The 72089-nt window shown below is 45.6% G+C and overlaps 1 protein-coding gene across 2 annotated transcripts; it reads right to left on the bottom strand.

Moving 5' to 3' along the window:
* Positions 1–15119: 15119 nt before the first annotated feature.
* Positions 15120–66467, bottom strand: LOC119400404 (cell division cycle 7-related protein kinase). Of its 2 annotated transcripts, none has more exons than XM_037667429.2 (11): positions 66256–66463; positions 65854–65998; positions 65405–65488; positions 65206–65338; positions 63022–63115; positions 62800–62942; positions 62553–62706; positions 62146–62375; positions 36419–36501; positions 32742–32891; positions 15120–15472 (listed from the first exon to the last, which is right to left on the bottom strand). In XM_037667429.2, the coding sequence occupies exons 2-11, from the start codon at positions 65981–65983 to the stop codon at positions 15213–15215; spliced, it is 1461 nt and encodes a 486-aa protein (XP_037523357.1). In that variant the 5' UTR covers positions 65984–65998; positions 66256–66463; the 3' UTR covers positions 15120–15212. The 2 variants fall into 2 exon arrangements, with proteins under 2 accessions (XP_037523357.1, XP_049273218.1); XM_049417261.1 differs by lacking the exon at positions 15120–15472 and adding an exon at positions 24602–24693 and having other exon boundaries at positions 66256–66467.
* Positions 66468–72089: the final 5622 nt, after the last annotated feature.

Here is a 72089-nt window from a genome sequence, read left to right as displayed (position 1 = left end):
CGCCTGAGTGCCCGCGTTCGAGCACAATTTATTTTATTCTATTTGTTTCCATTATGTCTAGCTTTCATTATTTTGTTGTGGTTATTAAGAGTTATATGCGCCTCGCCTCGCTTTGGCGTTGTAACTTCGCTAAATACTTTTACGTGTACAAACATTAAAAAACGCAGTTTGCACGACCACCTCCAATGATATTATTTGGTAAAATACAAGCCTAATGATTTATAAGAGATTTTAAATTCTCCAATCATCTTCAAGGCTGCAAGTTGCAGCCTTGAAGAGAAGTCCTTGTGCAGAGTTTCGTTTTATATGCTTTTTATCGCTGTGCAGGAATCCTTCATGCCACTAAAGAATGCTCCTTTTTCTTTAAAAATGTGGATGATATTTGTCAAATAGTACTTTCTCTTTCCCAAACAAGCTAATTGCACGTAGAAAAGCTGTTAATTCTCTCCAGTTCCATATGGGCCATGTTATGAGCTTCATTTTTGGATGGTACTATCGTGAACAAACACGCGAGCGCGTGGCGAACAGCCTTGAATCTTACGTCGGCTGATTCGCAGCGGCTAGAGTCACTGTATATGCTACCTTTAGGTAGCAGAGTTGCGCATAGGTCCGGCTAGCAACCAACGCTATGCGGTGAAGTCGCACTCCGTTTGTGCAGGCGACATGCCTACCGTGTCGGCGATTAACATGCTCGCGTGTCGAAGATCGGCGATAAACATTGGCTGTCGATGAATAGTGTTAATTCATTTCGCTGCAGCGGCGGCGTCGAGAAATACAAAAATTGGCCCGAGCGCCAGCTTCTCCGCAATGCGTGGTTGCTAGCGCCGTTTGGAAGACAGATGCGCAACTCTGCTACCTACAGGTAGCAGCAGCGGCGGCTGTCAGAAACAAAGCGGAAAGGGCGCCGCGCTTCCACTAGCTGTTGACCCTCCCGCTTCGATATTGTTGATGCGAAACGGCATCTTAGAGAGTGTCAGTGGCCGCTAGCGGCGATATGAATTCCCATCAACGCGAACAGCCACATCAGACTAGGTTGCTGCTGAGATATCGGCTGTGACGTAGCCTGCCACGATGCGCAGGCCATGCTTGCGCATCGGTATCTCGGTGGTGTCGGCTGAGGATTTTGCTGCGCCCCATTTATTTATTTTGTTATCATTGCTAGCGGTCATTGGCACGCAATCAGCCGACATCTCGCAGCAACGCTAGCGAGGCGGGAGTACCAACAGTCAGCGGAACAGCGCCCCCCCTCTCCCCTCCAGTTTCGGCAGCGCCATCCACGTATCACCCTATCTCAGTTTTAAGGCTATTTTCCACGTGCTCTCATGTTCGAGCTCATATTACTCACGATAGTACACGGTACAGAAACTGTTATTTACTGAAACAAATAATTGAAGTCTGCGTAGCGCTTTCCAGACAATGATCTTTTAATTTTTTATCATGCAGGGAGCGAGCATTCCAATAACACCTTGCATTGTGTACGATGGCCCTGATCTTCCCTATGCAAGCAAGCTTTTCCTCCATGTGGACAAAGAACTGCTCTTCAGTGGGTCCAATGCCGAAGAATGAGTAGCTGCACTCATGGCAGCACATTGGCTGTTAAATATCGACTGCCATCACAAGGCGTTCAACGTTCTCGTCGCTGTTGAATGGCTCCTTCTTGGCCAGTGGGTAATGACTCCGAGGACACAAGTAGTAAAGCTCCTGAACATTTTCAAGAAAGCCTAGAAAATAGGCCTTAGCTTCTGCTTAAAGTATGTCGCCACCTGTGATTAACTCGAGCTTAAGCCATAAAGTTATATTTTCATATGGTAACGAGTAGTTATTTGTTTTACATTATACAGAAACGAATACTATGGCGGTACTAGTATTTCATTTCAATTTCTTGCTCATTTTCTTGCGACATTTTAATACAAGCCATATCAGGCACGTAGCCAGGACTTTTTTTCGGGGGGGGGGGGGGGGGCCCAAGGCCTAATTATTCGAAAGAAAGTCTTTTCATGGCAAAAAGAAAAAAAAATTGCCCGGGAATATAAAACGCTGGACGAATTTCGGGGGGGGGGGGGCCGAGCCCCCTGGGCCCCCCCCTTGCCTACGTGCCTGAGCCATATTGTCTCTGCCGATTTCAACATGTTCTCACAGGTCATTCCACTTTGTGGGTTATTGGCTTAGTTTTTATATTCAGGGGAGTTTGTGACTTTTTTGCAGTAGTTTTAATAATTGAGATCTTTTGCTATTGAAACTTTTTGCTTAACAAAACTGCTACTACTTGTCAGTGAAATCATTGCATCGAATATTGTTTTAAAATTTATTTTTGAGCTATATGATAAGCTTTAAGTTTTGTCAATATTTTTAAAGGAAATAAATACTCGTTTTATTCAATTACCAATGATTCTGTTGTTTTTGCTTGGAAAGGGATAATCTTTAAATTTCTCTGAACATGCTCGTGTAAAATTTGATTGAACTGTTGTTATGTAGGTAATGCTTCTGCAGGGCTGTCGTGGTCATAACGTCTCTATTCCCATGCATTTCCTGCATATTACCGCGTTCAGTATGCGCTGCAACGTGCGCATGGCCCGATTGCTCACTTTTTTGTGTTGGAGCCACAATCCATTGCTTTTGAGAAAGTGGGAAAGATTTCATAATTCCAGCAATGTGCACAGTTTTCTACTTGACTCATGTACTTTCCCAGAAAAGAGATAATATGGAGGCCGTCTGTGGAAAACGACATTCTGAGTCCTTAAAATGTTGCGTGAGTTGTCACGGAGCATTGATACCCTGCTCGTGTATCAGCTACAGCTGTGTGATGAGAAAGAAAGTCGACAACAGGCACAATGGTGTGGGCACTGCTGGAATTTTGAAACTTTATCAATCCACTTTCTCATCAAGGAATTGCACATTTCTGAACTATCTCTTTAACAGGAGAACGACCAGACCGTACCTTGTGTGTTCCTGTTGATTTCAAACACATACACTGATGTTATGCAGCCCATTTAAGACGATGGCACCTTATTTTATCAACTGCATAAGTGCAGGTATAAGAAGTGGCACCAATATTTCCCTTCTTAGGAAGGGCAACTACAGCGGGAAAATTCATGCTGGGGTGCGCCCGAAGGGACCAGGTGTCTGTAGTGCCCCAAGGGGGCTGACAGGGAAGAAGGTTCATTTGTGCTTCTCCCTGTAACTGCTACCTTTTCGAGGGCGGTTTCATCTATTACACCCCACTCGCACGGGTGTAGCTTGTTCTAAGACCCATACTGCACTATACGGCTGTGTTACAATGAAGCATGTTAAATTGAATTCCTCATTATGAAGTGGAAATAACGCCCTTGCTTCATATTTTGACACAAACGCCTTGGTCATTTGTGCTCCATGTCATTTGTGCTCCTTGTTTGGCGGCATACGCGATGCCGCTCCGCACACTCGAGAAAGGTCATTGAATACCGTAGAATTTGTCTCGGATGTACGAGCTTTGTGTTTATAAAAGCTTGGCTTTATTTTGTACTATTGGATAACTGTGTGAACATCTTGCAATGTGTGTCAACACATTTTAGGTAATGACTTTGTATTCAGTCACGATTGCACTGTATATGTAAGGGCCATATATGCCGTGCTTCATATGCACCATAAAATCAGTGCTGCTGCCAGCATTTTCCTTCTGTGGCAGGAGCCACTATAATAGGTCATGCGCCCTTGAAAGGACTGGCTAAAGGGTAAGCTTTCTAGCGTTTCAATGGGAGCCAACTGGGAGGGGGGAACCACTCGAATTATGGAAATTTTTGCCTGGATGTTTGGGTGTAATTGTGCATAAACACCCTAACGCCCTTTTCTCGTTTGGGTGTAATGTGCTTTTACACCCTACACCCTTTTTTTCATTTGGGTGTAATATGCTTTTACACCCAACCACACCCATTGGGTGAAAGTTTGAAATTACACCCATTGTATAGGTGTAATCCTGCTTGGTACACCTATTTTTTGGGGTGTAGGGGTGTGAGTTATAGACACCAAGTTACACCCATACGGGTGTAAAGTGGTTTACAGTGTAGTGCCCCTTTAAGCACGTTTTTAGATATTTGATTCTATAGTTACGTGAAACGACCTGTAAACGTATTCACTGTGATTGATACGGAACCGCCTTGCTATTTGACGAAGATATATTGGTTTTCTTTTTTGAGGTCACCGTAAAGTTTTCCGCTGTTGCTAATCACGAGCAACTAAAATACGCCTGAGACAATTCTCGACGGCAGTAGTTCTCTCGGAGAAGAAACTTCAAAAGACTGTACGCTAGTGAATATGTTGGAATGCTTTACGCCAGCAGATAAGTAAAATATGAAAATCATTACAGTTTTAAGCCCTCAGTGCATGATGCGTCACGAAAAAATATTGCTACCAGCGTTGTTGCTGCATTTCAGGTGATCCGGTATTGCGAAAACGGTAATACGCTCACGGACAGGGTAGACCTGCACAACGGTATTTGCGCCATCGAGCGAAGGCTTCTTCTTAATTTTCTTGTATTCAGATGGCAACCCGCTAGCTGGTCGGCAAGTAGAGAAGCGGTACCCATTAATTACAGAAGTGTCAAACAAGAACCATTGAAAGCGCAGCGTATAAAGGGCTCTCATGTTAAGCTGAGCTGTTTCGGAATCAAACTAATATATCTTGAGCAAGCAAGACATAAATCTGGGGACACAAAGAGATATTTTCTCAAAGTTAAACAAAGTTGGTCGCAGTTAAGAAAATTCCGAATAAAGATTTTTTCATAAGCATTTCCTGCTTCATTATATCGATATATAAGAGCAAATTTACAAATGTATCGAAGTATCTTAAGATACAATTGGGATGTATCGTATCGGATACAATTATTCTGCAAGTATCTTGTATCTGTATCTCAAATACTTCTTGCCTGAGTATCTTGTATCGTATCGCGATACAATTTCAAAGTATCTTTGCCCAGCCCTGGGTCACACACACACAAAAAAAGTCGCTACCATGGTCGCTACCAGCGTTGTTGCTGCTGTACACCTGTCCGGCGATCCGGTAAACGGCAATACTATAGTAATACGTTCACGGACAAGGTAGAACAAAACTGCACAGCGGTATCAGCGCCATCGTGCGGAGCTAGGCTTCTTATTGACGTCCTTGTAATTAGATGGCAACCCGCTAGCTGGTCGGTAAGTAAAACAGCGACACCCATCAATTACAGACGTGACAAGCACAAACCCCTGACAGCGCAGCCTATAAAGAGCTGTCATGTTAACGCAGCCGAAGCAACCCCATAAGTTGTTCCAGAATGAAACTAATAATATGAGCAAGAGGCGAAAATGCTCGAGGCCCGTGTACTTAGATTTAGGTGCACGTTAAAGGACCCCGCAGCTGGTCCAAATTTCCAGAGCCCTCCACCAAGGCGTCTCTCATAATCATGTCGTGGTTTTGGGACGTTAAACCCCATCAATTATTATATATACTTTGAGCAAGAAAGAGAAAACTTTTGAGATACTAACAGACATTTCATTGAAACAAAACAAAGTTGGTCGTAGTTAAGAAATTTTGAATGAATGAATGAATGAATGAATTTTATTAAATGTCCGGCACTTTCCTCTGGACGAGGCGGGCGGAAGAGAATGAAATTTTGAAGCAAACATTTTTTTTTTCATATAGGCGCTTGCTGCTACATTATACAGACCTGTAAAAAGAAATTTTGCGAATGTATCGAAATTGGAAAGTATCGTATCGGATACAATAATTGTGGTAGTATCGTATCGCGATACAATTTCAAAGTGTATTTGCCCAGCCCCGAACCAAGATAACCGCCTCCTGCCAGTAAGTGCAGATTGCGGGGCAATAAATTGCTTTTCGAGCATATTATGCGTGGTGAGTGGCATAACATTGCTTTTGTTTGCGTTTTCGTCTGACTTCACAATATTTCGTATAACGAACTAGGTGCTGGAATTCGTTAGAAGCGGGTTCAGCTATATCGATCGAAATACTTTATATATCGAACGAACTCCGGAAAATCACGCTGTTCGTTACAACCATGGGTTTGACTGCGCAGAGCACGTGGTATCGTAATAAATTTGGACAACGCCAAAAAGCTCGATTGCGCGGATATTTTTACGTGTGCGTGTTTGGCTTTGCTGACGACCACTACTCGGAGCCAGAAAAAGAGAAAGCGTTTCGCGGTCGGTCTGAATGAGACTTGAGACGCTGCGTTTCGAAGCGGATGTGTCAGCAGGCAATGGTGGTGTCGGATAAACTCGTATTGAATGAAAAAAGGATTCATGTATTTCCCTCCTGCAGTCAACAGCCGGCGTACAGGGTCGAGCGCAGACGCGCCTTGATACGCGTGCCTCATTTCCCACTGAGTCGCGTGAGTCAAGTCTTCACATGTGATCGCTATCAAAACAACATCAAGGCCGCACGGCCTCTGGTAACACGTGTCTCCGTGAGACGCCATGCATCGTGCATGGGACACCTTTCGATGAACCTAGCAGTTCAAATGACAAACTGCAGGTAGGATATAAGGTAGCTGGTGTAAAAAATCGCCTACTTTGAAAAGGAGCCAAAACTCAAGCTAGAGGTAGACAAAAGTAGCCATGCCATTTAATTTTGGGGCCAAATTTGTAGCCAAATAGAACAAGAGACAGAGTTCTTATTGCTGAACAAAAATAATATGATTTTGAAGAAGCAAGAACGTAGAAATAAGAGCACAAGATTTTTATCTCTTGCTTGATTTTCAAGCCACAGGTAAGTAGCAGTTAAATTAATATAAATTATAAATTCAGTGCGCCTGCACGCAGTTTGTCTAGAACAGATAGAGTTCTTTAATTTTGAGCCCACAACTCAGTAGAATAATTAAATGCTGAAGCTGTGTTTCTTTTTTTGTTTGAAGCCAGATATATAAATTGATTAGTATATAGTTACGTAACCCTACTAATCAATTTAGGTCTACGGCTTATGGTACCATAAGCCGTAGACCTAAATTGATTAGTAGACTAGCATTGTAATGCCAATCTAGCTTGAAGTAGTGAAATCTGGTCGATGAACAGACATTTTGTTGCAGATATTTCTCTTTTTGTCAACTTCGCATCGAGAACACGCATTGTGCTTCCATATTAGAAAATGGTACACAGGCTCAGTATCGATGGCGGGCAGCGTCGGCAGCGTGCTAGCCACACTTTTGCCTTCGTTACTCCGTCTTTGCAGTCGCGCCACACGCGTTGGGTGCCTCGATGCGCACCAGCCCGCTAGTAGGAGGAGGACATTCACAAAGCTTGGAAACAATGTTTATTCCTTTGCAGTTGTGGTCCAGCCAGTTTAGGACTTGGACCAATTTTTGGAGCAAGAGAAAAGCTATTTTGGAGCAGACCCAAATAAACGGAGTTTGGGATCGCTTGGAGCAGTACAAACAGGTCTAACTTTCTAGTGTATATTCTTAGTGCGAAAACTAAATGCTGCTCTAATGAATACGAGGAGACAAGACCAACAGTCAGAGAGCAGCAGTGTTGTAGGCGTTACTGAAAAAAAAGTAACTAAATACGTTACTCGTTACACCATAAAAAAAGGAACGCGTTACGCGTTACCTACAAAAAAAAAATGTAACGCGTTACCGTTACCGAAAAAAAGTAACGGACGTTACCTCTGCCGTTACTCCGCAATCATAAATTTTAATCAACGTGTGATTGCTGCAGGAACCCACAATAAGAATTTTTTAAACCTCAAATTTATGTTTCACATAAATCTTCTAACCCAAACAACGATTAAACCCAAAATGCTGATTTAAGGAGAGAGAGAGAGAATAAACATCTTTCATTCGGTAATATTTAAGCGTCGTCTTCGGGGTGGCCTCCCCCTTCCAGGAAACCATAGGCTTTCGCTGCGTCGACAGCCCTCGCTATCAGCTAGCGCAGGTCTTCGAGGGTGGGGCTGGCTAAGGCTCGCTCCCAAAGCTCAGGCGTCTAGTCTGTGTTGGATTATGTGCACAAATGTACCAGGCCTTAGCAATGTTATATATAGTGGCTTAAAGTTGCTTGTAGAGTTACGTGTGATGGCTTCTGATTCTGGCACATATGGTGAAGCCATTTTTCTCAATTAGAGATTTTACACAATATGAGATTCAATCATCAACGCTATCCGCAAAGAAATCATAACTGAACTCTCAAGAAATTTCCAGTAATTCTAACGGCGTGTTTCTAGTAGCAAAGTAGATGCGAAAATTTTGTAGTAGTAAAGAAATGCTTCAATGGCTTAGTCACGGGAAAAAATATCTGTGCATAAACATTTTTTGTTCAAGAAGTACACGTTGCTGGGCTAGTCGGTTCATGTCTAAGTACAAGCCACAAAGTATGGCTGTTTCTTGCGCGAGGAAATAACGAGCGAAGGGGTCCAGGGGAGCGCAAACTTTCGACTGTTTATTCAAGAGAAAGTGCAACCAAATATATAGGCACAGACATGCGCAGCAAACTAGGCACACAGCGAGCGCATACCACCCTAATCACAACCTCTGATCTATGAACTTGCGCTCTGCCTGCGAAAGGGACAATGAAGTGTCACTGATACACATGGAACCTCGTGCTTTGATATGATATGCCTCCAACAACTCTCGAGCCGTGGTGTCCCCCGCTTCTACCCAGAATCTGAATCTTATTCAAACACGGCTCACACTTATGTGAACTGCAGTGGGTCGGCAAATGTGCCCCATCTTTACCTTTTAGTGAAAGCTCGTGTTCCCGCGCACGCTCATTCACGCACCTTCCCGTCTGGCGGCATACGTCTTGCCACAGGTTAGCGGAAAAACTGTGAAAAGGGCTATAGCTAAACATTGCCTAGAGTCTGCACTTGCAAGGTCGTGCTCGCACGTGATGCAGAAGGGTTTTCAAAACCAATTGGATCGTCTGTCCTTGGCTGGTTTCCCTCGCACGCTCCTCATCGCCGTCGCCGAGTCGCTCCTCCAGAAGTTCAAGAGTGAACACCATGGTTCTGGGGTAGAGCAAGAGCGGAGAACGGTGAGACCTGAGGTCGTGCCGTATATGCACCGGGTGGCACACAGCCTAAAGAAGGTTGCTAACAGACACGGCGTGCCAATTGTTTTTTCTGCGCCGCGGAAGCTGGCTCAGCTATGCCCACGTATCCTATCTGATGGGAGCAAGAAAGGTGGCTGCGGCAAGAAGCACGCAAAGTCGTACACAAAATGTGCCACCGGTGTTGTGTATGAATTTCCGCTAACCTGTGGCAAGACGTATGTCGGCCAGACGGGAAGGTGCGTGAATGAGCGTGCGCGGGAACACGAGCTTTCACTAAAAGGTAAAGATGGGGCACATTTGCCGACCCACTGCAGTTCACATAAGTGTGAGCCGTGTTTGAATAAGATTCAGATTCTGGGTAGAAGCGGGGACACCACGGCTCGAGAGTTGTTGGAGGCATATCATATCAAAGCACGAGGTTCCATGTGTATCAGTGACACTTCATTGTCCCTTTCGCATGCAGAGCGCAAGTTCATAGATCAGAGGTTGTGATTAGGGTGGCATGCGCTCGCTGTGTGCCTAGTTTGCTGCGCATGTCTGTGCCTATATATTTGGTTGCACTCATTTGATGATCACTTGGAAAAGTGTTGTAGGGGCCCTTTAACGCATGCCACCACACACCATATCCACACCATCCAGAATCTCGATTTTGGAGGGGTGTTACGAAAAGGCAGGGGGGGGGGGGGGGGATAACTGCCTGTCTGTAAGTGGGGAGTGAACGGGTGTCAAGATTCTCCTGGGCCACGGAAGAAGAAACATTTAGGAGACGCAACGCCGCTACTTGAGGCGACCAGATAACGTCACATTGCCGGAGAGCCACTAAGGCCACTTCATGCTGGCGGCGTCTAGCGGCACGCAAGGGAAATGCCGCCGTTTCGGATCCGGCCAGGCGCGTAGCTCCCGCTCCGTCGCAGTCACGGAGCATGGACGCGGTGCGCGTTCGGTCGCGTTCGTTTCTTGCTCAACCATTTCCCTGCAAGACTTACGCCCGCTTTTGCAGGTTTCAACAAAATAACTGCGTCCCATCTCAGGCTGCTAGCATGGGCGTCCGGAGGGGGGTGCAAGGGGGGGCAGCTGCCCCCCCTTGGAATTTTGGATAATAATTTTCTATGCAGTAGCAGTAAGCTACATAGCTTTATTAGCACACTCCAGTCCCGCATATCCGCGTGAAATATCATTCAGGATTACCAGCCAACTTTGCACGTTACATGCTGCTATGGACGAATCTTGCCGGTCATGTCACGGCAGTGAAACAAAAGCTACCTATGCTGTATGCCCCCCCTTCCCCTCCCCCACCCTCTGCTGATGCACCCCCCTGGCAAAAGTTCTGCGGACGCCCTTGGCTGCTAGCCTGAGATGAGACGCCTGAGATGGGCAAATGCCGAAGAGCAGCAACGTTATTACAGCCATAGTCGCTACATAAAAAGAAAGGTTACTGAGGAGGCAATCCACAAAGAAAATTTGCGTGCCCGCTGAAGCAAACACCGCTGTCGTCTGCTCACGAACGCTGCTAAGGAGAACGCGCGCGGGCGTGCTCGCCCGGCCAGTAGCGCTTCTTTTTCTTTTTCGGCGGTTGCAGATGGATGGATGGATAGATGGATGCTATGGGCGTCCCCTTTATAATGGCTCTGACGGGGCAGTGACAAGTGTGCCACCAGGCTCGACAAAAAAAAAAAAATCCTTTACTCTTTTCTCTTAGTGTTGGCCTAGTGTCTATACTTCAATTGAAACTATCTTACTCCGAAAAAAAAAAAAAAAAGTTATCAGCTCCGTTCTCTGCCCTTTACGGCAGAATGTCCTTATTTTTTTTTAATATTTACTTTTGTACTTTCTCTCTAGTTTTCTGCCACCAATACTCTAACCGTCTCTTACCTATTTCAATCGCGGGTGTGGCGCCTTGCGTCTTCGAGCCGCACGCGGCAGCGGCGGTCCAGACTGGGCGGACGCAAGGTGGTCGCGCTTACACGCTCGCGAGCGTAGTTTGCACGTTTTGTAGGCTAAGCCAGCTAAGCCACTTGTCTGGCCTTCTTGGGCGTTGTTCAGGCGGCGGCGTTGTATAACGGATACGGGTGCTGTCGCGCGTCTGCGCGACAGCACCCGTATCCGTTAACAGCCAAACAGCCATGTCTGCATGGCTGTTTCGTTGCACGCTGCCTGCCATCGCAGGGGCGTAGCCAAGGGGGGGGGGGGGGGGGGGTTAAACCCCCCCCCCCCGATATTTTTCAGTTTTACTTGCGTATATATACACGCACACATACAAACGCACGCACGAACATAGATAAAGTATGGTTGAACCCCCCCCCCCCCCCCCCCCCCGAAAAAAATTTCTGGCTACGCCCCTGTGCCATCGCAATATGTCGCTTTCGCAATCACGACGACAGACGAGCGCTTTGATGGCTTCGATTCGCGCCAGCAGAAGCGGCATCACATGGAGCCGGACGTGTGGCACACGATCATTTAGGGTTTGCGTTACGATCGATATACCGAAGAACCTTCCGCAGCGCGATTGACATATATGGATCGAACACTGCGAAATATCAAACTTTTGCAAGTCCGAATATTCATTTGCGTGAAGACGCAGTGCCTAAGTAGCCGCATGACCGGCGTGCGCTTACGTACATTACGATTAATAATAATATCTGGGGTTTAACGTCCCAAAACCACGATATGATTATGAGAGACGCCGTAGTGGAGGGCTCCGGAAATTTCGACCACCTGGGGTTCTTTAACGTGCACCTAAATCTAAGTACACGGGCCTCAAACATTTTCGCCTCATTACGATTACGCATAGCGGCTCGGAAAAGAAAAATCACTTGTCTACGTACTATCGCCACTTCCTTATCAAGAGCGATGGGCTTCGAAGACTAAATACATAATGCCGAACCGTCAATGACGGAGGCCATGCGGACATCCTTCGACGAGGCCGATTATAACGAGAAAAACAAAACAAAAAAACGCATCGGCGGACAGAGGCATCGGGAGGTGTTGTGGTTAACGACAAGGCCCATTCACCAGAAAACAACTGGTATGTCACAACTAGATATACGAATGTATTGTGAACGTTTGTGACTGGATTTTTTTAAGCCTAGCATTCAGTTTAACAGTATACGACAAAACAAACAGGACAGGAATATGCAGACCAGCTCGGAGGGTAACGATAAATGAGATCACAAATGCTATATTTATAGCTTTATGTGTTCGTGTGCTCCATTTAAAAGAGCAAGTTAGAAAGTTTTCTCCATGCAATGGCTTCATTTTCGAGTTCGAGGCAGTCATACGAGTGTACATCGAACACTATTATTATTTTATTTATTCTAACTCAAGGCTTTACAGCACTGCAGAAGGGAGGGGCGATAAAGTAGTTACAGATTTTATGAAGTGCACATTACAGAAGAAGTGCAAGGAAAAAAGTACATGGAATGCCAAAGGTGGCAACATTACTGGCCAGTGAGGTATGTGCTGTTGGGTAACGGGTGTCTTCAACCTGCGACTGCTTCTGCGCAGAGCTGATGGACGAAGCGATCAAGGCGACGGTGAGTTAAGGCAAATTTATATACATATAAACAGAGGCGTTACATATTCGGCGCTGGGGCCGACAGCTTATGGGGCTCGCACAGCGGTGCGACGACGACCCGGGATTTCTTCGCTGTCTCTCTCTCCGCGCAGCTTGGTTCTTTTATAGCCCTGGGCAATCGCTTGCATTAGCCAGGAATTCGAAGCCTCCAATCAGGAACCGCCGTTGGTCGCTGGCTCGAACCGGATCCGCGGATGAGAGGGCTTGCCGCACGTTGCGGGAGAGATTTCCTTCGGTTGCGTCAGACGCAGCGCCGGAGTTGCCGGGATTGCCGGGAGTTGCCGGGATATATATATATATATATATATATATATATATATATATATATATATATATATAATTATTGGTCAGCTGCCAGCTCGTAAAAAGATCACGTGCTACGTGACGCCAACAGGCAAAAAAAGTGTTCCACACTCGCCGCCATGGCTGCGATTGGCGCTGACTAACACTCCTTGGTTTAAATCAACATATATACCCCAGAAAGTGGACGGGAGGATGACCGCCGCCGTAGCTCAGTGGTAGAGCATCGGACGCGTTATTCGAAGGTCGCAGGTTCGGTCCCTGCCGGCGGCAAGTCATCTTTTCGTCCACTTTACTTTCTTCACTTTTATATTGTAAATACTACAGATAACACCCCCTATACTTTCCTTGGCGTTATTGTCTGTTAGTTCTCATTAATATTGTGTCTAACAAAGATAAACGAGCCCTTAGAAATCATCTGCTTTCCTTCATATATATATATATATATATATATATATATAATTTGTGACTGTACACCCGCTGCCGCTCTCTGCAGGAGCAAGTGCAACAATGTGGCCAAAGAAGAGCCCGAAATTTCGCTATATCCACCACCGCCGGGGGATTTTGCCCTTTCGGGGAAAAGGTCCCCGTCTCCCCCGAGGAGGCGCGGGGGGGGGGGGGGGGGGTCACGCCCACTCGCTAATCTGTGACGTCGCGGTCACGTGATCCGCAATCCCCTCGTCTCCTACGAGCATTTCTCCCCCGTCTGAATACCCCTTTAACGTACGCGTTGAAAGATGTCTGTACGTGTCACCTCTCTCTCGCTTCAACCTCTCCACCGCTCGCAACGCTCGAGCGCGCACATTGAGTGGTAACACTCTTTCGGCTCGTTTATCTGCGATGGAGAGGACGCCGCCGAAACATCCGCCGTAGCGATTAGGCCTAACCCGGCCGTCGCCGGCGTTGCGAGGGTTAGCGAAGCCGATCGCGTTCGCGAATGGCGACGTGGCGATCGTGATTGGCTTGTGATCGGTGCACTTCACCGATCACAAGGCCGTGGTAGTCAAGGAGAAACGCGCGCCAGCTCCGGTCCAGCGCCCGTGTCCACTCTGAAGAAACGACAAGACCTACGCCAGCCATCGCTTCAAACGAATCTTCCAGCGCTCACCGCAGCACCCGCGTTAGCGCCGTTCAACCCGTGACGCCACCCGTGCGCAACGCTGCTGCTTCGCATCCCATCAGGGTTCCCTTTGGGAAGATGTTTAAAATTTTCTTTCTCATGCAGACTTATGACACGAAATCCATATTACACACTCAGCTACACAGCGGTTTCCCTTAATGCAAAGTTTCTACATAATGGTCACGCGTTTACGGCCGCGGCGGCTGCTCGCACTATCCTCATGGCTTCACATCAAATTAAATATTCGCAGTAAATAGAACCTTTCCGACAATATGAAGCGTCAACGCAGTTACTTTTGTTCATGTTCGCAATCCTAGGCCACGATAACAGCAACCGCCTCGCGCGCGCAGCGCGCCAGAAAACTCCGTTGCCGCCGGCGTCACAATCGAAATATGGCCGCACAACTCACTTGTAGCTAGCTCCTGTACAGGCTCGCTAGCTTTTTTGTGCCTTCGACAACGTCACGAGAGCGCGCCAAGTGATGTGATGATATAAGCTCGCATAGGCGCGCCATGACACGGATGACAGCGGCACATAAAGGCACCAAACGTAGCCTCGGTGATCGGTTCGGAAGCGCACTGGAGCCCATCGCGGAGGCCGTGCACCAAAGACCGCTTGGGAGCAGTTTCGGCGCAATAATGCGTTTTGGAGCAGGATAGCGCAGCAGAAGCGGATTGGCGCAGCGTGGCGCAAATGGCGCAGCACTTCCACCCCTGCGTAAGACTCCCGCCTCGTTGCATCAGCGGGTGTTGACGCTGGTTGCGTCAGACGCTCTACCAGCTTGAATGCACATTGACTTAGCTGGCATTAAGAGTGCTGAGGACAGCAACAATGACAACAGACCGCCATTCCACGAAAAAAAAAAATAGAATGTTTCCCACAATATTGCGGTCCATGTGTCTACCAGAAGTTGATTTTGACCCTCACTGGTTCTGAATTGCGCTGCCCTGCTTTATAGCATAGAGCTGACTAATCTTAGGCAGCCACATAAATCTGCAGCAAAGCACAATCACTGGAAGCCACTTTGTTGACTCCACTGTATCTGCTAGCTTTGTATGAGCAGTGCTCAGAAAGCTAACCAAATTATATTAGAGAAAATGGACAACAATTAACCCTGACATTCTTTTTTATTTTCCCATCAATTATGCAGATAAACTGCAAACAGAGTTATGAGATCATTCTTGCCACTGCACATTTTGCACTAGCACAGTAGTTCCTTTATAAAGTCATGCTTTAGGGCATCCTCAGCTGTGATTCGAGTTGTAGGGTCGGGGTCAAGCAGCTTGTACAGCAGGTCGTAGGCAGAGTCTGGCACATGAAGCCATGATTCATGGTACCTGAAGTGTGCCTTTTCAACACCATCTGCTGTCTGCCCAATCTTGACACGGGTGCCTCGTAACCTTTCACATAAGGATTTTAGATCTAGCACTGGCTTTTCATGGCTGACGGTAAGCAGTTTTCCTGGAAGTAATAGAAAACAGGTGATCAACAATGGAATGTAGGTAGAAAGTACTTTTGACCAAACATACTTTGACACTTGACAAATACCACATTGCTTATCTAATACCTTCATGTGCTATTGAATATTTAACACCATTCGAAATTTGTAGAGCTTGAGCTATGCACACCTCCTTCAAAATAAAAACAATATTTTTCAAAGGAGTCTGGATGACACGGGCAGAAACTACTCCCAAGATAAAAGCACAGTTGCTTAGTTGTGACTGTTGCGTCTTGAATGTCAGGAAACGAGAAAGGCCGTGGACGCCGCCACAAGCTTCAAAACCACTCTTGTCTTTATTTTCCCTTTTCGTCCTTGGCTTGGCTAGCCAGTGGATTTTGGGCCGTCTTAGCTCGGCTACACAGTACTCTCGGAGAGGAATTTGTCAGGTTGCAACAGCACATGCAGGTGGTGCAAAAGTGTTGATGCCAAGTGAGAAGGACATGCAGTTTTTGTTGCAGCCCAAAAGATGATATGCCCGGTGTGTTCCAATGTCTCATCTGTGAACGTGACACATAAAAATTGCAAAATCATCCCATATACTGTAAAATTTCACAGTTTAGGAAATTTCATTTATTTCATTTCATTCATTATACCCTCAAAGCCAGTCAAGACATGACAGAAGGATGTGGGTTGTATGTCATATCAGAAGTACAACAGAATAAGTACAATTTGGGATTTTTTTTTAAAGGCCAACTCCGGCGATTTTTAGAGGTCATTGGATCTCAATAAAATTCGCTGGGTACGTTCCTTTTCACATTCCCGTTATTTATGAAAAATTACAAGCTGGAGATATTGCCCCGACTCTCCCCACCTCGCTTCCCAGAATTATTGGTAACGTGTGTGTGACGCCATTTTTGTTAAAGCGGAAGTGACGGAACCGAGGGGCTACTAGAGCATCTGCTATCCGCAAGGCAACAATCGCGTGTGTTTGGCGAGCGCTTCGTTGGCTGGATGTTTGAATTTCAGTTCCTTGTGGTAATGCATGCGATGGGTGGCAAGTGTTGTTGCGTTGTGGGCTGCACACGATTCCCCGATGGCAGTCACGAAACACTCGCACCTAACGATTACCCTGCGTATTTATATTAGAGCTAACAATGCCGGTTTACCGCACGGAAAGTGTGGTAATACAGTAGCGGCTAAAGAATACACATGCGTGAACATTACCGTACGGAAACACTTTCCATAACATATACAGGGTGCATCGGGCCTATCGGTATACGGTGAGCTGCACGTCGTGCAAAACAACGTAGCCTAATGTAGTAATGTTGATGCGAAAAGGTGGCTCATACTTGGCTTATATTAAATTCCTTCGGCCCTACCAACGCGACGTTGAACGCCGCTATTGCCAAGCTTATGCACTCTTCCCATAGCAATATTAACCCTTTGTATCCCAGCGTCCACATATGTGGACAAAACATATCAGTGAAGTGGGATCAGGCTAGCCAACGCATTGCCTTAAAATCGATTTGAAATGTTGGCATTACTTCAGAATTTCATAAAAACATCTATATGTGCCCACTTCTGTGCACAAACAGCGGTATGTGCGCACAGAACAATGGCGTTCTGCACAAGTCGTCTGTTGAGGTGTATGCCTACATATTTTTTATAGGTTCACTCTAAATTCGTAGGAGTTTTTATATTACTGAGATTTATTCGAGAAAAGGAAGGGTTTATCTTGTCTTTGTGTCATATTTGTTGCACTGTGAGCGACCAAAGTTTTGCAAGTTGAGTTGTCGCTGCGGCGTCCACGTTTGTGGACACCAGGCATACCGAGATCGTGTAAAAAACTGATAGAACGCCGCATAGTAGTAAGACCCGCTTCGTTGCCGTGCGGCTCTACCCAAAACATTATCAGTGATATAGCTAAACACGTCTTGTAAAAGTTATTTAGAATTTATTTGCTTTATTCTGGACGTGGATTAAGTGATGAAGACATACATGCCATAATTTTCGAGCTGACTATAGCAGAAGCGAATGATCCGATTTGGAGGGCACCGGTAATTAGCACGTTGAAGTAGAGCCATCAGTAAGCAAATGCCTTATGAAAAATGCTACTGCTGATGATGAAAGCATTCAGTTTGAACGTAACCATGAACGCACTGGTAATGATGAACAACCACGATAAAGATGATGACGAACACGTTGAAGTAGAGCGGTGGGCAAGCAGATGGGCCTTGAATGGTGATAATGATGGTGATGAGGAAGGCGTTGAATCAGAGCCGTTAGCCATCGGCCACGTGACCCTTTATGATGATGATGGTGATGATTATCATAACAACAATAATAATAATAATAATGATGATGAACGCGTTGAACTCATGATGGCGTTGATTATGGTAAGTAGTGATGATGATAGTAATTATTGTATTGGAAGAGAGCCGTCGGCAAGCAAAGTTCCATGTACGATGAAGAAGGATGATGGACCCACTGTAACTGGTGTTCCCAGGGTCCACATATGTGGACACTTGTTTTCTTGTAGAACTAAAGGTAAAACTTCTCGTGTTTTGGTTTATTCACACTTTCGTATGTATTGTAATTGCATATACGCAAAAAAACATTTACTTGCGCAGCTGCATTGGCCATGGGATACAAAGGGTTAAGAAGCTTTAGTTAGTCCGCAAACTTCTCAGCGATAGCATTTTACCCGATCGCGGCCCCACAATCTTGGGCCACCTGGACAGGTGGCACCATCTGGCGGTGAAATGCGCAACCAGGCAAGCAAAGATCTAAACAAGTGTGTCTACTTCATCGAAGAGGAATGGAATGTGTGGGAATCGAGCGCGCCCTTCCCTTTGGCGCCTCGTTCCCCAACTAGCGCGCGTGTTGGCAGCGCGCGGCTCGAGCGCCGAGAACCGCCGTTAATCGGCAGACCACGGCGGCAGCGCCAGGCCTTTGTCTGGTGTGGTCTGGTGCGAGCCATGCGTCAGCTTCCCGGCGCGCGGGCACGCGTCCGGGCATGCCTCGACATGCTCACATGCTCACGCCACCAAGCTAGCTTACGTCACTGAGCAACGCCTGTCCTCATTGGCTGCCAGTGACAACCCCCTTCCCCCTTGAGCTCACTTCTGTCAGGCGCGGGCTTGCCCGCGGGAGATGCTCTCAGGCGGCTTCTCGTTCGTGTGCTCGACTGCTGCCCTTTGTGTGATAGTCGTAGCGCCGCTGGCAAGCGTACTCGATCGGTCTTGCGGAGTTCCCTTTACGGCCTGCAAGCCCGTGACTGTCGTACTGTGCTGCATCTTGGGTTAATAAACCCGTGTTTTTTGTTGACCTCCTGCCTCGAGTGCCTTTTCTGCGCCGTGCCGGAGAATCGACGAACCCGGCCGTAGCGTCTTTGTTCGCTGCGGCAGCACTGCCGCTGCGTGCGACGACGCTGCGGCCGGGTTCGTCGTTTTCTCCGACACGGCGCAGAAACCACGTACGAGGCAGGGTAACAACAACAACGGGTTTATTAACCCAAGATGCAGCACAGTGCGACACTCACGGGCTTGCAGGCCGTATAGGGAACTCCGCAAGACCGAGCAAGTACGCTTGCCTACGGCGCGACGACTCACGCACGAGGGCCGAAGTCGAACGTACGAACGAGAAGCCGCCTGCTAGAGCAGCGCGTCAACCTCAAGGCCTGAGAGCATCTCCCGCGGGCAAGCCCGCGCCAGACAGAAGCGAGCTCAAGGGGGAAGGGGGTTTTCACTGGCAGCCAATGAGGACAGGCGTTGCTCAGTGACGTAAGCTAGCTTGGTGGCGTGAGCAAGCGAGTGACATGTCCATAGAGCCAATGGGGACGAATTCGGACGCGATGGTAGCGCCGCTCCCCCGTAACATGCACCCCGACCGAAACCGCGAGCGACGGAAAGCCAGAGCAGAAACTCTCCATAAAGCGTACGGCGGGGAACGGGATGCTATCTGAGTGGATGCTGCATGCGATCAGCACGGAGCCACAGCGGTGGCCTACACACCGAACACCCCTCCATTAATAAAAGAATTACCTCATGGAACAAAACCAGAAGAAGCAGAAGAGATCGCTATTGCGCTAGCGCTCGGCAGTTCCAATGCGACCTACATCCTCAGTGATTCAAAAACTGCATTGTTAAATTATGCTAGGGGCAGAGTTCACCCTACCACATTCCACATGCTGACCCAGAACCTCCCTTCCTCCCGCAGCGCTGAGCTCATCTGGGTGCCCGCGCATTCGGGAAACCCTGGCAATGAGGCCGCCGATTCTTTAGCCCGAGGGTCGAGAAACCGGGCACAGGTGGATCTCATGGAGGGTTTCTCGAAGGAGCGTGCGTGTACCTTTGCTGAGCTCACTGCAAATGCTCGTGCTGAAAGGCAAATATACCCACCCACCCCCCCACACTTCCCTTACTACCAGGGAACAGCACCTATGGCGCCGTCTGCAAACGCGGACTTTACCTACCCCCTCCCTCCTCTCCCACTACCGACCCACCCCACCTTCCTGCCCTCTGTGCAATGCACCGAGGGCAAACCTAACCCACATTCTCCTGGCCTGTCCATCTTCTCCCGGCGGGTCGGTGCCACTCAAGACCTGGGAGACCTCGCTACGCTCCACGGACCCGGCAAGGCAGAAGATCGCCGCCCGCCGGGCTGCCAACGTCATGGACTTATTAGACATGAACGTTTGAGTGTGGTGGGGTCGCGCGGGGACACAGGGGGCCTGGGAGGTCCTGAATTCCCTTGCAATAAAGTTTTTTCGACTCGACTCGTCTAGATTCTAACGGTAGTTGCAAAAACAATGAAAAATGTTATCTTGCTCTCAACAGAAAAAGCTTTTATTATTTTTCACATGCAATTTAGTTTTAAGAACTACGAATATTGTTTGTAGATTTTATAGCTGTGTATAAAATGAAATATGTTTGAAACGCACAAGGGCACTTTGATATGGCGGCTGGCGTTCCGCATAGCAGACGATGCCGTCGTCGTCTGCTTCTGCGTCGCCGCTGCCCCACGCTCGCTCCGGCAGCCCCCTTTCCACCCTACCTGAATTTTTCTCGTTTCCGTAATGTACACTGTAGTCAATTACTCATAAGGTATTCACAAGTATCTTGCATACTTACTTTAGTAGGGCAGTGCTGCCGCATACAGGCCGAGCGAAATGACAACGCTGATCACACAAACTTGCAGCAATAAATTATTTTATTGCGACTGTATCGATGGTTACACAAAATGAAGGACACGTAAGTAGCGTTTTAGCATGTATACCAGCGAATAACATGCATGCATAAGCGTTTATATGCAAAGAAGGTACGTACTACACATAGCCCCACCACAGATGTCCGGAGCACAGAAGCTGTCCAGCGTTGGATGATAAATAGATCCAACTGCACGAAGCCTTCGCTGGCATAAGAAAGGTATACCGCTAAAGTCCCTGCACTTCTGCTGCTCAAGATGTCGCACCACTTCATCACAGTATTCAGCAAACTGTCTGTAACTGATACACACCGTGAACTGATATGAACATATCCGCGTCGCTTTCACGGCCACCAGTGCGGCGTGTCTTCTGTTTTCTGGTTTGCGCTGCCACAAAAGTGCGTCACTTTCAAATCTTTTAGCCTTCGCGCTATACACGCTTCTGACAGCATAAAATTAAATGAGAAACTGTTTTTTGTGCATATTGACCTGAAGTCTTACAAATAAAATCGGCGAAAAAAAGGCTTAGATGGCGTTTCGATTACCGCTGCCGGCGGTGCGCTGTCGTCGTTTCGATGGGGGCGACACCTGAAGGCCCGGACGCGAAGCTTGCATCATGCCACCGGCTTGGCGTGAGCATGTCCAGGCATGCCCGGACGTGTGCCCGCGCGCCGGGAAGCTGACGCATGGCTCGCACCAGACAAAGAGGCCTGGCGCTGCCACCGTGGTCTGCCGATTAACGGCGGTTCTCGGCGCTCGAGCCGCGCGGTGCCAACACGCGCGCTAGTTGGGGAACGAGGCGCCAAAGGGAAGGGCGCGCTCGATTCCCACAAATGACGATTTTAGTTCGCCTACAAATGCGTCCGAATCGCAGCTTTCATTTTCCGACAGCTCTGAGGAGCTTGTGCACGTAGCACGGTCAGTCACACACAAGATATATTTCCAGCGGAGTCACCTTTCCCCTGAGTGTCTGCTCTTCGCCGCTTTCGCAGCTTTCATAAAACGCGCTGGCAGGACCGGCATGCCTTGCATGATTTCCGGCTTTTCCCTACTTATACGTCACGCGAAGACAGTATGCTTGGTTGGGTTTCGGTTTCGGTGTTGTCTTTTTTGCTTATTTAAAATTATTCTCCAATTTGCCGAGTATTTCTGCTATCGGGCCCGTGACAGGAACGTCTCAGGAACATAACAGCACCATTACATTGACATGGCCAAAAAATCGCCGGAGTTGGCCTTTAAGTGCTCGTTTTTTCTTTTTTGTTGGATAAAACGATAGACACATTCCCAGGTTTAAATGCAGATATACCCAATAATGTGGATGGTGGGACAATCGCCGCCGTAGCTCAATTGGTAGAGCATCGGACGCGTTTCAAAGGTTGCAGGTTCAGTCCCTGCCGGTGGCAAGTTTTCTTTTTGTCCACTTTAATTTGTCATATTTATATCATAATTACTGTAAATAACATCCCCTATACATTCCTTGGCTTGATTGTCCATTAGTTCTAATTAATGTTGTGTCTAACATAAGTACAATTTGACATAAGTAATTCGGTATGAATACAATGAGTAGCAAAGAAAAAGAAGCATAACAAGATATTAAAGAGATGGGTCATTCCACGCCAACTGTCCCAGCCTTGGTGCTCGACCATCTGCGATTTCAATGAAAAAAATCGAGGGCTATCTATCCAAAGCCAGAAGCCTTCCGCCAAAATATTTTTGGCGAAAAAAATTTTTCAGTGTGCCAAACCGTATGTGAAATTTTTCGGAAAGCTCGAAACTATGGCTCGGAAAATGCGTTTTCAAAAAATCTCTTCTTCATAAATTAGGCTAGGACAAATTTTTACCTACATAACGATCGTAGGCTTCTCACTTAAAATAAGTTTCACGAACGTTTACGCTTTCGTGGGTTTTTTATGCGACCTTAAATGTGGACAATATGACCCATATTGGGGATTTTTTCATAGGAAGGCGACATTCAGTGAAATGTAATATTTCGTTTTAACTGATTGCCAGGAAGTTGTACTGTAGCCAAAAAATAGTTTGAGACGCATATGGCGTGAAATAGTGTGTACAGCTGGCGACAAAGTTGCAAAAAAGTTCATCTTCGCACACGTTTAGTCGTAAATTTAACATTGAGGTGGTCCTAGTAAAATTATGCTAAATAGTGCATTTACTAGCAACATTACTTGTCTACTGACTGAAAAAGTTTTATAGAATTACTTTTTGTTTTAAGGAAGAAAAAAATTTTTGAATTTGTGTTCTGCCGGTGTCTCTTCTTGCTCGTGTTTTGTGTTCGCAAGAACGCGTCTTGGCGGTAAGTACCACCTATGGGGGCGCGAGATTCTCCACGGAACAGGTGGACAACCTAATCATCTTTGCCCGTGCTTATTTGAATACTTTAACAGCGAGTATTGGCCTGAGTCAACGAGAAATGCGAACCCCGCTATAGGGAATTTAACCACATGCATGCTGTCCATTGAAGGCCAGCATAGTGTGCTTATGCAACAGCGGGAAGCGACACCGATGCGTGCAACACCCCGTTGCCTGCGCACAGATATAAAAATGGGAAGAACACTACGATTAAGGAAGAATTCTGCTGCTGTAATATGAAACGCATGTTGTACTTTTGCACCAATTCACGGTCACTGGTCAAACGTCATCACTTACATACGATTCACTTATAAATATACTCATCACTCAGGCACGTAGGCAAGCCCCCCCCCCCCCCCCGAAATTCGTCCAGCCTGTATTCCCAGGCAAATTGTTCTTTTGCCATGGAAAGACTTTGTTTCGAACAATTAGGCCTTGCCCCCGCCCCCCCCCCCCCCCCGAAAAGAAATCCTCTGTCATCACTTATATACGATTGTGTTGGTTCACGAGTGCAACTTATCTGCTTTGTTAAAGCAACTAATCTGCTCCTTTTGCCACTTTTATATCTGTGCGCAGGCAACGGGGTGTTGCACGCATCGGTGTCGCTTCCCGCTGTTGCATAAGCGCACTATGCCGGCCTTCAATGGACAGCATGCATGTGGTTAAATTCACTATAGCGGGGTTCGCATTTCTCGTTGACTCAGGCCAATACTCGCTGTTAAAGTATTTGAATAAGCACGGGCAAAGATGATTAGGTTGTCCAGCTGTTCAGTGGCGAATCTCGCGCCCCCATAGGTGGTACTTACCGCCAAGACGCGTTCTTGCGAACACAAAACACGAGCAAGAAGAGACACCGGCAGAACACAAATTCAAAAATTTTTTTCTTCCTTAAAACAAAAAGTAATTCTATAAAACTTTCTCAGTCAGTAGACAAGTAATGTTGCTAGTAAATGCACTATTTAGCATAATTTTACTAGGACCACCTCAATGTTAAATTTACGACTAAACATGTGCGAAGATGAACTTTTTTGCAACTTTGTCGCCAGCTGTACACACTATTTCACGCCATATACGTCTCAAACTATTATTTGGCTACAGTACAACTTCCTGGCAATCAGATAAAACGAAATATTACATTTCACTGAATGTCGCCTTCCTATGAAAAAATCCCCAATATGGGTCATATTGTCCATATTTAAGGCCGCATAAAAAACCCACAAAAGCGTAAACATTCGTGAAACTTATTTTAAGTGAGAAGCCTACGATCGTTATGTAGGTAAAAATTTGTCCTAGCCTAATTTATGAAGAAGAGATTTTTTGAAAACGCATTTTCCGAGCCATAGTTTCGAGCTTTCCGAAAAATTTCACATACGGTTTGGCGCACTGAAAAATTTTTTTCGCCAAAAATATTTTGGCGGAAGGCTTCTGGCTTTGGATAGATAGTCCTTGATTTTTTTCATTGAAATCGCAGATGGTCGAGCGCCAAGGCTGGGACAGTTGGCGTGGAATGACCCAGATACAAGATATACAAGTAATTAAAATCACATTAGTAATGTTATTTAAGGCATCAAGAAACAAGGAATCATAATTGATGGATACAATGTTTGCGGGAAGGTGGTTCCATTTTAGCGATGTCCAAGGAATGAGTGACTGGGAAAATATGTTTGTGCTGCAAGAAGGAAAGTGAACCTTATAAGAATGATCAAAGTGACAAGATACATAGCGAGGAGTATGCAATGTTGTATGGCGAGAAATTTTATGAAATAGTAATGATAAACAGCAAAATTTCAAGTCTAGCTCCAAAAGATGGATGTGAAAGGCTCATTTTCATGGCTGTTATGCTGGCAGTTCTCTTAAAATTTGAAAGAATAAGACGAGCTGCATTATTCTGAACTAATTATGTGTTGAGTTTGTGTCATGCCGTTCTCTGCTTGCGTCCAAGGCCGGTGCCAATGGCTGTTCCACAACTGGGAAGGGCAACTCTAGCAAAATGCATAATTTCAATTACTGTGACAACCTTGCTTAGCATTTAACAACCGGTGTGTAGAGATGTCATTCCTCTAACCTCATTCAGTAATTTCTTAAAAAAGTTTACAATGGCATGCTCTTTGGCATTACAAAAAAAAGAAGAATCAGGTTGCACTGAACAGACTAAAATGCAGGAACGAGCTGCGTCGTAGATGAAGTAATCAGGTTTATTAATCTTACGGTGGTCAACACTGCTGTGCAAAACTACATAATTTTGTTTGCTTACTTGCCAGTTATGCCCGCCCTTCTACCATATTTTACCTAACTGCCCAAGACCTGTGAAAAAGGGAGGATGGGGTTGTTGGAGGTTTACATCATAATGCTACTTTACCCAACCTTTTGATTTAGAAACGAACTTGCTGTATTCAATGAATTCGTCTCAACTTTTATGATATGTCACATTACTTTTAAAGTTAAAGACAGTAGAGGGAGGGGACAGAATGAAACTGGTGGTATGTATTTACTGTTTCTCATGGCTGCAGCGACGTCATAAACCAATGATTACCAGTAAAGTTTTTGATGTCAGTGATCATGCTGGTACTCATAATGATACGGTGTGTGCATGCCTGCATAATTTAAGGGACAAAATCTCTTGTATGGTCCATCTACTAGGTCCATCATCCTTCTTGATTTCAGATGAGAACTTTTGCTTGCCGATGGCTCTGTTTCAATGCATTAATATTATAATCATCACCACTTACCATAATCAACGCCTTCATCATCAGTTCAATGCGTTCATCACTATTACCATCATCATCATCACCATAAACGTTCACGTGGCCGTTTGCTAACGGCTCTGATTCAACACTTTCATCATCATCGTTCATTATCGCCATCATCAACGTGTTAATGCTCATGTTCAACGCTTTCATCATCACTATCATTATCTCCATTCAAGGCCCCTTTGCTTGGCCACAGCTCTGCTTCAACATGTTCGTCATCATCTTTATCGTCGTTGATCATAATTACCAATGCGTTCTGGTTACGTTCAAACTGAATGCTTTCATCATCAGTTGTAGCATTGTTCAAGAAGCCTTCGCTTGTTGATGGTTCTGCTTCAAGCGCTAATTATATGTGCTCGCCAAATCGGAACATTTGAATAACAGAGAGCTGAGCTAGTTGGTTGCCGTTGTGCGTCTCTTCAGTTGTTAGTCGGCATTTGTGGTGTCCTGACTTCTTTCTTGTGTCCGTGTTTGCACGCCCTGTCTCTTTAGAACGGAACATTTGCTTCCGCTAGTCAGCTCGAAAATATGGCATGTATGTCTTCATCACTTAATCCACATCCCGAATAAAGCAAATAAATTCTGAACATAACTTCTTAAAGGCCTATTTAGCTATATTATAGATAATGTTTTGTGCAGAGCCGCACGACAACGAAGTGGATCTTACTGCCATGCAGCGTTCTATCAGCTTCTTGAACGAACGTGGTGTGCCTCGCGTCCACAAACATGGACGCCGCAGCGACAACTCAACTTACGAAACCTTGGTAGCTCACAGTGCAACAAATCTCACACAAAAACAAGATAAACCCTTCCTTTGCTCCAATAAAGCTGAACAATTTAAAAACTCTATTTAGAGTGACCTTATAAAAAAATGCAGACATACACCTCTATAGGTGACTTAAGAAGAACGCCATTGTTCTGTGCACATTTACCGCTGTTCGTTCACAGAAGTGGCCACATATAGATGCTTTTATGAAATGCTGACGTAATGACAACATTTCAAATCGATTTCAAATGTGTGCATGCATGCGCTCAAAGTCGCAGAAGTTCACTAAAAAATGCATGCATGCATGCATCCGTCCGTCCGTCCGTCCGTCCATCCATCCATCCATCCATCCATCCATCCATCCATATCCATCCATATCCATCCATCCATCCATCCATCCATCCATCCATCCATCCATCCATCCATCCATCCATATCCATCCATCCATCCATATCCATCCATCCATCCATCCATCCATCCATCCATATCCATCCATATCCATCCATCCATCCATCCATCCATATCCATCCATATCCATCCATCCATCCATATCCATCCATCCATCCATCCATCCATCCATCCATCCATCCATCCATCCATCCATCCATCCATCCATCCATCCATCCATTTTGTTAATAGGATGTATACCAAAATTGGCATGGCATAACATGACTGTATGGCGAACATGAATGACAGGTCATAACATGAAAAGCATATGTATGTCATGAACCGCATGATTTACATACCACGGTCTTGGTGCTCTTGCGCCGTTTCGTTAACTTTATATATACCAAAACTGGTATGGCGTGCCAAGTGTATAACGAACATAAATGACAAGTCTGTGGGGATACGAGGTGCGTCCGAAGCCTCTGTGTGGGCATTTTGCCGTTCTGCTAATCCCTTTCCTCTCCCGTTCTCCCCTTACGGCAAATGGCGCCATCCTGCGCTACGCGCTGGCTCTCAAAGTGGTGCTGCGCGTGGTTTCGGAGCCGCGAGATTCGGCGCAACTGAGACGCGTGCGCGCCGGGACGAACTCTCTCTCTCTTCTCGGATGCCGCTGGGTAAGCACGTGTTTCCTTCTGGTCCGACATCCCCTTTGAGAATCGCCGGACTGTAGCCTGCCTGGGTGCCTCGGCATCCTCGGCGGGCGTATTACGGCGGGCATATGTTAAGCCAAAGAGCGGTGCCTAATGCTCGTGCGTGGCTGTACCATGCCAAGCCGCACTTGCCGGAAGCCCACGCGTACAGAGATTTGCCCTAGTTCTCGCGACCAGGCCCAGTGGTCATTGCGAGAGTGCGCAGCATAGCCGCGAGGGACCTTTTCCCGAGCGGCGTGTCAAAGCTCGCCATTGCCAGCTGCGACGTGCTCGCGATTCCCCCTTGGAGTACCATCCGCGCGGGAAGCCCGTTGCTTCCGTGTCCCGGGAACAGACGTTGTGCTGTGTGTTGGGGTGCCGCAAAAGGCAAATAAAACGTTTGTGTGTGTTGTTATATCGAACATTGCATTTTTGCTGTGCGACGCTCAACGCCTTTGCTAGCTGAGCGGTACCCTACACATGAGAAGGCGACGGTAGACGCGGCCCTCTCGCTCACTAAGCACGAACTTGCGGTAGTCTTCAACTCCGGTGAATATCGAGGCTACCACAAGTCATAACGTGCAAATCATGACACGCATGACATATACAGCATGATTTACATGAGATGGTCTTGGGGCGCTCGCGGCTATTTCATTAAATGGATATATACCAAAAGTCGCATGACAAAAGATGTCTGTATGACGAACATAAAGACAGGTGATAACATGAAAATCATATGCATGTCATGTTCGGCATGACATACGTGCCGTGCTCATGGTGCTCTCACGGCCGTTTCACTAGCTTGACGTGTACCAAATTTGGTACTGCATGACGTGACTGCGTGACGAACATAAATGACAGGTGGTAGCATGATAATCATGATATGCATGTCATGTAGGGCATGACTTAGGCACCATGCTCATGATATGCTCACAGCCGTTTCACTAGCTTGACAAGAACCAAACTGGTACTGTGTGACGTGATGTAACTATACCAAACATAAATGACAGGTGGTAACATGACAATCATGACATGCGTGTCATGTAGTGCATGAGTGCATGCCACGCTCATTGTGCGCTTGCGGCCGGCCAGTTCGCAAGATTGATATTGACATCAAAATTGATATTACGGGATGTGTCTGTACGAAGAACATAAATGACAGGTGGTAACATGACAATCATGACATACATGTCATGTAGGGCATGATTTAGTTATCACGCTCATGGTGCAGTTGCAGCCGGTTGGCTATCTTGATAGACTCCAAAATTGGTATTGCGCGACGTGACTGTATGAATGACAGGTAGTAACACGAAAATAATGACATGCATGTCATGAACAACATGATTTACATGCCAGGCTCATGGTTGGGTCGCAGCCGGTTCGCTAGCTTGATATACACCAAAATTGGTATTGTGCAACGTGACTGTATGAATGACAGGTGGTAACACGAATATCATGACATGCATGTCATGTACGGCATGATTTACATGCCAGGCTCATGGTTGGGTTGCAGCAGGTTCGCTAGCTTGATATATACACCAAAATTGGTATTATGCGACGTGACTGTATGACGAACATTAATGAGAGGTCCTAACATGCGAATCATGACATGCATGTCATGTACGGTATGATTTACATGACACTGTCATGGTGCACTTCCGGCCGTTTTGTGAACTGTATACCAAAATTGGTATGGCATGACATGAGTGCTTGATGAACATAAATGACAGGTCATGCATTGTATATAACAGAATATACGTTTTATTAGCATGATATATACCAGATTGTACCTGCATGCATGCATGGCAAACATGTGATATATAGTGAACTAGATGTCATGGCATGAATGACTTTATTTGCCTCAAAGACAAACAAGGCAATGTATGCAGCTCTTTGCTAGCTGCTTCGCGTTACATCGATTCCCACAGTGCGTGGGATCTGCCGGATTTTTTTAAGGCAGTGTATTGGCTAGCTTGATCACACATCACTGATATATTTTGTCCACATATGTGGACGATGGGATACAAAGGGTTAAGCATTCCACATGCGATAAAAAAAATTGAGAACCGATGCCCTCTGTTATTATTTTCTTTTCACGGTGGCGCTAGCACTGCTTCTCGGGAGATTTATGGCTGTGTCCATAAAATCGGGAGGATTGCTCAACATTCGGGAGCCTCCCAGGCAAATCAGGAGTTGGCAGGTATGAAATTGTGATTACAAAAACTGTGTTGCAGTGAGTGTGTCATATCTAAAACCTGTTTGACATTTTCAGCATCTTTTACTAGCAACAAGGCATTTCTGTTTCATAGAAAAAAGAAAAAAAGGAAAAAGATGAGCAGCTTACTAATTCATTGAACACAGTGGGTTGGTTTAAACACCAGACAGTTAGCCTAAGTTGCTTCAATGTGCTATCATCTACAATTTAGTGTACACTGCAAACCACCCTACCCTGCACAGGTTTCGGGCAGTTAGGTAAAATATCTAACAACTGGCAGAATGGCAGACAAAATTTGTAGGAGAGCAGACAAAATTGTGTACTCTTTCACACTGCAGTGCTGACCGCCGGGAGATAAACATCGTCTATGACACAGGTCATCCCTGCATGTTATACTATTTATGCTAAAAGACTGGGTGTGCAAACACAGACACAAGAGAGAAGTCAAGACACCACAAACGCGAGCGGATGGTCCAGGTGGTGTTACACATTGCAACGATGGCTTACTATGTGTTTATGCATGTGTGATCGATGCTGCGTCTTTCGATGCTAGTTTAATTGGACTTTACTTGATCCATGGTGCAATACCAAAAAGCCTTTAAAGGCCAACTCCGGCGATTTTTTGAGGTCGATGGATCTCAGTGAAATTCGCTGGGTACGTTCCTTTGCACGTTTCCGTCATTTATGCCAAATTACAGGCTTGAGACATGCGCAGATTGTTTGCAAATGAATTTTAAAGATTGTCTGCAAACGCCCTCCTGGCTTCCCACAATTATTGGCAACATTGCGTCTGTGACGTCAGTGTTGGCAAGGCGGCGGAAGTGACGTAGCCGAGGGCACCGCTAACTTCGGCGTTTAGGCCGCTACAGCGAGCGTCTGCTGTGCACAAGGCGACAGACAGCGTTGGTTTGGCCGGCGCTTCGCTGGTCGTCCTGGCTGTCACAGTTTTCATACTCCGCGCCGGCGTGACTGGCATGCCTTGCACGACTTCCGGTTCGATCGTAACAACGTCTATGTCATACGTAGACAGTACACTCGGTTGGGTTTCGGTTTCGGTGTTGCGCTTTTTTGCTTATTTAAAATTATTCTCCAATTTGCCGAGTATTTCTGCTATCGGGCCCGTAACAGGAGCGTCTCAGGAACATAAACGCACCATTACTTTGACATGGCCAAAAAATCGCCGGAGTTGGCCTTTAATGGCGTTTGTGGTGTCTTACTTCTCGTGTGTCCGTGTTTGCACGCCCAGTCTTTTAGCATGAATACGTACCAACTAGCTCATCTGTTATTCTAATGCATGTTACAGTCTACTTAACATGACACAACTCTTCATTATATGCTGCTGCAATGGTAAGCAGCCACATTTTGCGGCTGAGGTTGTTCCCGTGATAGATAAGAAGTACTATAGCAAGCAAAAAAAAAAAAAAAAGCTCAAGTTTCGCCTCAAGGGCGAAGCATCGAATGCAAGAGCAATGAATTAGAATGTTGTACGGAGAAATGTCGTTCTTGTGTAGCGACTGCTGCAGTTCTGAATCATGCGCTAAATGCAGCTCCACCACTGCGAAACCTGAGGAAGTGAGTGGCACGGGCGCCCAGCGATTCCCATTCGTAGAGTTCCCACTGCTCCATTTACCAAACCGTTGATGGTGTCAGTGTTTGAGGTAAGCTTGTACTGTTCCCCTGGCACGAGTATAATCTTGTTAAAAAGAATAGCAAACGCGGTGTGCGACATGCGTGCTACTTTTTGCTGCGCTTTATCAAGTTCCTGTTTGTTACAGCAGTTGAGACACGTCTCGCCTGCAGCAAGTTCACTCAGGTGGTTTCCCCCTTCAGATGTAGCGACGAAGCGCTGGTGGGAGGAGCCACTGTTTGCTCAGCGAGGCGGTGGCCCCCTCTCTTGCACGGCTTGGGTGTCAGCTGCATGTTTCCGAAGCGTTTTTAGCGATTTTAAGTTGATTATTGCGATTACTTCTTGGTTATTTCTGTTAATTATATTATTTTAGACCTTGTTCGTTTATTTTACCTTGCTTTTAAGCATTGCATCTTGTTTTAGGCCTGTATTGACCACTTGATTTTGAGTGTGACCATGCAACATGACAATGGACGGACGACAACCCGGCCCCTAAAGTGCTATGCACTTAAAAGGCAACTGTATCTTTGGATAAATCCCCATATTTAATAGATTTTGTTCAGTTATGAAGTTTGAATTTCCTTGTACTCAACTGGTTCAGTAGATGGGAGCACCAAGCAGATGAGGAAAAAGAGGGAAGCACAACACAATAAAAGAATCACAGGTTTAAATTTCCTCTGTTATTTTTTAATATCACATTCTCAGCTTTACAGTGGTAAATTAATGTTTTCTAAGTAATTTCCGCGCGTCTAAAATTGCATTAACAGAAATAATCTAACCCTGCTAACTTAGATATGCATAAAAGTCTTGTATTAGAAAGTGGTAAGGACATTTATTTGCAAGAAAATTATGTAAAGCATACATGCTGATGGTGGAACTGCATAGAATGTGGTGAGCTGCTGGCAAGGGAAATTATGAGGCATTTCTTGTCAGCAAACGTGTTGTACAGCAACATAGTACAGCTACAATTACAGACGATGCTGAAGCACCATAATCCCCCCAACCTCCAGCTTCACCCCTGGGCACAAGCCACCACAAATTCCAGTTAGATTACGTAGAGCAAGTTGATGTGCTAGGCAGAAAACAAACTAGGCCTTTATTAAATATATTGTGCTCTGTTGTGATCGACATTTGTATTTGAAATTCTAGTCCCTTTTATTACCTAAATAAAGTTTTTACAATCCAATCCCTTTTATTACCCCAGTAAATGTGGTTTGCTGTTTGCACGTTGCTGTTTGCTCATGACCATGCTGATGAAATGTCAACAAAATAAAGAGACTCACCCATTTTTTCAGCTGCTAACTGCACAGGAATGCTTCCAATGACTGTGATAATTTCTGCCAATGCAGTGAGGTCATCTTGGGCACGGAAAAATGGGTAGCGGCCACTCAGCAAGGACAGGAATATGACACCTGCTGACCACATATCTACAGCTGGAAACATACAAGAGAACAAGGCACAAAGCAAAATAATTATGCTGGAATTTTTTTGTATGTGCCAGAACACACACAGCACTATTGGGGGCGAGCAGCAGCACTGCATATAATGTGATATGAAATGAGGGATCGTGTAGCCAGAGCTGCCACATCGGCCACATCAGATCTAGCGGAGCGAGCCGAGAAAAAAAAAAGATTTTACTAATGCCAAGGAAATCTTAGCCATACTGTGGTTCACATCACACTATGAGAAGACATCAAAAGGGATAGTAAAGGCTACTGCATGTTTTTGTGGGCAACCAAGTCTCTAGTTGCATAGAAAACATTTTTGAGCACCTCCAGAAGGTGTTTGCGCAACGATATGCATTTGAATTGTTGTACGCTTGTATCCAGCAATCTAAATACCACAGCACAGAGCTGATATGTGCATTACATACAGGTATAGGAGATTCGTGATTAACAAAAGCTGTGTAAGAAATAAAATGGAACAAGGCAAGACTGTCCTGTCTGCTATTATGAAGCCATACACCAAGCCTAAATTCAGGTGCATTTGCAATATACTGTTTTATCTATATCTATTTAATTAAGGTTTTTAATTGCTTTGACAAAAATTTTAGGCCTGTTCAGATAGGTTATCCAAAGATGTGAACACTTACATGGCAAATTACAATGTAACTGTAGCTATAATTGAAAACATTCAAAAGTTATTGTTGTAAGTTTTTCCTTAAAAGGGTCATGAACCACTTTTCCATGTAATGATCTAATGTCCTCAGTATCGGAGTTTACTGCCTCCCGAATCGATTGCCGCAAAAATTTCTCGAATCCGTCAAGAATGAGCGGAGTCACGGGGGTTTGGCACACACTCTCAGCGCTTTCTCTCTTTTCTCGTGCCGACAAGCGCACTGGAAGCTACATAGGGAGGGATGGCACGGGGGAAAGAAGTTACATCAGCGCGCGTCATGAAACACGATCGCTCTCCCGCTGTGATTCGCGTGCGCGAGTGCGGCTACCATGTACCGAGGAGTGCAGGGCCGGCAAGTGGTGGCACCCCGTGGCAAGAAGCGCATCTGGTCCGAATGCCGCTCTCAATTTACGTCGGCTATCGGCCAATAAGCATGCTATGTCTATTGCGACGTAAACTGGCAGATCCGCGACGTCAACGTGCAGACGCCTCGCCCACCGACGAGAGTGAGAACCGGCCTCTGTTTGAAAAGAGGGTGCCTGGGGAAACTGCAACTTCGCGCTCCGCTTGTGGCCTTTACGCGGCATGCACGACTGTAATATTTGGCAGAGCAGTTCATAGCTGTGTCAGCTTTCCACAGGATGTGTTTTTTCAACAAGCCCAAGGGGTGCTTCATGACCCCTTAAAAGTTACACGTGAGATTCAGTGGTTGTGAAGCCTACTTAGCAGTAATCCCATGACAAATGGCAATGTTAACATCTGCATTTCAAGATGTGGTTACACAAAATATATTGGCATAGATTGCACTGGGTGTGTAGTCTTCTTTGTTGTCCGTTTTTTTTTTTTTGCGCAATCATCTGAGGTAATGGATTACCAACTAGCCCAGGCTGCTGCTCTCATATTGGCATTCCCAGTGTAGTTTTACGAAAGCCTCACTATTAGGGCTTAGGATGGTTAAGTGCAACACCAATGCATATTTTAGCACATTTTGGGTACGGATTCCTCAGAGATGATTTTATTTCCAGAATTTATGCTATACAAAAGACTTTACTGCATCTCAGTTCCAATTTTGCAATGCAAACAAGTGAATAATTCTTTAAATGTTTGTTAGTGCATCTTCTCAATTAGCTACAGCCATTTCATTTTTTCATGCAAGTAATCCCACTTCTTTATAATACATATGAACAGACCAAAATATGATCTTTCCCAAGCTATCTTTAAAGGGACACTAAAGAGAAGAGTAATTTTTCTCGTATTAGTAAATTACTCTTTCACAAACCAAAATCACCGCGCTTACCGCGAGAAGATGCTTGGCAAGCGAGTAAATGCGCAAAACAAAAATGCGGGTCGTGACGCCATCTTGAAGTTCCCAGATCAATAGCCATGACGTCATAGATTGTGATGGCGTCTGCTAGTGCCTACGTAGTACCTAATCGGTAAATACAAAGCACATTGTCCATTGAGGATGCTAGAGGCTTCGCATACAAAGTTTCAGCAATATTTGTTGAGCCAGTATGGCCAAAATACTAATAAAACATTTTGAAATCCATGACATCATGTGTGGAGATTTCAGTGCGAAGTTTAAAAATAAAACTTTTATGTTAATTTCACCATCATAGCTTTAATAATAGAGGAGAAAATCAATAACATTGTAGTTTGCAGAGCAAAATTTATCAATCTAAACCGATTCATTGTTTCACTTTAGTGTCCCTTTAACCCTTTGCGGTCCGTTGTCGGGCAGCGCCCGACAACGCAACACGGCCGTAGCGGTCCGCTGTCGAGCCCCGCCCGACAAGGGTGTTCGTGGTTTAAATTTTGCTGTTTTCTCACCGCGAGTCGCGCGCATTTTTTGTATACATGAAGGGCCATCTCTTGAGGAATAAGTGAGCTTTGTTTGTTGAGGTTTTACTTTTTTGACACTAGGGTGCAGCACTATGATCAGCACGGGGCCTAGAGCGTACCCACTCGCGCGCGCGGTTCGCTGAGAAGCATGGCCACGTTTTCACCGCGTGCGTTTTACGGCGGTGCTTTTAGCGAAAGCGAGGATGACTTTAGTGAGGAAGAGAATTACGTGCCTCCACCAGACAGTGATGACAGTGATTCGACAGAAGTGAGTGACGAAGACGACGACGGCGGCGGTGGAAACCTGCAGTAATAACCCTGGCCTGCACACAGGGGAATGATTTGAGCGGTATCATACGTTGCCCAAATATCACTAAAAGAGTTGCCTGCAGAATGCAGGAGCAAAAATAAATATCCTGTGCGTTTCTCTTCCACAGCTTGTGTTTTTATTCGCGGCGCCAGAAACTGGCGAAATAGTTTCGGACCGCTAGAGCCGGAAAGTGGGTAAAGGTTTTGGACCGCAAAGGGTTAAAGATTCTGTTGCAACTAAAAAAATGAAACAAACACAAGTGGTAACGCTCGCTGCGAAACTGTAATAAAATCACATGCATGGCTGTGTATCCAATCATAGAGAAATCAGTAAAGTTGTTCCACTGAGATTACATTGGCTGCAGTATTACAAAGCATACACAACTGCTTCTTTCACATAAGAAAAGCAGTTCAGCAGAATTCAAAGTGATGACTACACACAGTCATAGCACATATATTTTGTGAAGACATAACGTTTCAGGTTCTCATGTTTGCTGTTTGCCCATGACTAGTTACTTGTCAGTTAAGAATTTCCCTTGTGTTGGAGGCACTCGCAGGAATGTCCAAAAAGGCGGCCGCCCAGCGCTTCATTGGAGCATGCACAGACAAACTATGAAATGCACACAGTGCTATCTCTTATAACCATTTCAGCAGCTTGCTTGAACATAGCAACACTGACTAGACCACAAACCTGTAGTTTGGTTTCTGTACTTCAGAAGGACCTCTGGAGCGCGAAAACCAGGAGTTCCAGCACGAGGGGCAATTTCAGCTGGCCTGCACATTGTATTACAAATAAGAAATGAATAGGTGCCACACATGGCCTTACATAAAAATCTTAAAAGTCACAATGCACCAAGAATAAGGGTAAATGTGTGGGAGAAGCATAGAAGCTACTGAAAAAGCAAGCTACCCAAAACTGCAGCAAAAGCAAAGGAGCAATAGAAGTGGATTAGTGCAAAAAGATCTCAAATAATTGTTAAAAAGAGTTAATGATACTTGCAGAACATGGATGGATGCATTCAACTAGCATCTGTGGGCAATTATTTGTGGAGATAGGTTTGCCCTACGCTTGCCCTATGGGTAAGGGCCAGGAAAGGGTGCAATACACCTCCATTCCACAACACATAAAGGTGCAAAGGTATGGTTCGTCAACTCTGACACAGCAAAAAGAAGGCACTCGAATCTGATTGCCAACAAATACAGCTGTATTAATACAACACAGTGCAACAGCCCCTGCTTGCAGGCAAGAGCTCACCCAGGGATGCAACAGCCGAAATAGGATTTGGAACAATTTTCGGAGCAGCAAAATGTGGCTTTTGGAGCACATAAATCCAACTTTGGAGCAGGTTACGAAAAGAACCCCGCATTTTTTAGCCCGAAATCCCAAATTAGGAGCAGTATAACAAAGAAGGCTTATTTTAAGAAAAGAAAACAAAAAATGTAGAAACCATTCAACATCAGCTAATTCGTGCACAGTGCACGTGAACACTGCTATTTCAATAAAAGCATTGTGTTGAGCCACCCCACGGTGCAAACAATTAAGTCCACATTAGCGTTTGCAAGACCTGTCAAATAATTCGACAGGCACTGGAAATGCTAATGTGGACCTGCAAATCTGGCAACCAGGAAATTTGGGAGATTCGTAAAGCAGGAGCAAGTGGGGGTAGCGAAAAAAGAAAACTGGCATATTGTTCCTCAAGGCTGCAGAAACGCCATACACAGCAGCTCCAAATGATTGCCAATAATTTTTTAGACGTCAGCGATCATACTAGTACTCGTAATTACACGGCGCGTGCACGAATGAGTAATTAAGGAACAAAATGTGCTGTGTCCCTGACAGCTAGTACCTAATAGCCCCTTCTAAATCTCAGTATGCTTTTCCGCAGGACACCAATGTAATGCGGCAAAAGTGGCTTAAAAAGCGCTCTGCACGCAATAAAAACAAGCATCAGGAAATTTGAGAACTACAGTCCTTTTCTATTGCGATAGCAGCTATATGGACACTCTCGACGAGTTTTTGCCATCATCTCCCGTATAAAGTCCAAATTGATAACATATCCCTGTGCATAGTAAGTTCTACCGCGGGTAAAAGCACGCGAATGCGGGCGACGAACGCGGCTGAAGCAGATATCGAACGAGCCAGCACATCTCCGTCGCTCGGAGGGCGTATGCGATAACACCACTCCGCTCGGGAAGCCTGCCATCAACGCATAGAGGAAACACCCCGCCCGTCTTGAACGAGCATGAAAAGACGCGAGAGGGGGGCGGGGGGGGGGGGGCGCTGTCGCTCGAGTAGCAACTTTGAACTTTGTAAGGTCGCGGTTGGGATCGCTGGTGCGCCCGCTATCTCGGCAGCCATCAGCGGGTGGCTCGTATATCCTGCTACGAGCTGAGCTCTCAGTGCGAAGACACTGTGCAGAAAGAGCATCTTTTCCTGGAGCGGCTGTATTCTCTTACACCAACGTTTTGTAGAGTTACGCGAGATCGGATACAAAAGAATTTGCTGCCAGCCTCACTTCGTATAACATTACAATTTGTCGCTATCGCATTCATTGCTTCGTCCTTGCAGTGAAACTGACTTTTTTTTTATTTCGCGAGGGGTTAGGGTTAGGGTCTGCGCGTCTGTATTGGATGACGATGCCCGCGCTGCAGCTGACCAACGCGGCCTCCATTTCTTGCTCAAATTTGCGCAACTGGGAAAATTTTAAGCTGGTCGGGCATTTTGGCGCAGCGTGGCGCAATTTTAACCAATTTCACGGTTTTGGCTCAGCTTGGCGCAAAAATAAGGAATTGTATCAAATTGGCGCAATTGGCGCAGCTGTTGCATCTCTGCTCACCACAAAACCAAACAGTGTGCGCTTGCAGGCTAACTGGTTTCACTCATTGCAACACCGATCGAGTGTGGGTGCTCACTGCACTGGCTAACCTTTTAGCAGTCTGTCAAGCATAAGAACAAGGAGTCATAGGAGCAAAGGCTGTATGCATGCAACTGATTTGTTGTTGTGCTGCGAGTTTCCACTGTGCCGAAAAAGGTGAATGTGCTCATGTGGTGAATTGATGCCAAATAGAAAAGCACAGCGGTGCAGGAAAGTAGCTTTGGCATAACAGCCCCATCTGCCGCATGCTGCTAATGGGGGCCGCAGGTTTTGCAGACTTAGTTGGCAAATAACTGCTGCTACATGCGAGCTCAAGGATGAGGAGTGGCAAGGCACCTTGATCCCCACATATCTCAGACAATAATGTATGTCCCTACTAAGTAACTAAGATGCACTGACTGGTTAAGCAACAGTGCAAAGCACTAAAAGAAACCGCAAGTACTTAATCACACAACTAAATATCAACAATAAAAAAAAAAGCAAACAATAGTTGTCATTAACAGTTGACTTGCTGGAGACTAGTTTGATACCATGAGTATATGAACACCACTGAGCTCTCCTTAAAGGGACACTAAAGGCAAATATTAAGTCGACGTTGATTGTTGAAATAGAGGTCCAGAAACCTTGTAGTGCTATTTTTGTGCCAAGGAAGTGTTTATTTTGAAATAAAATCACGTTTTAGTGGTCCGCATCGCCTTAGCGCACTTCAAATCACCCGCCTGAAAGCGGTCTTTCTCACGTCCCTGTTGCCATACCCAACGTTGCCCGCCTTTACTGCGCGGCGGCGTGCACCATTCAGGCATCCGGCAACATCACATGCATGCGGCATTTTGTCGAACTTTCTCTCAGAGCTACTTTCACGAGCATGCAAAACACACGCAGCAGTACGCAATACCGAAAGTACCACTGAGACGCGACCGCGTTAGCGAAGCAGGGCACTGGGCGAAGCGCAGTTAGGCGAAAACAGAACTTTTGAACCACGCACGCCGTTCCCCATGGCAACGCCAAAGAGGTTCTTTTTACCAAGAATCAAAAAGAAATGAACACGCAGCCTTTTATTATATCTCTTGATGCACGGAAGGTTCTTTTTTTATTGCAGCTAGTTTGATTACTAGTGATTAATTGTAGTCGGACTCTCTCACGTCATCGGGATCACTTCCAAAATGTCCCAGTTGTGGCGCTCATCGTGTGATACAGTTAGCTTAATATATCGGTAAGTGGGCACTGCTGTTGATAATACTGCTGTTTTAGACGTAATACAATGAGCTTTTATTCTGACATAAATTGTTATTTGCCTTTAGTGTCCCTTTAAAGGCCAACTCCGGCGATTTTTTGGCCATGTCAAAGTAATGGTGCTTTTATGTTCCTGACACTCCTGTTACGGGCCCGATAGCAGAAATACTCGGGAAATTGGAGAATAATTTTAAATAAGCAAAAAAGCACAACACCGAAAGCGAAACCCAACTGAGTGTACTGTCTACGTATGACGTAGACGTTACGAACGAACCAGAAGTCGTGCAAGGCATGCCGGTCACGCCGGCGCGGAGTACGAAAACTGTGACAGCCGGGACGAGCAGGTGCACAGTGGAGAGGTGAGCACGCCGTGCATCAGCTGTAATGTCTGCGACTGACAGTGCCGCGTCTGATAATGACAGTGTCTCGGCCAGCACAGCAGACACTCGCTGTAGCGGACGAAGTTAGCGGTGCCCTCGGCTGCGTCACTTCCAACGCCTTCCCAATACTGACGTCACAGACGCAGTGTTGCCAATAACTGTGGGAAGTCAGGAGGGCGTTTGCAGACAATCTTTAAGATTCATTTGCAAACAATCTGCACATGTCTCAAGTCTGTAATTTCGCATAGATGACGGAAACATGCAAAGGAACGTACCCAGCGAATTTCATTGAGATCCATCGCCCTCGAAAAATCGCCGGAGTTGGCCTTTAAGGATGTAAGATTGAATTACACGTGACAAGATTGGCTTATACGCAAATAGGCGATCGCTTATATACAAGGTGATGTTGAGGACAAATATATAATAATCGGGGCATACCTGAAATACACAGTAACAAAACTTCTACTTACCACTTAAATTAAAATAGCGAAATTGAGTATGGATTATAATAATGGAAATTATTAGGAACCACCTTAATGATGTCAGGAAGGGGATCTGAGAAACAATGTCCTACCAAATGCTCCGTTTTTCTCATGAGCATCCCTACCAGTAGTTTTATGCTATTTTTCATAGCCATGGAAGTTTCTATTGTCTAACCTTAAGAACTAAGATGACAATACATCATGCTTAATTGTCGCTGCTATTAGGGGTGTCGCCTGTATATGTTTCTATTCGCAATGTCCACAGACTGTCGCACCGCCAAGCGGAATTAAGGAGCATTCTCTCGAGGATGTTTAGTAGACGACAAAATGGCAGGACTACGCAGTCGCTCCCTTGTTCGGCCGTGCTAGCCTCAGTGTTAATGCGTTGGCAAGAAAGGAACACTATGACTATGCATGCTTCTTGCATCAGTGAACAAACCGGGCCCTCCGTGACACGAGAAATCTGATTCGTTCTAGTAAGGCGCGAAGTTTTCATGAAAATACATGGCAACTCGAGTGTTCAATGATAGCCCACAGCGTACACATATCAGCTTCAGGAGGTTTTCTGTAGCCACGTAGCTTAGTAAATGTTATCATCTGACATTTTCGGTTGAAACCCACCTTGTTATATAGTATTCGTCAGTGTTTTTGTAGTGCATGAATCCCATAACATTGTATGCGGGAGGTCGCGTGGGCTCGCGATGTGCTCTTCTATAACTGAGCAATCTCAAGTTAGCGATACATTAAAATAGGGCCACTATACTTTGTCGGGAAAGCGCTGTTATGAATCGTGTGAATGACGCTTCAGTTATTCCAGGACGCGTCCGCTCCACGCCTTTTTCGTGGAGCGAACGCTCTCAACGCCGTCCTTCACCAGTGTGTTGGTTTTATAGCCAGCGCTGCACCGCTTGTTTTTGTACGTTTGCTGATAGGTGGCAGCACACTGCAAGCGATTTGCTTGTTGACCGGTTCGAGATTAAAATGTTCTCCGCGCCAGACGTCTCTCTAATTGTAAACATGGTGACATGGACTGGTCGAAGTCGTTCGGCGGAGGATATTCTTCATATTGCTTTCAGCAGTGATGTTGAAAGAAACCATCTTGATGACGAGGATTTTTCACTGGACGTAGAAAGTAGGGCACTGCTGTTGATAATATTGCCGTTTTAGACGTTATCATATATTGAGCTTTCACTCTGACATAAATTGCTATTTGCCTTTAGTGTCCCTTTAACACAAGTTCTTTAAAGGAATACTGACATTTTTTTTTCATTTTTTTTTTGTGTCATATGAAAGGGCAAGCCCTCAAAAGCATAAAAAATGCACTGGCAAGTGTGAGTGCACCATGAAAAAGTAATGACAGTATGTTTTTAAAAACTAGTTTCGGTTCCTACTGTACCCTGACGTCACAACACGGCATGAGCTTCTCATCACGTGCTCACGCAATATTCCGAGAGGTTTCCACAGCCATGCCGCTCTATGGCTTTGTTGGTGATGCACAAGTGGTCATTTTGAGTGTTTAATACCTGAGATCATCCCAACTAGCCATACTGGTGCGTGAAGTCAAGAGAATTGACACTAGGAAGGGCAATTTTAAGGGCTCGTTTTTTTTGCTAGACAACATTAATTAGAATTAACAGACAAGAAAGCCAAGGCAAGTATAGGGGATGTTATTTTGTAGTAATTATGACGTAAATGTGAAGAAAGTAAAGTGGATGAAAATAACTTGTCGCTGGCAGGGACCGAACCTGCGACCTTCGAATAACGCCAACTGTAGTCACTTCGAGCCAACTGTAGTCAACTTGTGCACTGGTGACCTTCAATTTTGGCTGGCGCTAACTTACGCTCCATTGAACCACAGCATGTATGACATCACCAAAACAAGAAAGTTCGGGACAGTTGCTTTGAGAGAATATTCAAGTTTAATCTCACAAAAATTAGGTCACTTGGCCAATCCACAGAATTCTCAAGACTTTATGCTAGCTCAAAAAATAAAGCTTTCTTCCTCTCTCAGTTCCATAAGGTCCGCGATTAGCACCCATACATCACCACTAGAAAAACAAGAGTGCTAACCAAAGTTATTTTAGTTTTAAGGTTAACTCTTTCGTTACCATGCCTATTCAAATCGTTCACCGGTGATCGACGCTTTTAATCGTCGATTTTGGCACGTTGAATTTTTTTCTCGTGCACCTAGCACCCCTTAGTAGTTCGTCCAGCCGCTGAACTTTCAGAATTGGTTTGAATTTGTTCGTTTCGGCAACGTAGTGATTTTTGACAGACCTTTGCGCGAACCAAGGTGTGTGTGTTGTTGGGAAAATGCGCTTGGCTGACGAACTTGACAGAAATGCATACTGCTCGTGGTTATGCTTCAGTAACACCAAAGTTCTGCAACCAAAAGAACCCTTGCGAATCAAATATCAAATTATGGTGTCCGCTTCGCAATCTGACAGCGTTAAGCAGTAATAATTGCCAGAAATTTATGCCAGCTCCTCACTAGAGAGCTGCTGTTTGGAGTCGGGGAAGATTTATTCTACCAAAAATTATTTGTGAAGGTCCGCCACACGTATAACGTGTGGAGGTGGCCTTTTCAGCCAGTTTCCAGCAGCTTTGGTTTTGCTTCTGTTGTTAAGTCAGACACAGGGCCGCATCAAGTGTCGCTAGTCGCACCCATGGTGTCATTGGCCAGCGCATGGGTGCGCACCTGAGCCGCGAGAAACGCGCACCGCTCCGAACTATCTTGCGACCACACCTCAAGTGAGTGACGATGAGCTTTGACAATAATTGTTGGAGCTTTAACGTCCCAAAACCACGATATGATTATGAGAGACATCGTAGTGGAGGGCTCTGGAAGTTTCGATCGGACGACGAGCTTTGACTCCGAAGATCACAGCACCTCAGCTTTAAGCTCTAACAGAGATGATGTTTCATGTACGCCTGGGACATCCGCAGCCGTTCAGGGGTTGATTTCGTTAACGGCCTCAAGTGGTCTCCTCCACCACGCGTGCATAGCTGCTGACCTTTTTGCACAATCTTAGAGCTACTCTGGTTATGTGCAAGGTCCACACGCAGCTCAGGCGCAATAAGATGGCGCCGCCTGCAAAACTTCTCTTCACGACAAGAAGGCCACCCGGAGCACATCTTGGCCTCTCACTACAGAGCGGCGCGAGACGTTTTAGGACTGCGTGCGATTTTGTTCTTTTTTGTAGCGTTAGCTACACTGGCCTAGCCGAGCCAGTTTCGTGTGCCTCAAGAGTCGTGCTGCACATGCGCAAGGATCAGTGATGTCACGCACCGGAGCCGGCACCTCCCGCGCACTCCGCCGCCGCTGGTCTGCGCTTTCCAGAGGAGTGACGTCGTAGTCGTGGCAGACGTATTGGCGGCGGCGCACGCGCAGCTATTCACCTTCGCTGTGCAGTCGCCGTCTGACACTGCGCTGGAGCCGCATAGCGCCTCTGACTGGCGTTTGCCAGTGTGGTACAGTAAAAGCTCGTTAATTTGACTCTCGTTAATTCGGAAAATCGGTTAATTCGGACACGTCGTCTGGTCCCTGTAAATATACGCATCACTCTATGAGACTGGACGCTTGTTATTTCGGACAGATTTGACCGCAAATCGGATAATTCGGCGACTTTCTGACCGCTGGAGAGGCTCGAAAACGAAAAAAGAACAATTCGGAACAAAAGTGAAACTCAAACGCAGCATCGCCATGGACATCAATTATCGACTTGGCTTGGATTGAGACGGGTTGAACGCCTTTTTTCCGCGTGTGAGTTTTGTTGCTTTGCTCCCGTTGGTGTGCTGCATCGTTGAGCTTCTTCGATTTACACGTCCCGGACGGCTCCGGACGGCCCCGGACGCCGGCGCGGCATTCGTTTTTCTCGAGGACCAACCGGAAGCTCTGCCCTCTGGTCCGGGACCGCTCAGATGCATCTTCGTTTTTCGCGTGCCTGGCGGCCTGCGGACGGCCCGGGACTGTCCGAACGATTTCTTTCTGGCAGCTGGCAGACGACGGCGCGGTGCGTCACGCGTGCGGCCATCTTAAGTTGGACACGGGAAGTTTTTGACGTGCTCTTGCTCTCGTTTTGCTTTTCTCTCCGCTTCTCGAACGTTTCCGGATTTCGCATTGTTTTCGCACCCATTTTTTGTCGTCGGCGTTGCGAGCCGCGTCGAGCATGTCCGTGTTTCTGTAGGTCGGCGAAACACGCGCGCTGCTCGCGAGAAAAAACAGCGACGGAACGCCCACGCGCGTCTTGGATGCGCGCGTGCTTCAGTAGTTTGCTTGGTAAGCTATGCCCCAACGCAAACAGGTATCATTCACGACCTAACCGTCGTTGCGGTCGGGATTGGGTCGGTGTTGTGACTGGTGTTGCAGCCGTAGACGGAGCAGACGGCGTAGCAGACGCCATAGCAGACGCGGCCGCAGCATTTCTAGCACGAGTGCGCAGACGGCCCGTCGGGCGGCTCGGGACTCTTGGATCACGTGATAACAGCGCCATGTGACGTAGTTACCTTTGAGCCGAGACGTCCGCGGGCCGCCGGCGACTGGTCCGGGACGCGTCCGGGACTTGGTAAATCGAAGAAGCTCGTTGATCACCGATTTATCTAGGAACATTTCAGTACGGCTCCTTTAGCTTGATCGTTGCTGGTGCTTTTGTGCCGAATTCTCGTGTGACCACACTCTCCGCCGATGGCAACGCCGGCGAAGCTGCCCAAGTACGAGGCCAAGGACTTCATCACCAAAGTAGAAATTTTGTGTGCTCTGAATAATCTCCCGACAAAAAGTGATGAAGAGTGATGAAAGGGGATCCTTGTATCGGCGGCAAAAGAAGCAAGGAACGAGTAACCATACTTTTAGCCACCAACGTGACGGGAACAGAGCGCTTGCCGCTTCTCGTTATAGGAAAGGTTCAAAAGCCACGCTGCTTTAAGAACATCAACAATCTTCCCGTGGATTACTGTGTCAACCGAAAAGCGTGGATGACGGGTGAAACTTTTGCGGACACTGCAGACATCATGCAAGCTGCTGAGCACGTTGAAGGGCTCAGAAAAATTGCGTCTGCGTAAATATCTGCTTGAAAACAGGCATGCATCCGCGATTACTTTTTTAAGTAAAGGTTTGTTGAAAAAACTCGTGCATTTATTGTGTTTATTTCGACCATTCGATAATTCGGACATTCAGTTAATTCAGACATTTTTTCCGGTCCCTAGAAATCCGAATTAACGAGCTTTTACTGTATAGCCATGGAGAAAAAGAGCGCAAATGCTGCTCAATGGCGGAGAAGAGTGGAGAAGCTTAACTCATCGGATCCCGAAGTAGTTGCTTGGCAAAATCAATATACATGTGCCACATAATACGTATACCATGTGTGTGTCATTGGAGCACCAGTAAGCATGATAATCAAGCTAATCCTAGACAATCAGGAAAGCTAAGAATAATCAGCTGAACCTTCGCAAACGCTACGTTATCCTGGCATAGCCGAGCTAAGCCACTGCAACATTTTTTTGATACTGTTTGGAAAAATACAAATAAATATGCTTTTGAAACGCCAACGTATGAGGAGAGAGGTGGCTCATGTAAATAAATGACGCCAGACGAACTGGTGAAGTTCATTGGAAGTCTGATTTATATAGGCATTGTTCACATCGCGGGCATCCATCTATATTGGAACACCAGCAGGCTCTTCTCATAAAAAAAATAAAAAATAAACAAAGAATTTGTGCAAAGAGTACTTGAGTGCACCTGTGTCTCACGAAAAACCAGAAAATGCCTCTCCTACTGAAAAGTACAAAGGCAGAAAAAGGCGGGCCCATTGCCTTGTCTCCAATCTCATCGGTGTAATTTAGATGCCCGCTACTTTGCTTCAACAAAACAAAGTGGCACCGCAATCTCAGCTGCACCTTATGTGGCACTGTGCGATTGCACATCAGAGTCAGTGTATGCTCCCATTTACGCTACATCAAAGCGTGTTGTATGCTTGTATGCTTGTACATGGTATAAAGATAGTGTATGGGGACTGCAAGGGAATGTAGTAGTAGTAGTATAAGCTTTGTTTCTCTTAGGAGTTCCTTGGTGTTAAGTGGCGCCACTGATCTCTGCAGCTTGCTGGGCTTGATCGAGAAAAGCTCTCCGTCTCTCTAGATCGTCAGCAAGACAAACCTTCCCCTGCCTGTTACTTGGCATTTGCACTATGAAGGGCAAATTGGAATTTGGAGGCCACAGTAAACTCATTCATGTTACGTGGGCAAGAGTCAGGCGCTCCCCCACACCAAGGACAGGTATCCCCATAAAGTGCAGGGTCTGGTTACTATAGTGCAGGGTTACTAAGTATTTGGAGGAATGGATAAATGTTTGTAAGTGGCACCAGTTTCTAACCTGTTCCCCCGTATGGTTGGGGGTGTGGGTGGCTGTATTTTTGTCCTGTCCTTTGGTTTCGAGGATGTTGTGTATGGGGCTTGGGGGTTCGTTGAAAGGAACAAATGGTGGTCACATGCTTATTTTTCAAAACAGTATAGCCTGCTCTCATGTCCAGAGGGTGCCGGGTGCAACATAATCAAGTGATGCCATTCTAGGATGGTGCCTAGCAGAGAGAGGATCTTGTGTGGGATAGTACCAGTCATATATGAATTGTATGCTGCCTGGGAGTTCATAATGACTAGAGGCCGGATTTTAGGCATTAAAAAACACGTTTTACACACCAATAATAGGCAGGGAAAACAAAGTTTTAGGCTTCCAAAATCGTAAATATAGGCACAATAAATTCTTACATAAATGCAAATAATTTCAAAAGAAGTTCTATTTACTGTTCTATAGTGATGCGCTGTAGAGTTGAATTATAAAACTGGTTTATTAACTCTAACGCTACATGACTGGGCGACGCCCTATATGCGTCGTACTGCGATGCGAGTCGAGCGTCCAATGCCCCCCCCGGGTAGATCACGCGCCTCCCGGATACTAGAAGCGTGCGAGGTCTTGTTCAAGCTGAAGTTTCGTCGACAACTTCTGGTCACGCACGCCGACGACAATCCTGTCACGGATTAATTCGTCCTTTAAGTCGCCGTAGTCGCACCACTCGGCTAAAGTGTGCAGAGCTCTGATGAAGTCTGTCATTGGTTCACCTTCGTCTTGTATGCGGCGATTGAAGAGCGCTCTTTCATAGATGATGTTTTTCTTGACGACGAAGTGACTGTTGAAGGCTTCGATGACTTTGGCATACTTCTTCGAGCTTGCGGCTGTCAGACAAAGTGCCGTGAAGACGTCTTCAGCTTTGTCACCCATGATGTAGATCAATGAGTTGATTTGATCAGTGTCTGGTTGGTGATGAAGACCACTGGCGGTTCGGAAACGCTCCCACCTTCGCTTCCAGGCACTCCATTGTTCGGCGATGAAGCTGAAGGCTTGAGGGGGTTGGAGTTGGATGCGCTGATCGCTTTGAGCTCCTGATTCAGTCATAGCTGGAGGTTTTGATGAGCACTCACTTGGCGACGTGAGGTATCATAGCTCAAACTTCTGACACCATGTTCTATAGTGATGCGCTGTAGAGTTGAATTATAAAACTGGTTTATTACCTCTAACGCTACATGACTGGGCGACGCCCTATATGCGTCGTACCGCGATGCGAGTCGAGCGTCCAATGCCCCCCCAGGTAGATCATGCGCCTCCCGGATACTTGAAGCCCTGCCACCTGAGACCTGAGCCGTGTCGCTCTCTCCACATACCGTACCGTCCGGCGCATAGCAACTGTAGCGCATCTTCGAGGCCGTTCGCTGTTTCGGTTGAGCGTCAGAGATGGCGCTTGATGACTCCCGACACTAGCCCGACACTACATTTACGACAGGAAAACAAGAAATGTTATTGTTTAAGGTGGCACACAGGTGCCAACAGTTGAACGTAGCCGTGCAATTGTCTTTTGTCCCGCACGCTTTGCACAACACTCTGCTTATTCTGTAGCATGCTGAGTCACGTGTCCACTGTCGAATCAACACACACCTCTGTGCCTTTTTTTTGGGCATGACTGAGAATGGTAGAGCAGGAGCAGACATCCAGATCACTAAAAGACCAGAAGAAATTCTTCCTACAGGACGGGTCGAATCGCGTAGAACCAGTTTCTACCCTGGTGTTGAACCCCTTTCCCTATAGAGTTTTTTGGCCAAAAACGATACAAAAATACGAATTATTTTTTCTTCACTGATATGATTATATGTGCCTTGAAACAACTCAAAAACCATTTAAAGGTGCTTTATTCGCAAGATACAAGCAAAATAATTTTTTTTGAAAATATGCAGGGGATGGCTTCACTGTACTGCACCACGATAAGTGCCCTAACCTCTCCAGTCTTCAATGCAAAAAATGTCTCTGAAATTTAAGAAATAATGCCCAGGGACAAGGCAGCCCATGAAAAGAAGCTTTGGACACGTTGGTGGGGGTTTGTTTACACCTATCGGCGTCTACTGCCGAAACGTTGGGACGCGATCTTCGTCTGAACCTGATGATTTAGAAAAATATATGCTGCTCTGTGCAGTTGCTGCTTTACTCGCAGGAGAACTGAAATTATTTATTCCACAAAACCTCGGCGAACAAGCGTTTTCTTTTTCTTTTCTTTTTTTCCCTGAAAAAACGCCAGGCCTGCACGGAAAGCACAGCATAGTCACAGCGAAAGCTCGAAGAGCGGCATTTCTAGAGCCCGTTATAAACTCTCTTGTGGCTACTAATACAACTGACACGGCCGGTCGATGAAAAACACATGGTGCGGCCTGCAGCGTGGAGCGGATACTGCGTCGCGCGCCTAGTGCTCCTGGCTGCCGCCGTGGCGCCACCAGTGGGGGAGCCTCTGGGGAGACCGAAAGCGAGAGCGCCGGAATTATTGCGGCGGATCGCGGCTTGACAGCGCAGCTGCTATGCACTTGTTAGTTTTTAAAGGGTTACAATAAACTTGCTATAGCGTTAACTATATTGGTAGTCGTCCTACCGAATGTGCCATGGTGATGCTTCAACCTAAATATAGGGTGTATGCACGACCGGCATCGATAGCGACATGCAGACAAGTTTCGCTGTGCACTTTCGGTAATCCGCCATTTTGAAGCAATAACAAGCAGACGAGCAAAGCAGCGTGTACAGCCAGTCGATAGCTGCCATGGTTTACTGCGCCGTTGTAGGCTGCAGAAGCCGTACGTACACCAAAGCCGAGAAAGAGAAGGCTAAGCAGGACAATGAGAACCTCAGCAACTTTCGGTTTTTCAAGATTCCAAAGGTGCGGGTTCACGAATGCGGCAAGACGAGGCAGCTGTCGCAACGCCGGCAGCGCAAGTAGATTGCCCGCCTCAACAGGAAGGGTGTCGCCGATAATCCGCAGAAGTACAAAGTGTGTTGCCGACACTTTTTATCAGGTATGAAAGTCTCGCACCCATGTTACCTATTTTAAAGCGCTGCCCGTCCCTGTCATTGTAAACGTGTTATTTTGGGCACCGCGGATGCAGCCCTTGCTTTGAGCAGAGCGTTGGTGTACCCTGTTTCGCATGGCCACAGTCTGTTTTAACAAACGGTGCGTGCGGTGAACTGTATGCTTTATAACCTGTTTCAGGTTATCCTTCAAACTTGTTTGGCGACTGCAGTCCGGATTGGGCCCCATCGAAGCATCTAGGCTATGATGCCAAGAGCACGAACGACTAGCGATACAGCCGCCGAAAGGCAGGTTCGCAACGTCAGCTTCCTTAACCGATGGCTTGCGTACCCAACCGCTGGTCACAAAATTGTGGCCTTCTAATCCTTTTCGAGCCTTTAGTTGCTGGCGGGTAAGGAAGCTGGACCTCAAAACAAGCAGTTCGCTCATGTCTGCGGCGTCGATTCGCGGCCACAGGTTGACGTCGTTTCGTGTCTTTTATAATCATGAAAAACCAACTAGCCCAATACCTCACTTTGCTCAGGTTGACGTTTCTTACGCAGTCGCTTTCCCGGAGCTCAAAGGGGTCCAACCACACAGGGCAACTTTCTCACTGTAGCGCGCCTGGTCTTTGACGCACAGCGTCGCTGCATAATTCGTTTGATTATGTGTCATTTTGCCGCAAAACAGTGTTGCATTCTTGCACAGAGATGCCAAACCGCACGCCCGGAGATCGACTGCGACCACACGTTGACGACCAGTCCACAAAGTTCCAGCCTCTCTACCGCAAACGTTGCCTGCTTTGGCCTGCTTGTTATTGCTTCAGAATGGCAGATTACCCAGAGTGCATAGCGAGACTTGGCTGCATGTCGCTGTCGATGCCGGTCGTGCATACACCCTATAGCAAGTGTTAGTTTTATCTGAAGTGGTTGCTCGTGCGAGTTGCGATTTTTCGCGTCATGTTTTCTCTCTTTTGTTGCCGTTGCACTGTTCACCCTCGATAATGTATGCTTGTGCTACAGTTATTTTATCAACAGGAGAGTTGCTCACTGACAGGTGCGGTTGTATTTCCGGAATGACTGTTGCTCACACCTTAGAAACAAAAGCATTGTGAACATCAGGGGAGTCATAATTGCTTTATTGCACATGTGTGAAAAAAGGATCACTGTGTTATTGGAATCACAGGCGCAGCACCTTCCTGGCCAGAGGTTTTTGCGCCAAGCGTACGAGACGCTCAACAGACATATTAACATTTCCTGCCCAGTTGGCAAGAAGCGTTCGTAAGAGCTTTCTGATGAAAACTTTGCGGACTTCCATGGCGTGGTCGTCCGCCCCGCAAGTCCACTTTCACCACTTCCATGGTCAGACATCTCGTGAAAAAATATCCGACAGGAATACTATATGATATTGACAAGCCTCTTATTACAAAACACAGTAATCGGTTTGCAACTTGGGGTACCGCTGTTGAGTGCTGTTCTTCACCACAGTCAACGAAACCATAAAGTTTGTCGACTTGTCGGTCGTATATGACATTGCAGGAGGATCGAAAGGTGGGCCAGTTGATAATTCATTTTCTTCGTTCAGCGAACTGGGAGTGCAGAAAAAGACACAAAGGACGAAGCGAGGAACCACATAAGACCCTCTGCTGTATGGCCATCTCGTCAATGATCAGGGAGCAGAACGCTTCTTGCTCTACAGTGAGACCCTTGAATTCGATGCACAGCCGCTCCTTTATCAACGAAGTGACGCCGATTCCACCTGTTAAATGGCCTACATATTTCTGGAGCGTTGAGTGACAAGGGAGCCGAAAGATATTTCAGGACCTTGCATGCTCATAACTTTTGTTGAAGCATGCCTTCCAAATTACACATTCCCTTAGAATGACGTCATTGTAGTGGGGCTTCTTCGTCGAGAAACTGCAAACTTGGTTTCCAACGAACTCTGCAATCTTGTCACCTTGCGCAGCACCATTGAGCACCTTCATAAAACAGGCAATGTCAGTGTTATTTTCATAAAACTGCGCGCGCTCCTCAGCCTCATCCACTTTTTCTTGAAGGGCCTGCAGTGATCCTTTCATACGAGCGACCTTCGCTTGGAAGCCCCCCCCCCAGCGCGTTTTTTTTAGCTTCTGTCAGTTTAACAAGGTCGAATGTAGTTTGACATGATGCATCCGAAAATGATGCCATTTCCACACACGTTTCATTCCCTAGTTCAAAGTTGTTGGGCGTCGTGGCTTCAGTGCTGTCACTTGACGAGCCGTTTTGGCTAATGACAAAACGGCTATTTTGAAGCAGCATTGCCCGAGCACTCGGCACGCGACTGCGCATTATCGGCTTCTATTTCGGAGCGTCGCCACTTCTTCCTCGGAGCAGGCGTGCTCCTCGTGCTCATGTAGCTTGGATAACCGGCGAACACTGTCGGTACAGCCGTTGGCAAAAGTATCCTCAACTTCTCGGTCTTCTTGTAGTCCTGCTCCGTAAAATGCAAGGCGCGCACCAGGGACCTGTCATTAGGCTGCCATACTGTTCCCTTCCCGCCGGGTCCTTCACGGGAAATGTTTCGCAGCCATGCTGCCCTGCATTACTGGAAAACTCGTGGTAGCGTATTTGCGGGTCCTTCGATGCATTCGTGGAACACAACGGCACACAACAGTCATGCGGCATTTTGCCTAACGCATAAAATATCACACGTGCGCAAACTGTCTTGAGTGACACTAAGTGCGAGCGATTCATGTGGAGAAAAACAACCACTACATCGACCTACCCGCTGAACGCGCGCTCCTTCCCGCCCGCGCATCGCGTGGAACCCTCCCCTACTACTGGTGCCCTCTTAGCGAAATGTGGCGACAACTATTAACTCCACTTCCCCGTTCTCGCCCATTTGCTGCGGCGCAACGCGGCAGGCCGCACCGTGTGTTTTTCATCAAGCGGCCGTGCAACTACACTAGCAACGTACCCACTACGCCACAAATCATAATTTTTGTGAAGTTGGGAAGCACCTACCCCGACATTACTCGTCATTCTGCGGAGAAGCGAGGTACCATCTGTAAGGCATTACGTGCAGTTTCTTGATGCGACGGCTGATGAAGATTAAGAATTATGACTGAGCCTTTTGTAATGGGTTGGAAGCTTTAAATGACCCACTGGTTACGTAATTCGCATTGTGTGACGCCCGGTCATTATTTCACTCTCCCACCACGCTTATAACATACGCTAACGTGAGAAAGAGATAGAGAAAGGGGAATTAACTTTATTGAGACCCTGAGGAAATGGATCATGGGAGCCTTATGGGCTTCCTTGGCAACCAATAGAGGTGCAACAAGATTTTGGTTGCATGGGACCGCGCATACAATTTGCATAAAGCAACGAATGCGCTGCTCTAGTTTCAGCAACGGGACTCACTCACCGCCTGTGATGTCAAGCGCAGAACTGCCGTTACATCGACGCCAACAGTGACTTTTCCCTCCTCCTCTCTCCAACTTTTATTCCCCCTCTCCCCTTCCCCAGTGCAGAATAGCCTACCGGGCTCAGCCCTGGTTAACCTCTCTGCCTTTCTTTCATCCTTATTCTCTCTCTCTCAATAGAGGTGCACTTGCGAGGAACCTACTACGCTATAAATCATAATTTTTGTGAAGTAAGGAAGCCGCCACTACGCAATTTTTCGTCATTCTGCGCAGAACCGTGGTACCTGCTAAACACCTGTAAGGTATTATGTGCACTTTGTTGATGCTGTGGCTAATGATGATGAAGAATTATGGCAGAGCCCTTTGTAATGGGTTGGAAGCATTCAACAACTCACTCGTTGTGCAATTAGCATTCTGTGACGCCTCATTACAGAATTCGTGTTGTGTGACACTTGGTTGTTATTTTACTCTTCTACCACGCTAGATTACATATGTTAATGTGGTTCCTTCCAGACATAAAGCCTGTATAGGTCTTTTTGCAAAGCAGTTTCAAGCACCGGCAAGGCTCTGAGGTAGGATACTGGGCTCAGGTACTGGGCGCAGAGGGTCCAGGTTCGAACCTCGTTCCATCCTGAAAATTTTTTCTTATTTCGTTTTTTTTTTCCCTTATTTCGAGCGATAGTGGTTACGGACACCGGCGGCGACGGCGGACAACTATGGCGCCAAAAACGGCCCTTGTTGTGATCTCATAACAGCTTTCACTGTAAAAAAGCTGCTGCCGGGACACGCGACCCAGAGGAGGACGCCATTTGCTAATGGCGGTTGCCAGAATCCAGACCTTTCTCGACCAAAATTCATGCTTTGAGCGCGTTTTTAAGTTTTTTACTACACCATCTTTTCAAGCCAAAGAGAACTCGGAAAAGATGAATCAGGGTAGCTTAATTTCGCTGCCTGCAAACGCTTCTTTCAGCGTGGACGAGCCCGGCTAGTCTTCAGTAGGAGCAGTACAAACTTCGTAAACAAGCTCAGCTCGTCTTCAGTAGGAAAAGGGTTAAAAAGTAAATTACAAATTAAACAAAAGGCACGTGCACATCACATTTTTCTTTTTTATTTTTCTCTTCACTCTCCCCTGACGGCTCTCTGCAATTTTGCATTCACCAAACGCTCGCGCCATGTCAGCGCGGCGGCATATGTTCGCCCGTGTGTCCGATTTCACTGCTGCTAGCGGTTGTTTCCGGGAGTTGGTTGAACTAGACGACTAGTTTGAGCCCCATAGAGTTCCGAACAGTCAATGTTGCACGGTAACATGAACAATGGGCTAAAACTGCACCAGAAAGCGGAACTCTAGGTTAAATAGTGTTCATATGGGCGCCAGTTTTGAAAATAGGCATTTAGAGGCACTTATAGTCATAGGCATGAACGCCAAAAATAGCCATTTATAGGCACTATAAAAACACTATAAAAGTCCTCCTTAGCCTCTAATTTATGCTCATATATCAAAATGGCGCAATAGGAGCGTAAGGAACAGAATAGGCATTTGCCTAAGATCCGGTCTCCAGTAATCACCAATGCAGATTGTTGTTTTGCCTCTGCACCATGGCTGCTGCCTTTGCTATGCAGGCCAAAGGGGTGCGATTGAAGGCCTGTGGACTTATTAGTTATGTTGACATGCAACTCTACTCTGAGAACCTGATCAAAACATGAGGTACCTGAATGCAAGAATGTGACTTATTTGCAAAATGTCATAGACACTGCAGCAGTCTAGGTCACACGTGTGCATTTTTAATTTGTGAACTAATGCAAGAACAAGCCACCTAGCCCAGCAAGAGGCTCTTGGGTACGATATGCAAATATGCGGAGTAAAAATATGTAGTTACGAACAATTCCGTTATCGTTACGGTAAATCCTCGCATATAACAAATGTGCTGGGAAAGTTATTCACGCAAACGAGAAGGGCGATCTCGGCGACACTTTCATCTGCAATACGGCTGCGATAATGTATTAAATAACTATACGCCGTAGACAAGGCTGTTACGTAGGTACTTGTCAGGTTTGGCAAACGCAGGTCGCGGCTCTCTCCGTGCACTCAAGTCAAGACCGCAAAATGCATACAGTCTATAAACAGACTCTGCACATTTCCCGAGTGCAGTTTTTTCTGTGTATTCTGACAGACTTGGAAATCTCGTAAAGTGCATCGCAGCCAGAACGGCCCTGTCCAATGCACTTGTGTCAGGTGTGTCATCACAGCCACATAGAATTCATAAGAGCATAGTCGAAGTTGTCCTTTCGTTCGCTACTACATTAATGAACCGTGCCCGCACAGAAAGAAGCACTTGCTCCATGATCGAGCCACACCTTTAGTCCAAGCGAGTACACTGAAACCCTTATGACGCGCCTAAGACTTCTGCAGTTAAATCAACAGTGAGGAATTCTCTGCATATGACAATGCTATCCACAACGCTAACGTATACGTGCCGACTATGGCTCCATACAAGGCTTATGCCGAAAAATGTGGTGCAGGACATTACGATGACAATCGTTTGACAAAGCTAATCATTATTGTTAGGTAACACAAGCCGCTCCACCACTCAATTGTTGCCATATAACCGACGAGCCAGCGTCAGAGACGAGTTCTCTCATTTTAAAGCTGCAGCCAATTTCTTGCGACGGTCTTCACAAATAGAAAACTGACAATAACTTATTCTGTCTTTTTCATGCCTTTCTGCGCAATTAACGGTGATGCAGCTCATCGGTAAACAGTTTTTTCTTCTTTGCATGGCGACAAACAGCGCACGCACCAGCAAAAACGCAGCAGCAAATGCGGTAGACACAGCGGTAGATGCCTACTTCGTGACACTAAGCGCCCGACGACAGCACCACCGCATTTTCATGACGTAGGGGCAGTGCAATACATCTATAGTATATATCTGCATTCTTTCCAAATCTGTGTACTAGTAAGGCTTTTTATTACACTTTTCTTCTGGTCTGGTGGTGTGCTGCAACAATGTTCCTTGGGATTCATGAAACTACAATTTTCGCTCTCATTAGTCTGCCTAGCAAAACTGTCTTCCCCACCGTACTGCACTATCAGATCTAGTATCCCACCCTTTGCAACAGAGCCCTTCCTTCTTCTGTTGAACTTAGACATTCTCACTGTGCCACAACCACTGCTATGATATGTTCTTAGTATGTGTTGTGAACACCAAGAGCCTCCAGTCTCTCAGTGCTTGTGTTTTTTGGTAGCCAAAGGGCAGCCTTATATACTGCCCTGATGATGATGTCCACGTTGGTCATTTTGACCTTACTTTTTTCAAAGGGAGGGCTATACGTCACTCTGCTTTTAACAAATACTTGCACCAGTCTGACTGTCTCCGCTTCTTTGAAGCCTCTTTGTTGTTTTGTGACTCTCTGGACCCTTTGCGCCAGATTCGTAGTATGTTTTAACGTGTCTAGCATGCGTAACACTTTGCCATTTTCCTGTATCCACGTGCCTATAGTCGGATACAACTTAAGAAGTCCGGAGAGGCCCCGCCCAAACGACCGAAGCGCGGCAGCCAATTGCTTCTGTGACTGAAGAAATAGTTCCCCTTATGCACTCAGCAATGTTCTCCAAAGGCGAGGTCACCGGGCATCCGGCTCAAGACGTCAGTCTGGAGTGCGCGCCCAATGGTGCAGGCATGTGTGCATCCGCCTTTGAGGAGGAGACGCCACGGACTTCTAAAGTTGTATCCGACTAAAGCATATTTTGAGTTTTTGTACCTCTCGTACCAGCTGCCCATACGAGATCAAGTTTATGTCCAGATGCCAAGTTCTCCACAAATGTTTGGCGTTCCCTCGTATGTATTCCAATTTTTCCGGTGTGCATTTCATGCCTACCTCTTGATAAAAATGTTCTTTTTCACCTTTTGCAGTGCATCCTGTTTTTCCCTGTATGAGCCCCTGTGTGCCCACTACTTGTACAAAGCCTACAAGATCATCCTGAACAAGTTCACAACCGGTCCAGCAGGCACTTCCCTTCTTACAGATATTTGTAGCACTGTCTACAACGCAGCAGTGGTCTTTTGCAAAGGAAGGTCAACGCTTCATGGTGTCTACTCGGTCATTTAGTCAGTGTTCAGAAATTTCTGTGTGCTGTGATTATACAGTCATGCATAACCAACTAGCCCACCAGATCATCCTCAGCAAGTTCATAACCTGTCCTGCAGGCATTTACTTCCTCACAGATACGTGCCACATTGTCTGCAATGTGGCAGTAACCTTGTTCAAAGCAAGGTAATGCTTCGTGACGTCTACTCGTAGGTCCGCGTTAATAAGTTTTTGTGCAATGTGACAATAACTGCTTCCTGTCTCCTTTCCACCAATATGAACAAGAAGAGTGCCAGCAAGGGTGATGCTCACTGCTTGCCAGGGGAGAGACAAGCTAAAAGCATAGAGGGAGGAGGAGGTGTGCAGATTTGGGCGCATCACACCCATATGAACATGGACAGTGCCAGCGAGGGAATTTGTGTGAGGGTGACGTTTACCACACAGTGACAGCGGGGGACAGCCGAGCGTGCAGGTATGAGTGTGCCATGTCTCCTGCCCTCAGCTAGCATGGCTGGGCACACAGGCACACCCTACCTTGCACATAACCTACAGAGATGGCAAAAGCTGAGCCAACCAAGATAGCTGGTGGTCTCGAGCTTTCAAAAGCCAGCTGCTGGCACTTGTTGCACATGATGGTAGTGCACAGGTTGGCCACTATAGCCAATAGAGTATAGAATAGAAAGCTGTAAATCTTTGTCACACACAATCCAAAGTTGGAAGAAGATAAGGAGGGCCACCGGACAACTCACCAGTTATTATGTATGTACGAGTAAAGGAAACTCTGCTGTCCACTGCACCTACCAACCCTCCATCCCCCCCTTTTTTTTTTCTTGGTGCAACCCAGTCATAACAATGGAGTTTTCATGGCACTTGACTATTGTTATAAGTGGGTTCAACTGTATTCAATTATTTGCAGTTAATAATAACACTGCCTATCCTTTAGACAGCCATATATTTTTGGTCTCAATTTCAATAAAGCATTTTAAAATCAACCAGTTTTGCTATCATATGCAGTTTTGTAATATTACACTCAGCTTATTCAATGAACAGAACACTTCATGTGCTTCTGGTGCTATGCTCTTTCTGCTTTTGTTCAGTCACTATCACGCTGGACATTACTGAAGCTGGTTTCCGTGTTCCTCATTTAAAACCGCCTCACTTGATTAGACATTCAATAGTAAACACCACTAGATGCATCAAGTACTGTAAATATCTGTCTAAACTGTATAAGCTTCAATTAACCTACATATTTTAGATTGTTTAAAAAGAAAACATTTTACATGTTATTTTATACCCGTGTGACATGGGCGTTTGGAAGGCCTTTCAACAGATAGTCCACTGACTTAAATGTCATGCTTTAGCTGATACGTGGGCGCCCTTTTGAAGGCCGATGAGTCAACAGTCAACGGAGCACCCTACAATTCTATTGAAACCCTGATGGCCTTAAGCAACGGAAGCAGAAACAGTGCGAACGTGCGCTCTCGTTTACAGCGTGCTTGCACGCATGATTAGAAAGAAAAAAAAATCAAACTAGTATGCTCTAAAAATAGTATATGTGGGTGTTACTAATTTTTTAAGAAAGTATTTTTGCCACTTGAAATGTACAAACTGCACATACTCTCAACAACAGCGATCTGCCTGTGTTGTCGAATGTATGTGGCAGCCTTATACAGCAGTGCAAACGTTGCGTTGCCAGTTTCGCTGCTCAACAACTTAAAAACTAAACATATATGTATAACTACGTATAAACAATTCATTAAAATTTTTAACCACATATAACAGACATACTAGTGCTTTAAGTGGATTTATATTATATAACTTTTGGTGACAGGAAAACTAAAGTAAAGATCCACAGCACCACACAATCTTTACAAGAAATGCCTGAACCACTCAATGGTCATTCAAAACTGCCATGTAGCAGCACCACAACTCCATTGAGTTGATAGAGTTCCCATGTTTCGAAGGCCATCGACTGGATGGCCTTTCAAGAGTGCCTGTGTGACAGAGGTATTACTACATTCAAAGGCTGCGTTTTTTTCTCAAATTTTCTGTTAAACATGATCAGAGAATTTCACTATTTACCCCTACTGGAAAGTTTGCAGAGCTTTAAGGTATTTTCTGAACTGTTGCATGCACAATTTTCCCTAAAAAACTAACTAACACACACACTTATCCAAAGTGCAACCGTAAAGTGAAATTACATATGCTGCTGCACTTAGGATAGAATTATCGTTGTGCTTAGCAAAGAAAAATGAGCCCTTAAACTTCCCCTTCTTTCGTTCATTCATAGTGAGGGTCTCATTCTGGGAGACTGGATGCCTTCAGGTAGTACACGAGGGATTATTGGTCAGCTGCCAACTCATAAAAAGATCACGTGTTTCAGGCAGCAAAAGAGTGTTCCACGCTCGCAGTTATGGCTACTAGCGGCACTGACTAACACTCCTAGTTTTAAATGCACATATATACCCCATAAAGTGGACGGGGGGATTACTGCCGCTATGGCTCACTGGTAGAGCATCGAATGCGTTATTCGAAGGTCGCAGGTTCGGTCCCTGCGGGCTGCAAGTTATCTTTTTGTCCACTTCACTTTCTCCACATTAACATCATAATTGCCACAAATTGCCCTATACATTCCTTGGCTCTCTTGTCTGTTAGTTCCAATTAATGTTGCGTCTAGCAAAGAAAAACGAGCCCTTAAAATTCCCCTTCTTTCGTGCACTTAGGAGAAACATATACAGTAGTGAATGAGTAATGTAAGTGCAGAATTTAACTCTTTCGTTACCACGCCTATTCAAATCGATCACCGGTGATCGACGAAAAAAGCTACCGATTTCGACGCGTTAAAAATTTTTCCTATGCATGCTGCAGCATCTCGCGTTTAGTTCTGGGACTGCTCTTCTACAATCCGTTTAAATTCTCCCGCTCTGACGACGTTGTGACTTTTGACGGAGTTTTTCGCGAACGAATGCGCATGTGTTACTGGAAAAGGGGGCGTGGCTGCCACACTCGGGGAAAAAAATGCGCAGCTCATGTTTGTGCTCCGTTATTATCAACATTTTGGTATCAAACGATTCCTAAGAAGTCAATTATCAAATTGTGTCGTCAGTTTTTCGAGGTAATAAATTTTGGCTGTGATAATTACATGAAAACGACACCTGCTACTCACTAGCGAGCTTTGCTTCCGAGTTTGCGCAATATTATTCAAATACAGCTCGTTTCTGAAGGTCCGTCGCGTCTCTAACTTGTTGATCTGGCCTTTTTAGCCAGTTTGCAGCAGTTTTGGTTTCGTTTCTCTCTATCTACGCGAGAGGGGTGCATCGGGCGTTAGCGTCGGCGCGCGCGGCAATCTCTCGGCCGCTCCCATGGCGTCGTCAACCCGCGGGGCTGCGTCGCGGGAAGAACATTCCGCTCGAAAGAGTGCTCAACCCGCTCACGAATTTAGTGAAGCTGAGTCGAGCTATGAGTCCGAAGACGACACCAGCTCATCTTCAAGCGCTGACAGCGACGATGCTTCGAGCCAGCCCGGGGCATCCTCAGCTGTGTAACGATAAGTTTCGTTTTCGGCCTTGAGCGGTCTCATCCGTCGGAAGCACTTATCTGCTGATCTCGGTGCACGACCTTTGAGATGTCCTGGTTATCTGCAGGATACGCACAGCGCTTGGACAGGATGTGCTGCCGCCGGCAGCCAGAAAGCTTCAATTTTCACCAAGAAGGCCACCCGGCGCGCATCTCGGCCCGGCACACCGGAGCAGCTCAAAACGTTTCACGATGGCGCGCGATTTTTTTTCCCTGTTTTTCACAGCAGAGGTCATCAGGACCATCTGCGAAAATACCAACAAATATGCTTGGATGCATATCTTGGGCCTTCTGATGTATGCCGAAAAAAATGCCGACGTATGCTGACGTATGCCAAAAAAAGTGCAGCACCACCCCAAAAAGATGCCGAAAAGGAAAAACTGCCGCAAGTGCTATGAGGAACGCAAAGTTGAAAAAAAAAAAAAACGAACATTCTTTGTGAAACCTGTGGCGTCTACCTGTGCTTCACGAAAACCAGAAACTGCTTCACCGCATGGCACGAGCGGTGAAGCAGTTTTCGGTGTGCAGTATTTTTGATCTGTGTGAAAAATGGCTTTATGCAGATTGTTTATTTTTCTTTTAAAATACTCCTAGATCATTTCCCTTCAAAATGTATATTTTGAATTTTGTTTGCTCGTAATATTTTTGTAGATATTGTTTTGTTTGTACTGTTTTTCTTAAGTTCCTGCAAAAGTGGTAGATTTCAGATTTTTTATAAGTTTTGTAACATCTTTTTTGTTTTGAAACTTGTGTTATCTATAAAGAGCAATTCATTATGCACAATTTGGTGCGCTGCAATGTTACCTAGAGCATTATTTATACTAGCAATAAATTTCTTCCTCAGACCTATAAAAAATGGCCATTTTCATGCGGTAACGAAAGAGTTAAAGAACTATGCATGGGGGTTAGAAATTTTGCATACTATCTGTACTACCTATTTTCCGCAACTACAAGAGTGCCGCCATGTTTCAGTCATTCTGTCTGGCAAATTATTGAGCCTGAACTGACCTGCTAAGACAGATGTTGCAAACTTCATTCCTTCCAAAGCAGCAGCACAGTTTTCTTCTTCCACGGCGTGCTTGGTTCAGCACCCCTTTTGATGTAGGCTTAGCTGAAGCTGCAGTTGTCTGCTGCAATTTACCAGCTGCAGTAGCTGCTTTTGAGACATTGTGCACATTGATTGTGTGAAGTGGGGGCCCCATGTGTGCTGGCAGGCACTGGCGCTTCACTTGAGCTTTCTGAAATGAACCCGGAAAATAAATTTTTATCAAAGCCACTCATTGGAGAGATAGAGGAATCATCAACATCAACATCAGACCATTTTATGCACACTGTGGAAAGAAGGTATCTGCCAATGATTTCCAACTTATCTCCAGGAATAGCGGATGAAAAACTAAAGATCATAAAGCCTATACCTGGTTTTCTTGGTCAAGTGTTCTGGTTCTCTTTCTTGATGGAGGGTTTTGTGATGGCCCCAAATCCTTTAGCAACGGTCCGGATGCTTTTGGCTCCGAGTCTCCAGACACACAACCAAGCCTCTGGGCAAGGCCAAAGTCAACTAAAGAAAATCTATGAAGACAAAAAAAAAAGGCACATGACCATGATGCTTTTCCCTTACAGCATCAGATGAACTTTGGAGAAAAGATGGCAATTTGCTCTGACCTTTTACATTTGCGACTATAGAGAAAGTTGCTTGGTTTGATGTCCCTGTGAATGATGTTGAATGAATGGACTCTTCTTAGTGCAATAAAGAGTTGCATCATGTACTCTTGCACTTCAGTGACGGTCAGTTTATACACAAAGTCCTGCAAGTGCGAGAGGTGAGCAGTCAGTTCAACAATAATGCATGAGCTACTACTGCAATACTGCTGAGCGGAAACTTACTGGAAACTTCTCATGAGGAAAGTATGGCATCACAATGGCCACATGGCCCTTGTGCAAAAAGCACATTTTCACATCCATGACATTGCTGCTGCCTCTAAATATGAGAAAGAAAGTTCACTTAACTTATTATAGTCTCCAGATAACTGAAAATGAAAAGCACTTTGGTGCTGCAGATGTAAGCACATTAAAAGTTGAGTTCAATGTTTTGAACTATTGTAGCACAAACAATGATGATCTCTCCAACAAACCTAGAAATTATACAATGCATGTGGCTGTATGCAACTTCACTGTGAGAAAGATGCAACATCTGTGCCAGAAGTACAGAGCTCCCGAGTGATGTAGTTGCCCTGCTAGAAGCACATCCTCCTCCGCTCTCATATTTCTTGCTTTTCATGCGGGCTCTCAATGGGTTGGTACACCCATGTGGTGGTATGATGGCATTAATGCAAGCCATCCATAGCAACATGTTAATGCAAGCCTACATTACCTTTCTAAAATAATAGCTAGAATTGGGCAAAGCAAAGAAAAACTGAGCAATTTTCAAAGCATGAGGGCACAGAAAATATTCTCTTAATACAAGATTTTCACACAAAGCTCATAACAGGTTTTGTACTTCAGCCATTTTCACTGCACATAAAAAAAGTCTCATGCCCAGGATAAATTCACACCTTCACCACACTGCCAGTAGAAAATTCTGCTCAATAAAATCTGGATGCTGAGGCAAAAACCAGTCAAAAAGATGCCGGACAAGGGGAAGAAGTGACACACACAAGGACTGGACTAGCAACTGTGCTTTATTAGCTGACAGCACCTCCCAGAAGAACCACGGCGCATGCGCTAATCACGTAAAACTATGAGGCCAAAACCCAAAACATGAAAAAAGCAAAAGCAAAAATTGGCCTACATAACGACCAAAAATCTACCGCCAGAGTGACAGGAACTCTCATTCCTTCTGTAGTAATGAAATAGACGTACTGCTTACACAATCATCGCGGTGCATGTTTATATGATAAGCCTCAAGGATTTCGCGCTCCTCCTTGCCCCCACCTCTACCCAAAATCTTAACATTGGAAAACAGCGGCACACAACCACAGATCTGGCAGTGGCGGGGAAGATTAGCCCCGTCTGACGTGTTCAACGAATTGAAAAATCTGGATGTATGGGATTTCGCGTATTTACAGCTGCAAGCCAGACATATGATAAGTTTACAATTTTTGGCTGCCATTTTTGGTCCCTTTTCTTTATCTGCACATTGCACTTAAAAAAAACATTGTTATATTAGTACAAGTGAACAAAGCATATAAAGAGGCAATGAATGAAATCAAATAGCAATCAATTCCAAAACTGCAGTAGTTGAGGTAGTGCTGAATGATTGCACAATTAAATGCAAAATTCAATGAGACAGCACACGCACTGACCACATATGTGAAGACAATTAAAACAAGACGCTGACCACGATAAAAGCAAAAAGCAAGACGTTTCGGCTTCCATACCGGAGCCTTGTTTTTTTTTTGTGTGTGAACAAGGCTCTCGTACGGGAGCCGAAACGTCTTGCTTTTTGCTTTTATCATGGTCAGTGTTTTGTTTTAATTGTCTTCAGGTCTGTTCCTGACCCCCCACCCCCAGACGGGTTTCCGTCCAACTCTCGACTTCATCACAAGTGTTAGGTCATGGTTTCTCTTGACTGCATTTAAACTGCTGCTGAAGATACAATAGAAAAACTACTGTATAAGCACTTAATATGCTATAAATACGTATACGAGTGTGGAAACAAGATAACTGACATGTGGGCTGACAGTAACACAGTGGCAAACTAGCAAGAAAGCTGTCTTTTTCGTGCTAATTTATACATTTGCTTGTAAGTTTACATATTTTGTTATATTTTCTTGTTTGAGCGAGTGGCAAGCTCATCAACAAATGGCTAACACCATAAAGGAACTTGTAAAAAACTGAACTTCCTCCATTCTCCATTGCTTACACCGATATCCCAGTCACCATATCAGTGAACCAGAAGAGCTTCACAAAAACTATAGGTGTTACATCAAAATGGTGTTTGTCAGACTGCAAATCATAGCCCTTTTCTCATCTGGTCACTGCCAGTGGCTAAACCAATAGCCCATCTTCCTAGCACAGAAGGAACGCTTAACACAATCTACACCAGTACAGTTACACTCATTCTCTTACCCAATTTCTCTGAGGCACTGCAGTTCATTTGCAATTCGTGAAGGGTGACTTGTGGGAATTAAGAACTTGATGGCGAATTCCATATGCACAGCACTTGCCTTCAGCCTCGCTTTGTAGACATGACTGAAAGTACCTGCAAACAACAGCAGGCAGTTTATTTGGAAGGTTGCACCAGAACCATGGTCACTGCAGCACATACCTTCACCAATCTTGCCATCCAAAATGAAATGTTTCTGAACTTGTGGAATGTAGGAGTACAAGCAAACACTGTCATCGCTGCAATCTGCAGAAATTGAACAGATTTTTTTATCAGACAGGATCTTTGACATAGCGGAGGCAAACGCAATTCGTGTACGGGCTGCGCGGTGCATCTATTGCCCATAGAAGAGCCACGACATCCTGACAAATGCGAGAATCGAGTATAGTGCCGTGCAGGTTCTAGACAACCACAGGCCAACATTTTTTTTTCCAAACTTGGAATCTCTGCCTAGCGAACGTAACAATGGCTGTATTCAAACGGCACAAGATGTTGGAAATAATTTAATCTACTGAAGGTGTTTGTAATGTTAACAACAGTGCAATTAAAATGCCAAGCAACTCTGCAATAACGCCGGATCAAATAAGCTGTCCATCCTCGAATGAACTTACTTGTGGCGTTAGCGCTAAGCATGGCGCTTGAAGCTTTCGTCGACTGCAGTGTCTTTACCAGACCGACTTGTCTACGGTACTCCTGCTCCGCGGCAACCTTCTCAAAAGGTTTGAGAACTTGCACAGCCATGCTTTTTTCTTCAACCTGTTGAAGACAAGCATTCAGAATCGATCGTGAATACAGTGCAGCACGCGCCATCAGCACAAAGCACTACAAGACGCATGCCAGCAATTCAGCAGTCTGATGGTACTTTCGAAGTATCGCACAAATTTTCTAGGGAAAAAAAATCGCCCCTGTGGTTGACAACGCACACTCCGCCTTTTAAGTTTCTTTCCTTACACTAAGTTCTGATGACGTTCTTTTTTTTTTCTGCTCAATAAACGCAGGACGTGTATACGTGCCTTGCCTTCGGTTTTTCTTGGCTGCCAGTCGTTATGGCTACTCGTAACTCGCCAAGTTTGGTATAAGAACTTTTACATTCCAGGGCAATAAAAGTCCCGCCAAACACGACAACCCCCTTTCACCCAGGCGTCCACCGGCTGCCGCCAAAACCCGCCAGCCCCGCCAACCTCCACCAACCCGCCAACTACGGCCGCCCGCTACGGCTACGGCGCGGCGGCATACAAAATACAACAGCACCGCAGCTCCTGCCGCAACGACGCCACCCCCCACCCCCTTTAACAAGGCTAACAAGACGACGCGGACTTTGATGATGATGATAATGTTTATTTGCACCGGCTTCGTGCGAAATCGTGCGCGGCAGCGCGGCGACATTGTAATGGTCATAACATTAGTACAAACAAGGAGGTTAATAATTATTTAAACGTTCTTGAGTACACACAACCATAGAGTTTCATAGGTAAAACAGCGCAAAAGAAAGCACGGACAAGTAGACACAGGTCACACTGCACGTGAAGTTTTCGAACTTTACTGACAACTGAACATTACCGGGAGGAACTCATGGGATCCGGACCTACATGAAGTTTTCGAAGCGTTCGATGTAAAGATGCAGGATGTGTTAGCGCGCCTTCGATAAATCTGCAGCTCATAGAGTTTCTTACTATGCATGCTGCAACTAATATTTTTTTTTTTTTTACTGTACCAGTTTTGTTGTTTGACGCATGCGCCGCTATTCGCCATCCCCACTGTATTAACAATAAACCAAAACAGTTGGCAGTCAGCGCTAATTCCGTGTCTACTTGTTCGTGCTTGTTCGTTTCCTCTCGCACTGTTTTACTGGTTTTACCTATGGATACATACCAACTCTGGCTCGCATTTACACCGGCTTTAGACGCTACATAAAGTTTCATTATGATTTTGTGATAGTATGAAACTCTGTGCTTTACTAGAATACAGTCAACCACCGAGTGCTCATTTCGATCAGCAACTCAAGGTAGGGATTCTAGCCACCCTACCCAAGGGAGGTTGTGGGAAGGAAAAATGGAAGTGAAACTAAAGAGCGTGCACATGGAAGTCCGCCGAGCATGCCGCCGAGAAACGATCACCCAAAACCACGGCCCCGGGCCCCTGGATGCAAATGTGCGTGCGCGTTTCCAAGTGGCCGTGGTGTGTGTTTGCAGGCCTAGCAATAAACTTCTTTTCCTTCTTGAATATGAGGCTACTTATCTGAAACGGGCGAACTATTCTGTGCTTTATTTGTATTAGTTATTCTTTAATTTATATCCCAAATGTTATTTTGTAATCCCAGTAATAATTGTAATATATAATAGATTTATACCTATAACTTATCATCGCAAAGGCTATCACAGAAGAGGCGTTGCACAGAATTCCAAAACGTGGAAACGTTCCTGACAGTTCCAGCCGCGCACTAAAATCGAAAGGCCTGCGCGGAGTCTCGTGGTCTCGTTACATAGAACCTCGATAAAGACACATTCTTTTTAATCGTCACGGCTCCCAATGGACATGTGACGCGAGATGGAAATGAATGCACAGCCCGTTTTGTGTGCTCGCATTGTTAACGTCTGAGCTTTCGTCTTGTTTTGCTATATAGTGCGGGATCTACATGATAATGCCGCAACAGCTTTGGATAGGTCCATTAAACAAGGCGCGTGGGACAAAGTATATTCGCTTGACGTAATATCTGGCTCGAAAAAGACAATTGCGAATTCCATGCCGGATGGCGCATGTCCCTTACCACAAAACATATGTGGAGTTTTTTTTTTTTTTTTTTTCAAAAAGAGCCTAATGTAGAAACCGAAACTGACCTAAATTTCACGGGAGCGCAAAGCGCGCCTAAGTATCTTTAACTTCTAAAACAGTTGGAATCAAAATGAGGCAATTCCAGATTTATGTGACGGCTGCGCGATTTCGCAGGCGTAGCATTATGGAAGTCTTTGCAGACACAGCACTCACCAGTTCCACAGAATATCGGCACCTATTATATCCCTGCGGAGGTCATTTTGTCAAACCCGTAAACTGTTAAGTGTCAATTACGAGGCTGCGATGTCGTGTACCGAGGCTAAATTTCTACCAACACAGGTCTGCTCAGGTACCTTCTCCACTGTGCACATTCTGTGACGAGCTGGAAACAATTGCTCATTTCTTTCTGACCTGCAGAATGAAAAACCCTTTTGGAAATACCTTTACGTGCTATTGGAATGAATTTATCTGTGCCTGTGATTTTGTCTTTTGGAGCCTCTATTTCTGTGTTCTCCAATGCGAAGGTTTGCGTGGCTGTGAGGGATTACCTCAATGAAACCAATCGGTTAACAAGATAATCTATGTTATTATTCTTCTGTGTCAACACATGTATATAATTTAGAAATTCGGGCATTGATTTATTTTATTTATTTGTCATATTTGATCAAGCGTCAAAATTTCTTATCAAATTTATGTTTCTATTCTGTAACCGCCCTTTTAAAGTATTATAACATTTATAAAACCACTCAATTCTTCGCCAATCCCCCACAGTGGGTGTGAGTCAAAGTGGAAGGTGAACAAGAACAAAAACAATTCCAGATAGTAACGTGAACTCAAAAAGGCAGTTTCTAATAAAATTAGCCAAATCCTGCATCTGTCACAATCAAATCAACTAAATCACATTCATTAAACCAGCGCTGCGTCAACAGACCAAAACAACCAACATGGTCTTATCCAATCCATTTTATTTGTGTCCTTAGCTGCATTGCTATAGTGTTTACATTCCACAATTAGTTTTTCTAGGGCGAGTTGGCACTTATGGAAGGACATGATGATGTAGGGCGAAACTCGAATATAAAGAGTAAGAGGCCTACTTTCCCTACTTCTTTTTGCCTCTTAGTGTTCCTTTTCAAGTTTAGCGCTACAGTATGATGTCCTTCTTTCGCTCCAAGACGATATATTTGGAATAAAAGACATATGAAATGAAGATATTGGGCACCGATCTATTCCTAGTAGTGATCCGAAACGGCACAGCATAAAACGAACTCAGAAGAGCTGGAGCACTTTTCAAGGCCTTCAATAAATGCCAAGGACAAGAAAACGCTGCCGACAGTCCAGAATAGTGCGCCTTTTGCCAGGAAGGACCACTTGCTATTACGCCCATGCGACAAAAGACGGCACCGACGGAAGCACCGGATGATGTTAATTTTATCGCAAAATATTGCTATACCGTACATTATAATCGTGTAACTTTTTACGAGCTAATTCAAGCCCAATTGAAATGTTCAAATCTATAATAGCCAAATACAAATTTTACTCCAACAGTGGTAAAAAATTGGAGCAGGCCCGACCAAATTAAACTGTCAGTAGGAAAAAAAGTGCGTTTTTATCAGTTTCAGTTAAAGTGCACATGGCTCTTCTTGAAAGAAAAAAAAAACGCCACATATTATTCGCACCTTTATTACCAAACTGGAACGAACCCTGCAAATAGATCGAAATAGCTTCGTCCACCTCCTGCCCGTCCTACCTGCGTAGTCCATTGGCCACCTTCAACCAGTACAACATCGTTAGGAACGCATGCACCATTATAATATAGGGGAAAAAAAAGCACGGTACAAACCATGCATAACACTGCTGAAACCTGCAAGGTGAAGCCCCCAAAGAGAAATTTTATAGATGATATTAAAGAGTGGCATGGCGTTCGGGAACAAAAGAAATGAAGGGATGAGCCGGACAGCTATGTTCATTCTGCAGATGTCCCAAAGACATGCGAAATTCGCTCCAGTGGCGGAAGTCCAAGAACAACGACTGCAGACGCCTTCATGATTCGCAAGGCAGATGTTGTGCGCCTCTGCTGCCCCTGCGGCTAGCGCAAGCAGTGCAAGAAACTCAAGCGCAGCAGGATATGTGATTCAACAGCGCATGGTGCGCCTAATGCAGGAATCTCTTGACAATTTGATTTTTTGCAGAATAACACAGCGTTTTTCTTTCTTTAGGCTGTTTATACATTTTTCAAAATGAACACTTGGTGTACGCGGTTCGCTATAATTTTTATCTAGGTTAGTGTATTTACAACAAAGGTAATTAAGATGGCTTTTTCCCTCTATTTCTCTTGCTGTGTGGCATGGTGCTACTATGCTGAAGACAAGTGCTACATATCCAGAAGGGTGCACGATTGGCTTTGTTGGTGGTGCATGCTTTAAATTTCAATAGAGATCTCAATAAAAACAAAGTGAAGAGAGCATTCTGTTCTCTGTCTCCTCTCTTTTTATTGCACTCCCTATTGAAACTGAACTCATGCTGCAAATCTCTTTCCTTGCTGCAATATCTGCTACAAAACGCTCTTGATGATTCCCTTTGTATTTGCAGAAAAAATAGGCACAATATACCGCTGCTGAACAAATGTTCATTGTAGCCAGCATGTCCGCTCAACTGTTTCCACCGTGAGGCCCTTTTGTACAATCAATTACCGTCAGTTAAAGCATAACTGTTAGCAAATAGTCCGCCAACAAAGCGTAGATACTTGCTAATTCAAACGCCACGCTGTCCATTCCACGTTCGGACAAAACCACCTATAGATTACTACCTCGGGCCCGATCTGTGGTCGGGTCAGGCCGGGTTTGTGCGGGTAAACCTGAACGAGTGCCGGGCTTGGGCCAGGCCCGGGCCGACAATCACTGCCTGTGCAGTGCTCTAACCTGAACACCATGCTTGCTCACATTGTAAACAATCAATAGACAGTTTTCGCATAGGGTTTGTAGCGTTTGCATTCGTTTCGTTACGCATGATACGATATTTCCGTAACTAAACGTGGGTACCCAAGGATAGGTTATGACCAGGGCTCTGTGTTTCTGAATAAATCCGAAAAAATCTGATAAACACTCACCAGTAAAATTTTTGACAATTTGGGTTTATCCAATGAACTCGGATTTTAATGGCCAATATGACCCTGTTCTTTATCGAAAGAGCATGTTCTTAGTGGTCACTGATGCATTGGCTGGTTTGGCCGATATTAACTTTCTACAGCATCTCGCAGCCCGCACCCATCGTACATTTGACAAACAGCTTGTCCGGTTTGGCCGATATTAACTTTCAACAGTATCTCGTAGACCGCACCCATCACACATTAAACAAACGGCTTGTCGTGCACAGAGCGAGAGATATCACCGTGTACGTGTAGGGCCCGCACCAGACGACACCAATTATACGGACTTCGTAAAGTATGCTTGCGTCTATTACAACAAGCTTGAAGGTTGTAATGCGCACAAATGTAGGCGTTTTTGTATTCAAGTATTTGTGCTTGTGTTTATGTTTGTGCGTTCAAACCTTCCAGACAACTAAAGTATGCTTCGTGTGTTCCCATGTTTTCGTGTTCAGATATCATTTAAGACACTGGAGTATTGAGAATAATGCAAAATTGAACTTTGAATCTCGGAGAATTGAGGATTTACGAAAAATAAGCTCCGATTAGTGCTGAATTTCCACCAAAAAAATAAACTCTGAAAAACACCCTCTGAATTTCAAGCAAAATAAACTCCAAAAACGCGGAGCCCTAGTTATGAGGCAAACGCAATGGCGACAAACGCTAATGCAAAGCATTGCGTACCTTATTCTAAAACTGCCTACTACCTCGCATGTTACAGATACTCGAAGGTCTTCACAACAGCAAGGATAGGATCGGATGCAAATGACTGACAGCCGGCCACATGCACTGATAGTGATGAAGTGCAAACGGTGAGAAAATATTAGTACCTGTCCAGACACACAGCATACACAATACTCAGTTTACAGGAACCAGTCAAGGCTTCCTAGTGTGGAGTTCTATAAGCATGTATATAATGTATATACCCTCTCA

This window comes from Rhipicephalus sanguineus, chromosome 1, assembly GCF_013339695.2.
Source record: "Rhipicephalus sanguineus isolate Rsan-2018 chromosome 1, BIME_Rsan_1.4, whole genome shotgun sequence".
Classification (NCBI taxonomy): Eukaryota; Metazoa; Arthropoda; class Arachnida; order Ixodida; family Ixodidae; genus Rhipicephalus; species Rhipicephalus sanguineus.
The sequence above is the reverse complement of the archived record's forward strand: the minus strand, read 5'-3'. Positions and strand labels throughout refer to the sequence as shown.

Bases quoted from the DNA above. Each gene is read 5' to 3' on its own strand.
- LOC119400404 (XM_037667429.2), bottom strand. From the start codon at position 65,983: ATGGCTGTGCAAGTTCTCAAACCTTTTGAGAAGGTTGCCGCGGAGCAG. The intron at 62,943-63,021 runs GTAAGTTTCCGC...TCGCACTTGCAG, and splicing joins TTCCTCATGAGAAGTTTCCA to GACTTTGTGTATAAACTGAC. The intron at 62,707-62,799 runs GTCAGAGCAAAT...TTGTCTTCATAG, and splicing joins TATAGTCGCAAATGTAAAAG to ATTTTCTTTAGTTGACTTTG.